Source organism: Ylistrum balloti, unplaced genomic scaffold, assembly GCF_031769215.1.
Source record: "Ylistrum balloti isolate Yb309-2 unplaced genomic scaffold, AGI_CSIRO_Ybal_v1 Utg369662, whole genome shotgun sequence".
NCBI lineage: Eukaryota > Metazoa > Mollusca > Bivalvia > Pectinida > Pectinidae > Ylistrum > Ylistrum balloti.
Window position 1 is genome coordinate 808,122 of NW_026781912.1, and position 72,089 is coordinate 880,210.

At 35.7% G+C, this 72,089-nt stretch overlaps 5 protein-coding genes across 5 annotated transcripts; 2 read left to right on the top strand and 3 right to left on the bottom strand.

Moving 5' to 3' along the window:
• The first annotated feature begins 8,025 nt into the window (after positions 1 to 8,025).
• Positions 8,026 to 9,292, top strand: LOC132559032 (uncharacterized). Its single transcript, XM_060223638.1, has 2 exons — positions 8,026 to 8,952; positions 9,077 to 9,292. Exons 1-2 carry the CDS (start codon positions 8,026 to 8,028, stop codon positions 9,290 to 9,292), a joined length of 1,143 nt encoding a protein of 380 aa, XP_060079621.1.
• Positions 9,293 to 12,214: 2,922 nt separating this feature from the next.
• On the bottom strand, positions 12,215 to 15,458 carry LOC132559242 (achaete-scute homolog 1-like). The gene is made up of 2 exons (XM_060223862.1): positions 14,919 to 15,458; positions 12,215 to 12,322 (listed from the first exon to the last, which is right to left on the bottom strand). The coding sequence occupies exons 1-2, from the start codon at positions 15,456 to 15,458 to the stop codon at positions 12,215 to 12,217; spliced, it is 648 nt and encodes a 215-aa protein (XP_060079845.1).
• Positions 15,459 to 25,981: 10,523 nt separating this feature from the next.
• LOC132559039 (RWD domain-containing protein 1-like) lies at positions 25,982 to 35,305 on the bottom strand. Its single transcript, XM_060223650.1, has 8 exons — positions 35,205 to 35,305; positions 34,113 to 34,617; positions 32,165 to 32,260; positions 30,648 to 30,775; positions 29,369 to 29,512; positions 28,270 to 28,396; positions 27,413 to 27,475; positions 25,982 to 26,118 (listed from the first exon to the last, which is right to left on the bottom strand). The coding sequence occupies exons 2-8, from the start codon at positions 34,183 to 34,185 to the stop codon at positions 26,018 to 26,020; spliced, it is 732 nt and encodes a 243-aa protein (XP_060079633.1). The 5' UTR covers positions 34,186 to 34,617; positions 35,205 to 35,305; the 3' UTR covers positions 25,982 to 26,017.
• On the top strand, positions 34,388 to 50,540 carry LOC132559050 (trafficking protein particle complex subunit 3-like). Its single transcript, XM_060223659.1, has 5 exons — positions 34,388 to 34,512; positions 35,223 to 35,320; positions 35,707 to 35,806; positions 36,503 to 36,685; positions 48,219 to 50,540. Exons 1-5 carry the CDS (start codon positions 34,471 to 34,473, stop codon positions 48,336 to 48,338), a joined length of 543 nt encoding a protein of 180 aa, XP_060079642.1. The 5' UTR covers positions 34,388 to 34,470; the 3' UTR covers positions 48,339 to 50,540.
• Positions 50,541 to 57,832: 7,292 nt separating this feature from the next.
• Positions 57,833 to 59,165, bottom strand: LOC132559252 (uncharacterized). Its single transcript, XM_060223873.1, has 2 exons — positions 58,242 to 59,165; positions 57,833 to 58,114 (listed from the first exon to the last, which is right to left on the bottom strand). The coding sequence occupies exons 1-2, from the start codon at positions 59,163 to 59,165 to the stop codon at positions 57,833 to 57,835; spliced, it is 1,206 nt and encodes a 401-aa protein (XP_060079856.1).
• Between the last annotated feature and the right edge of the window lie 12,924 nt (positions 59,166 to 72,089).

Genomic DNA, 72,089 nt, shown 5'->3' on the forward strand with positions numbered 1-72,089 from the left:
ACAATATAGGTCTTTACTCATCTAGACTTTAGTCTTTATATTCTCATGTCCCTGTGTTATACAATAGTATCTCTGGCTCGGATCTCAAGCCGACAGTAATCAAATTGTGATAATGATATCGATGTAAGGAGGTACTTAAGTACACATGCACTTACCCAGTACCTGGTTATCTCCCTGTGATTCTATTAGTTAATACTGACCTTGAGCAGATACCGCGGGCGCTCTGCCGACTCAAATAAAACACAAGAGTTAAATTTACAGTTATTAACGGTCACTGAACTATATTTGAATTTCAACTGACAATAAGAAAATATCAAAGCAAATGGGAAATGAAAGAATGATCTTAATCACATCTATTAATTTAAAGAAATTCAGAGTTCAATTAGGTTAGATTTATTGGATTTCGGAATTAAGAAGCTTTTATGATATATGCCAGAAGTTCTATATTAAGAACGGCTATACAGACACACCTTTACATTAAAACCTTTACAACCCCTGCCGAGACAGATACGAACCTCTACATTACGAACGGCTATACAGACACACCTTTACATTAAAACCTTTACAACCCCTGCCGAGACAGATACGAACCTCTACATTACGAACGGCTATACAGACACACTTTTACATTAAAACCTTTACAACCCCTGCCGAGACGAACCTCTACATTACGAACGGCTATACAGACACACTTTTACATTAAAACCTTTACAACCCCTGCCGAGACAGATAAGAACCTCTACATTACGAACGGCTATACAGACACACCTTTACATTAAAACCTTTACAACCCCTGCCGAGACAGATACGAACCTCTACATTACGAACGGCTATACAGACACACCTTTGCATTAAAACCTTTACAACCCCTGCCGAGACAGATACGAACCTCTACATTACGAACGGCTATACAGACACACCTTTACATTAAAACCTTTACAACCCCTGCCGAGACAGATAAGAACCTCTACATTACGAACGGCTATACAGACACACCTTTGCATTAAAACCTTTACAACCTCTGCCGAGACAGATACGAACCTCTACATTACGAACGGCTATACAGACACACCTTTACATTAAAACCTTTACAACCCCTGCCGAGACAGATACGAACCTCTACATTACGAACGGCTATACAGACACACCTTTACATTAAAACCTTTACAACCCCTGCCGAGACAGATACGAACCACTACATAACGAACGGCTATACAGACACACCTTTACATTAAAACCTTTACAACCCCGAGACCGAACCTCTACATTACGAACGGCTATACGAACCTCTACATTACGAACGGCTATACAGACACACCTTTACATTAAAACCTTTACAACCCCTGCCGAGACAGATACGAACCTCTACATTACGAACGGCTATACAGACACACCTTTACATTAAAACCTTTACACACATTAAAACCTTTACAACCCCTGCCGAGACAGATACGAACCTCTACATTACGAACGGCTATACAGACACACCTTTACATTAAAACCTTTACAACCCCTGCCGAGACAGATACGAACCTCTACATTACGAACGGCTATACAGACACACCTTTACATTAAAACCTTTACAACCCCTGCCGAGACAGATACGAACCTCTATAGTCCGGTAAAATATATAGCCACATAAGTACAGCCCACATCATGTTATATTAGAACCTCTACACTTCGGACAGTTAGTCATAGATTTAGTGATAGTTGAGACACTTTAAAGCCAGACTAGTGACCCGTACAAATAGGAAAAAAGAAAAGTGTATTATATATACATAAACTTAAAACATGACCTTATGACCTCAGGTAACAAAGGGTCGTCGGCAGTAAAAGGGATTTTTATCAGGATCATCTACAATGATAACTTGTAAAGCATTTAGTTTATATGACCAAATATCAAAGAAACAGATTTATTATGTTAAAATTCTAATCTGTATTTAGTTTACCAGCTTAGAGTACATACTATAAAATACGGCACAAGATAGATATCACCGATTGACTTATTATGGAAAGTGATTCGGCATACAGTTTACCAGCCGAGAGTACATACTACAAAATACGCCACTGGCAATATATAACTGATTGACTTCTTATAGAAAGTGATTCGGCCTACAGAATTGTAATATACGAACAGAAGAATGATATAGGTGGGGGAGGAGGGAGGTATGGGGAGGGGTTATTCTCATAAAAGTGTAATTTTCATTATCATTTTACATACCTTTCATATTTGTTCTTATGTACATTTCGTAATTCAAACAGGGTGATCGGATGACGCAGCGGTAACGCGCTCGCCCTCCACCAACGTGTCCGGGGTTCGATTCTCCGAACGGACCTGTAAAGTTATGGGGTCACCTGTCCGAATACGTGGAAACTCCCCGTTTCCTCCCACAATAAGGCCCCGGCGCTTCCTTCCGGGCCAAAAACCGTGATTACATAAGTTGTGTCACAGTTGTAAAATAAACCAACTTGACTATCTACAGAAAGCCGTTTGTATGACGGGTTTGATTTCAGTATGCAGATATTGGAAAACAGATCAAATTCGTGTAATGTTACCGGGAATGGTGATGAAGTGTGATTTTTTAGTGATGATGGAGATAGTCGTTTATTGAAGTGGTTTCACTCGTGTAAAATTTGTTATTTTACATTGTGATGAAATGAGATGGTAGTTTTAGTCAACCCGTTACCAACACAACCGTATCAGAGAATCTGCCTTCCCGTCTGTTAGGCTAGGTTAAATGAGGAGGGTGAGAGGCACTTCAGACAATTTAGATGGTTTTTTATAGTCCACAGATAGATTTTAATTTCAATTTGATGTATTATGTTGAGAAAAAAAAGAAACATTCAAATGAAAACACGTGATACTCTCTGCCGTCTTCACCGTGTTGTCGCTGAGAAAAATCCTTGTAGAAGCGTTTATCAGTGGAATCAAACGAGACAGACACGGCTTATTAACATAAAATGTTTGCAAGAAAAATTTGATATCTGGTTCAAGAATCGAAATAATTAGAATGGTAATGAATAATGAAAATCAATTATGAAATTCCAATCAATTTCTCATTTGTTCGAGTTTTGAAGAGAATCGGAATTATTGGACGTCCCATCTATCATAACAAGCAAAAGACCGACGTTATCAGCGGGGAGGACCGGATGTTGGCAATCATCTTTAAAGTTAAACAGTATTTCATTTAAGTCTTGGTGAAAGTACCTGCCGATTAGCGGAGGATATCCATCATCAGGGACAACTAGCCAGGACGACGTTTGTACCAATGAAACTGTCGATTTATCGCCAACAATGAAGGTTTGAATATTTTAATTAAAACTTAAATGTTTACAGTGTGTAAGCGTACCTAACACAGAATCTCGTTAATTCGGAGTTCAATACAACGACATTTCGTAAGAACGGATCTTGGCAAAACGACTACCAATACAGAGGGATTTCTTCAATCCAGATTCTAGAGTAACGGACTTCCCTAATGCGAACTTCATTACAACAGAATCTCGTCAATCCGGATTTCTTTAAATTAGAACCTCGTACTCATTAACGAATACGGACTTTGACACGGCAAAACGTTAATCTGAACCAGACATAATAAACTCTAACTAAGTACGATACAACGGAACCTTTCTAATCCGGACAATGATACAACGGAACCTTTCTAATCCGGACAATGATACAACGGAACCTTTCTAATCCGGACAATGATACAACGAAACCTTTCTAATCCGGACAATGATACAACGGAACCTTTCTAATCCGGACAATGATACAACGAAACCTTTCTAATCCGGACAATGATACAACGAAACCTTTCTAATCCGGACAATGATACAACGAAACCTTTCTAATCCGGACAATGATACAACGAAACCTTTCTAATCCGGACAATGATACAACGGAACCTTTCTAATCCGGACAATGATACAACGAAACCTTTCTAATCCGGACAATGATACAACGAAACCTTTCTAATCCGGACAATGATACAACGAAACCTTTCTAATCCGGACAATGATACAACGGAACCTTTCTAATCCGGACAATGATACAACGGAACCTTTCTAATCCGGACAATGATACAACGGAACCTTTCTAATCCGGACAATGATACAACGGAACCTTTCTAATCCGGACAATGATACAACGGAACCTTTCTAATCCGGACAATGATACAACGGAACCTTTCTAATCCGGACAATGATACAACGAAACCTTTCTAATCCGGAAAATGATACAACGAAACCTTTCTAATCCGGACAATGATACAACGAAACCTTTCTAATCCGGACAATGATACAACGAAACCTTTCTAATCCGGACAATGATACAACGAAACCTTTCTAATCCGGACAATGATACAACGAAACCTTTCTAATCCGGACAATGATACAACGAAACCTTTCTAATCCGGACAATGATACAACGGAACCTTTCTAATCCGGACAATGATACAACGGAACCTTTCTAATCCGGACAATGATACAACGGAACCTTTCTAATCCGGACAATGATACAACGAAACCTTTCTAATCCGGACAATGATACAACGGAACCTCCTCAATCCGGACAATGATACAACGGAACCTCCTCAATCCGGACAATGATACAACGGAACCTCCTCAATTCAGACCTTGATACAACGGAACCTCCTCAATTCAGACCTTGATACAACGGAACCTCCTCAGTTCAGACCTTTATACAACGGAACCTCCTCAATTCAGACCTTGATACAACGGAACCTCCTCAGTTCAGACCTTGACACAACGGAACCTCCTCAGTTCAGACCTTTATACAACGGAACCTCCTCAGTTCAGACCTTTATACAACGGGATCCCATCATTAGGAATTTTGATGCAGTACGTTCCACTCAGTAGCTCAGACGCTGGTAGCTAATCTTGGTTTCGATAATCCGGAATACAATTCCAGATATTTAAACTAAGTCTTGAAGAACGATTTAATGTATTAAGGCCATAGCAGAAAACAGGAAATTAGCTATATCATCTCTATATCACTACATAAGCTCATAGTTTTTCATAGTACCCTTGACTATGTAGACAAAAAAAAACGTTATTTCCCGTGAATATTTCTTGAAAATTTGACTACCTTGTCAGTATTAATTTGAACGAGAAACTGGACACAAGTTATTACAATCTACCAGAAGCCTTCATCAGTCATGAATTGACATTAAATGAGGCAGACACAGCTTTATAACAAATATACACCGACATAAAATCACAACACAAAAACATTTAACAAAATCTATTGATGGATTAGATGAAATTTTACACATGTTTAGGTCTACAGAAATATCTGAACCAACAAACAAGCTCTAGATACAACTCTATGTCTTAGGCATTCAAACTTTGAAGCGTAATACAACTTTCATTGTCGAAAAGTTGACAATCGAAGAAAACGTGACATGCACTCTTACAACTGGATCATCGGCAAGCTGCAGTCTACTAAAGGGGTCAAATTTAAGGGTACTACTTTTGTGTGTCAGATTAGTGTGTATGATGTTCAACCTACGCTCTCCAAAACTGAAATACGTATGTGGAGATGGTTGAACAATTAATGTAAAAAAAGTTTTTAAATATTTCTATAGAGGCAAAATAAAGGTAATAACCCTATAGATAAATCTACCAATCTACGAGTATAAATGAGATATTCATTATTATATATATATATATATATATATATCATTTTATGTAAAGTTATATTTTCTACCTTTCCGGCGAATCTTAATCTTCTTCCAACTGTTATTTATATTCGATGCGCTTATAAGAAGTAAGTTAAGAGCAGCTTCTCTTTGGGCTTTCATTTACTTTTCTCATTCAAACTTACACTACTACAACCATCCTATAATTCGCATGCATATTTTAAAACGGGCAAAATCAAAATACATGTTGTATACATGCTTAAAAAGACTTTTTGACAAAAAAAAAACATTTCAATATTCGGAAGACGTTGATTTTCTTCATAACAGAACTACTTCGTGTATATACGGTATTAATGAGAATCCCCCGCCCCCAAAAATGGTTCCTGTTGTAGGTCAAAGAGGCGAGGTCAAACCTCGAGGCATCATATATGTGGTGTAAGGGAAATAACTCTTGTTTATAGAAGTCGCCAGTCATACAAAAAAAATCTTGACAAATTGAGATCGGCGCCGCAATATCGAAAAATGAACACTTGAAAATATCTTTTGACGTTTTGAAATGATTCTGCTGTATGTATCACTGTTATCAGCCAAGTCATTTTAGTTTTCACCGTTACTTGTCATTTATAGTGCACTTAGCTTTCGATACGAGCTGTTCACGACAACACCCCAAATACTGAAAGAAAATCAATATATTGGAACCAGTCCATGGAGTTACTGAAATAAAAAACCCACCTTATAAGCATAAGGAGCCCATGTACCTTAATTATCAACTGACAAGAAAACCAACTCCGGATATTTGTTCTCTTCATAAAACATAAAATAGGTAAAAACGAAAACAAACAAAAAATGCCCTTCCCAATTCAATCTCTACCGCGTGTAAAGAGTTACTTCCCAATGAACATAAGCTACATTTCACATTTCAAAACATTTTTTTTTTTCATATTAAAAATAATCTTTAAAAAAATCGACTAAAGATTCGTGTTCTTTTAATATCAATGGGAATTTGAATTCGGACTTTCTGTGAGTGTTTGAATAATTTTAATAACTATGGCGCAAGCAAGTCAATCATGGTAATAATATTGACGCACATGAATGAGTACAATGCAAACTGTAGCGGCCAAGTGGATCAAAGATAGCCTTAGGGCAAGGATTCGTAATGAATGTATCATCAAAACATTTGCACATTATATAAACAAATAATTTTTTCTTTCTTTTTTTTTCATATATTCTTACGAATGAAAAATGTCAAATGGAATACGAAAACTGTCGAATCCATCGTATCACGTGCCAAGTAGCTGCTCTCGCAGTAAAGTATTTACACTTTGCGAGTCCGTTTAATGCACGTGCTAAAAGTAACCGCGCGAGTCAGCGTGCTTTGCGCGTAAACTGCCGACGGCGTCACTTGATTGGAGTACAAAAAGGCTGTCTACATTTGTTTGAAACAAATTTTGAGTTTTGTAATACTTTTTTTCAATCAACAACGGATTATGTCATACTATGTCTACCATCAAAAATAGAACCTGTGGTATCCTTGTTCGTTGAATATTATCTCTTCTGATGTTCCACTTGTTAAAGAGCCAGACCCTCTCCTCGACCGAAATTATTTTATATAAAAAAAAATTCATGATTTTCTATTTTCTCGGTTACAAAAGTTCTGACTAACCCTGTAATACCGCAACTTTAAAGTAAATCGCTACCAATCTCGCGTAATAGCCAGTCACTAAAATATGAAAAATATCTATAACGGAGTAGGTCTGGCTCTTTAAGGGAAAAAATTTTAAAGATAGAAATGATTTATACGAGAGAAAGGGAAAACAATTAAAAGTTAAAATTAAAAGTATACGAAGCCAGCACTAATCTGGTTGTCCTAAAATGTAGTCACCTCTAATTTGGTTTTCACCTTCAATTGTCTTAATATTGTAAATATTAATCCGCCTGTCCAACTATTCAGTCAACTAAACTATTCACAGATCAATAATGGAAACATTTCCTTAGCCATGTCTGTTGGAAGAAAAAAAAATAACGAAACAGGGAAAAACATGATGTTGCTGACTGCCACAATAGGAATCGAAACCCGGTCTGCGGCATGATAATCCAAAGGTCTACCAACTGACCAAAATAATGATGCTCCTTGTGCTGAGTGACAGCTACCGATGTACAAACAACACCCACCCGTTCCTTTTGAATTTGTAACGCTACCAAAATATACAAGTATTCAGAAATTTAGAAACAGTATGACGTCACTGTCAATGGGATATTATGACGTCACATTGATTATCATGATTGCATTTCGGGATCGCGCAACTCTAGCCTAGCTACGGACTTAGATGAAAGCTTATTTAATACCTCATCTAAGATCTACGCAAATATGGGTTGTACATTTACGAAGGTCAGGGACCCGCGGTCGCGTGCTGATGACGCGAAAATTTCGGAAGTCCTTAGCAAGAGTTCTCGTTCTATGAACTCAGAAAGGGATCTGGAGTACTACATTTCACCAGCGACGAGGGATGTTATAGAAAAATGTCAGTTAGCTCTGTCTAAGACAGATACAGAGAATGATGACGTAATAAGTCTACATATGTATCCCCCAACTAACATGGAGGAATATTCGGAATCACAGAGCGTAGTCGTCGAAAGTGAAATAGATATCCCATTCTACCGGGACGAAACACCAGATTTGACACAAGATGTATCGAGCAGTGACACATCAACCAAAATGGAGAGCAGTCGATTTTCTTCCTGCCTTTCATCACGACTATCAAATTTCTTCCGCGGGGGAAAGCGAAGCAAGCAAGATCTGCAAGGAGAAGTGCCACGAGATGACGAGTATGGAAGTGAATACGAAAGTGGAGATGACAGATCATCAAGTGGATGGAAGAGAACGCCTACACCTTCGCGTCATGACATGAAGAAAGCCATATTGCAAAGAACCAACAGCAGATTGTCTGACTTATCTCTTATGGTGGCTTCTAAAAGAGGGATTGGTGAGTACCAGGCAATGACACTGATTCACGACATTTTGGAAAAAAACGAAATGTCGGAATTAGAGATAGATGACGACGGCAGGTCGTCTTCTTCTTCAAGCACTGACGATTCTTTATTCCCTCCTCCATTCAACTTCCGGATCTTTGCCAGACCAAATGCCGCAAGAGGAACCAGGACTGTTGCTCGCGCTGCACCAAATCCAGCAGAAATTGCCCACAACATTGTAGAATTCGAGGCGGAAGTCGAGAAACTAATTGATAAGCATGCTGTAGCGACCAGGGATTTCCGAAACAGGCAACTTCGACCAGGGGTAAGTAGCGTCTGAATTTTGTTCGTTGAGTATCGGATTAGTCTTCAGATAGCTAGTTCGGATTATCGAAAGTCAGAGAAAGAAGGTTCCGTTGTCCATACATGTATATCTTGATTATTTTCAGGGTGCACGTGGTCCTCGCCTGCCGTCATTCAGCCTCCAGTTTCAGGATCCGGGAACAAGCACGAGATCCGGGACGGTGAAGGATAACAGATACAGCAAACATTTCACTAACACCGTGAGTCGTCCACAGCTGACTGTTCAAGGCCTCTCAGCAACGGACGACCGACTCACGCAATGGATGGTCAGTCAACAGAGGAGGGACTCCGAACGGCGATAGAGTAAAAGTGAGCCTTGTGTTTTGTTACTTCGTACTGAAGATGTCAAAGATAATCAAAAGATCCGATTGAAGAATAACATCTGTTAAGTAAACTGAAATAGAAAATGAATATGCAAAAAGCAGAGGGAATCACTCGATATTTTCAATTACTTTCAGATGGATCTAAAAAAAGTCGTAAAAATGAACAGTGGCGTTATGAGGAAGACGGAGACATGGTTTTTTCAATACCAGCATCTTTTGCACTGAAACTGAATTCAGCCAAAAAGGAACTATCGCCAGGCTTCCATTGATATCTGATTTACTCGATGTATGATACAATGAGATCACAATCAGATATCCATTTCCTCTATCCGATGGGCAATCAGCGCCCTGTGCGGCCTTCTGGGTAATCAATCACGCCATGCGTTAAGGGCCTCTTTATGTGTTGATATGACAGTCGATAATAATAAAGTTTTACAAAATTCCGAAACAGTTTTCAAACATTTTTATTGAAACACAATTCATAGGCATTGGATTGACAGTGATTAATAATTTGGTATATAGAGTTAAATGTTTGTATAGCTACACAACTTTTCTATAAACTATTAATATCTGTCATTTCAAAATCTCCATGTTAAACGTAGGACTGAGCATTCATGCAGTGACAGTTCACTTCATCAATAACGTCTCAGTGCAATAGGACTCATTCCTGCGGAGAAATTGAAAACAAACCAGTATCAGTTCGTACGGAGTTTTTCTTCTGCGTCTTTCTTTCAAAGGACATTAAAAATACCTAAATTGACATATTTTTTACCACTTTAACGTTTCGTATACAATTGTAGCTTCTTTTCCGTGTTTTCCCTGATACATAGTTTCATTTGTCGATATTGAAGTTTAAAGAAACTTTTTTTCAACTTATTTCTTTTCTATCTCATTTTTGGATTTTCTTTTATTGCAAATAGCAATGTTTCCGATGATCGATTCTTGCTCATATCCTCTAGATAGCATGTGGTCTCCCGTATGTTGTTCAGTGATATAGCTACCAGATCCTACAAAAGGACCTGTCTCAAAATGACCCCGGCTGTTCATAAGACGATGAACGCAGCTAACAAAAACCCTTGATATCTCTAACTTTCGTTCTCAACATTGGTGATGAAATTATGTTTTCGTGATTTGCTTTGTTACCCAAAATGATCCATTCTTTTCCTCTAGAACCATTTGGGATTATTATCTGAATAAAACTCATTTTGAAAAAAGAAATCTTTTTCAATCATAAATTATTTTAATGTTGTACTGTACACATTAACAAATAACAACTCAAAACAACCGTTATAGTAATATCAGCCTTAAGATAGTACTGTACACAAGCTATTACCTCAAATCACAATATGGTAAATAATGAAAATAACTTTATAACACAACAGAAACTAACATTATAGTAACATACCTTGATAACACAACTGAAACTAAATCAAAATTAAGTTTAACTGGAATACCTTGGTAACACAACTGAAACTAAATCAAAATTAAGTTTAATTGGAATACCTTGATAACACAACTGAAACTAAATCAAAATTAAGTTTAACTGGAATACCTTGATAACACAACTGAAACTAAATCAAAATTAAGTTTAACTGGAATACCTTGATAACACAACTGAAACTAAATCAAAATTAAGTTTAACTGGAATACCTTGATAACACAACTGAAACTAAATCACTTTACAAAAACTCTGTCATTTCCTCTAGGGTAATCATAGACGGAATTATCAATTGTCCTCATCCTCCGTTATCTAGTATCAGAAACAAACAAAAAATAATCAAACGTTCTGTGCTGGTCACGTGACAATCAATGACAATTGAGCGCCATATCCGTGCCAGAATTTACGATCGTTTAAACAAATGTCCCATTTGTTCGGAGATAGCGGTTCTTTTGAAGGTATCGTAGATGTTGCTTGATTTAAACTATTGCCAGCATCTGTCGTAATGGTTCTTTAACACGCGACGTCTGGTTCTCTCCCTTTATTCAAAGACGCATTGCCATTGATCGTCATTCCAGTGACATTGACAATTTTCACATTTTGTTTAATTTCCCTGGATTCATTTAAGAAAATCAAAACAACCTAAAAATCCTTATTCGTGTCCAACAACGTTTTCGTGTCCTTCTATCCTGTAATTAGATTAGAATCCTGGATTTTTTATTTAAACATATTCTATTGCACATAAGTAGCAGTAGGATTGAAATAGGAATAGAGTTATGGATGTTAATATCATGTGATTGTAGACATAGTCCTTAAAATATATGTTTCTCCACAAAGTAAGCCCGAAGTTAACTTATTACACTGGTTTAGTTTCAGGCTAATTTAGTCAAAAAACACTTTCATCAAAAAATGTGGAATTTCATCCATTTTCGTACAAGATATTCAATACAGATATACATGAACCTTCACGGCGGAAGTAACGCGTGCTCCGCTGATGCAAAGTACCACGTGACTGCAATTTCACATCAATTATCCCATGGACATTCTTGATCTCAAGCATAAACTATTCTTATATCCTTAATTAATTAATCAATAATTTTGAAGATAAAACTAATCATACAATATTTGAAATTATCTACGTAAACCCAGAGAAATGAAAGTATCAGGAGAACAGTGTGTGCATTAAAATTTCCTACCATCTTGGTGTTAAATTGATAAAATCGGGTAATTTTCGACAGCGATATCGTTATTATGTAGCCATGACAACATTCATATACGCACTTCCGGTTGAACACAATTTTTGTAGATGCGCGTAACATACATTAGGTGGGAAACATGAACTGTGACATCTGTACAACAACGTCATCGACTAATTATCATTATCAATAGTATCGTGTTAACACTATGTCCAAGGGTTAACATTTCATGTATGAACATCGGGACTCACTCGTGAGCTGTTTAAGTCACGTGTCCGGGAGACTTGTGATCTCGTGCATTCCCAGGGAGCCATATTCAGGGAGGGAAACAACTGTGTCGTCATCGTCACTCGTGTGTGCGGAATGAAAATTCACCTGAAACGATCATAAAATGGTTTTAATTAAAACCATTCCTCACCAATGTAAAAAAAAAAAAAAATATTTGCTGGAATATTCCATCCGGACGGCACACGGACGGCGAGGCGGACGGACGGACGGACGAAAGATTGCCCTATGTAACATTTCAAACAGGATAACTATATCTGATCTTGCAGTCTCCGACAAATAATCGTATACTGATAACGAGCAAATTTTGACACATGGTTTCGTGAATACATGAGATAGTCAGTATTTACCTTAAAACTACTTCTGAGTTCATAACATTGTTAATACAAATTTCATAATTACATTAATTTCAATATAAAGAGCATTGCTTCTTACGAGGTAGAAATTGTTTCTTTTAATCATTTCAGTATAATCCATCTGAAGACAATTTAATCCAAGAATGACAATAATACCCTTTCACATCTACGTGACAACTTCACTGCTCGAACAAAATGGTGGAATGTTTCGTATCACTATGAACGGGCGAGACATACAAGTACAAGATAAAGATTTTACGTTTTACTGGTTTATAGTTTTGAGTTGTCATAAAAACATGTTAGCAAACATTTCCACAAAAGATATCTGGAGGGAAAAAACTTCTACGTCTGTAATAATTAGTTGTAGAATTAAGTGAAACTATAGATTTTCATTACAAAACTGTTTATCAATATAGAAAAAAATCTCAGACCGAAAAGCATGTGCAGTATTTCCAATACATGCCTTAAATCCCAGATCAATTAAACTATTTAATTCTTCTGGTTATTTATTTATTTAATTTATTTATTCTCCCAAATGATGTTCTTATCGTTCCTTAAAAACAACACACAAAAAACTCAATCATTTTTAAATAACCAATTCTCAAAATTACTATTCCGCGATCACTTAAAGACAGTGACTTGTATCAAACTGCGAATTATCGCGTACAATACCAAGAAAAAGGTCCCTTATTTAAAAAAAAAAAATTTACATACTGTAAAACTAGAATCACGATATCTATTTGATCACGTACCACTTTAAATAATTTAAATGGAATAGATTTTAAACAAAGCATATCACTTTCCTTCTAATACCGTGTAACCGCAGGAGTTCTGGTAAATAAAGTTATGCTAGCATTGTGTCGCTCCTCTCTTTACTCACAAATATATACAATTTTATGCATACTATTTCCTTTAAGTAAAAAAATATCATTATTTGTTTCGCCATATGTAACATGTCACTGACATTACAGAACCATATTCAAAATCACTGTTGCTTGTAGGGCAATTATAACTATTACAGAACACTGTTATTAAAAAATCCAAGTTCTGCCGCAAACAGATACATATATTGTAAACAAAAATCCAAGTTCTGCCGCAAACTGATACCTATATTGTAAACAATAATCCAAGTTCTGTCGCAAACTTATACCTATATTGTAAACATCAAACTGATAAACCTAATTGTTTATTCAACCAGAACAGACATTTTTCTGACGACCCATGGATTAAGTACATATATTTACGAAAGTTTCTGAAAGTCTTTACATTTTAATCAGCAAATAATTCAGTGAACTTGTACACAGAGGGGCGCCGGTAAAATACGGCTTGATATAAAATACACTTATTTCTGAGTAAACGGGACATAACTATGTAGAGTGAGTTTCATCTTCAATGTCTCCTCTATTACATGATAAACACAACCTTTGATTTCTAGGTATACCTTGGTATTTACCAGTTTCTCCCGAATTATTTGCTTGTATCCTAAACTTGGGGAAAACATATTTAAATTTGGACGTCAAAGACTTTGTTAGATAGAACTACAGTTCAAATTTACCAACAAGGTCTTTATACTTCTGTATAACATACATTGAGAAAAGTAGGTTTAAACCTATTTCTCATCTCTTGGATAAAAACATCATTTACCCTTTAAGTATATGAAGACAAAAACTTATTTTTTTCATAATTTTAGAACGAAATGATCATTAATCAATAACAGAAGTCAATATTTAACCTAGCAATGTTCAAATTGATATGTAAAGAAAAGCGAGGTACTAACTGCCCTTTTTAACACAAGCACATTTAAGGACAATAGATGCGTCTTCGCAAACTGACGTATAAGACGTAATCACCTAACTTTACACGTATAATTAAGTAAACAAACATTATATGTATCGTATACTGGCATTTAGTTTCACAGTTTAGCAAAAGCAATAATATATTTACTATTGTTGTTAAAAACTAAACCAATTTAACAAAATAACTCTAATACCCAAGTTCATTTCATTGTCCGTTTGAATAAATACGTTTACTTTTACTGAATATTACACTTTTGGTTTTTGTCTAAATCTACATCTAAATTCCATTATACAGAATACGAATGCAAAAAATCGAGCATATATTAAGATCGTTTGTCTTCTGAAAACAGGACGGTATCGTCAGCATACTGCAGAGTCTACCTGTGTTACGGACGAACGATCTACCAGTGTTACGGACGAACGATCTACCAGTGTTACGGCCGAACGACAAATTGGGCGCGATATACTACAGATTTAGTATTTACACTTTATCGAAGTTGAAATATAAAATAGTATATAGAAAACAAGACTCACCTGCGGCGGGTTTTTTGGCATTTCCCATTGGAATTGTTGCTTTCTTTGAACCATCACATGATTTTCATGAACATTTCTTAACTTTGGGATAACGTTTTCCTGACCAATTGTATCTGCACTGGGAATCTTTCCCTGGAAACCACTGGGAGAATGATCATGGTCCATGATCATGTCTTGTAGCTGTTTAATGTAATCAATTGCTACCCTGAGAGTCTTCACCTTCGAAAGTCTTTTCTGTTTCGTATGTGAAGGAACATGCTTTCTAAGACGTAAAAATGCTGTATTCACAGCCTGCACGCGCCTCCTTTCACGTGCATTTCGACGCTCGACAACTTGTGGTGGTTTTTGACTATGAGGAATATGGCGGTATACCGATTTTCCTCCGCCCGATTTCTTGCTACTTCTCTCCTTCACAGTCATTGCGGTTTGGCGTGAGATTTGAGAAGAACGAGTGTTTGATCCTGAGGTAGGATAATAGTTAGCACCTGCTTGCTGCTGATGCTGACCTATTGCAGAGAAATGGTACTGGTAACTTGTCATCGTTCTAGGTAAATCGCAAGTAGAGAGTGTCAACGATTATCGTTCACTTCTGGAATGTCCGCACGCGATCGGAGACAATAAGACCCTACCGGAGATTAGCTCTTGCAATATTAATGATGTAGCTCACGGAGAGCCGATACCGCAAACGGAATAATAATTTCTGATACAACAGAAATTTTCAGAACTTGAACAGATTCATTCCTTTCTTCAGTCTAAATAAGATGCGGCGAATTAAACATGTAATGTATACAAATATTATATTTGATATTAAGAAATGATCACCTTCCTCGTAATCAGTGGAAAGGAATATGTGAAAAAGACAACTAGCGAAATTTAAGTGTTGATTTAAAGGAACCATCGAGAAATCTTCATTAACACGTTTCGAGACGACTGTGCGTAGCCCTCCAACACAACTACGTAACTTGACCTGACAATGTCGTAAAAGTGAACTATGACTGGCAACAATCCCCCGGTTATACACAGGAAGTAATGACGAACGATAAAGTCACTACTACAATGTACTGTATTTCCTTGATTTTTTTCAGTCTTTGTTTTCTTTGTTTTCTTTTCTTTTTATTTGAATAATGAATTAATTGTCTAGTGAAAAATACTCTTCATTAAAACGCTTAAATTGTCGATCTTTTTCAAAATATCCTATAATTGATGTTTAAGATTCTAATGTTAATTTTCGATATGAAATGAAAACATGCACGTTTTAATTTTGTTCAATCTTTCATTTATTTCAGTTGATTCATATCTTATTGTGACGAACGTTTCAATAAAAAGTGAATAGAGACAATTGTTTCGTACACTTTACACAGAACACCTCAATGGACGTACTCTTCACTGGTCGTAGGGCTGGTCATTGAGACGGTGTAGTCATCGAAACATCACACACTAATTTTTAATCGGTTCTGATATAAGAACATCTGTTCATAATATCGAAAAAAGAAAATGTTTCATCCTGTAAAATATTGTCAGATCGTGTAAAATGAAAACAGAACTAGTAACGAGTTGTGTCGATTCAACAGGGTTGGTCCGCCGCCAGTTTTGCCTGCATATTTCTATTATCTTTATTATTATTATTTATTTATTTATTTATTTAGTAATTTTTATTAATTTATTTCATATTTCATTCTCATTGCATTTAGAGAATGCTCTTGAATGATGGTTTTACCGTTTTTGCGAGATTTTTTTATCAAAATTCTTAGTCAAATGACAACCCTAACATAAATCTGGACAGAAGTAAGTGACCAAATCAAAACTGTATCGGTTTATAATTATGATACACCTACAAAGGAGAGTAAATGAGCGGAAAGGTACATTGTGATGTAATGACGGTCAAAGATATGTCCCTGACCATGACATGACGGGGGTATAAAAAGAAATTGTTTAAAAATTTCTCCAACAACTCACCTCCAGGTGGCAGTATTGACTGTTGACATCTGAAAACCCACCAGTGATGCCATTTAAATCTTCATTCAATGATCAAATTACACATTGCATATACGACAAGGCTGAGGGTAATACTTAATGGTCAGTTAACACATGTTATAAACTGGTAAAGAGTTTCTAAATATAGAATTACTCAAATCAGAAACAATTCTTGTATATAATTATTATACCAATCTACATTGTCAAAAAAAGAAAGAAAACTTGGAAAATCGACTGTCCACGCCAGCGCATTGACCTGACCTGAGTTGCCAGCTAACCAGTTGCACGTGCACCTCTTGTCAATACAGGTGTGCCATTTATTGGGCTATTCATTTGAGAAGTCAACCGCGCGAAATATGATACTTGCTGGGTGTATATCATCTTTCAGTATGACACAGAATACATCGAGTGATAAATGATACTGGGTCATATACAGCTGCTTACGCTTCGTTCTTCTTGGAATTGTCATTGGTATGTTGGGTCTACAGTTAGAAAAATTAAAGTCTGCATAAACACATATTGAAACATAATTAAGGATGTCAACTTACCACATAACTTTAAATAATTATAAAGAGTACCAAGTTAACAGAAATTTGTAGATGTTACGGCAAATACCTCGGCGAAGCATAGCTTAACCACCAAACGCAGTTGATTCATTTTCTGAATCGAGTCTTAGAAATTTTCTGATTTGCGAGCCATTGAGAGCGAAAATGCAAACTTTGAGACGTACAATCTCATATTTAACATAGCTTTTATCATATGACACAGAGGTGAAAAAGTGACAAAATTTAACAGAGGCAGCGATTTTCAATAGTTAAACAGTATACCAAGATGATGATATGGACCTCGTGAGTTATTGAATCATTAAATCAAACTGCCTTGTAAGTAAACAGTCTCCCAAACATTACTTTTTTTATTCTCTAGTACTGACACTTATTTTTTCCAATTTCACAATAATTTTGAAAGCAATGAAGAGCACTGTAAACGTGGAAGTGATTCCGACATCAACACAGTTGTAACCTGCATTGTTAGTAACACGTCATTTCATATACATATATGTATATATATATAGATTATATTCAAATATACCTTATTTTGTTGAAGATACTGATTTCTATCGTTTAGAAATAAGATAGCAAAAATGGAAACAAAGTCTCATCCAGCTTTAAGCCAACATTGCTTGTCAAAAAGTCCGATTTCCTGTACAGAAGCAGGATTTTATATGTTCATATAGAAAATGTAGCACTTTGAAATAAAAGAGTGTTTTCTCCGCCATAATCCGGGGCCCCACACCGTATCAAAGGGTCCTTTTCCTGTACTGAACAATAAAACATCTAGTTTTTTTTAAGAAAATGAGGTAAGAATAAGTAACCTAAAAAGTCCGTAGTAGAATACCCCTTTCTAAAGCCAGATGTCAGTCAGCCTTTTGTTAACGCATAGCCTGTAGTTATCCTGGTATTAGCAAGATCTATCACTTTTGTTTTTCTAAATAGGATCAATAATTCCAATTTTCTAATCTGTCGGTACTAAACGTGTGTACAATATTTAAAACTTTCGAATACACTGAGAATTTGTTTGTAGTTTTATTTAAACATATTTACTGTTATATTGGAATGTCGGAAGGATCAGTAATTGTTTGTAATGTATATTTAATATGTTGATAAACAATTCTATTTATACCACAAGTTCATAAACAATTCTATTTATACCACAAGTTTATTATTTTTTATTCAAAGCTCCTTATATTTCATCATTGATGACTATTTCAGTCAATATTTGATAACATACATTGCTCTGTAGAAGATCAACGCTAACCTCGTCTTCCTTCTCCATATCATCACCGTGTTTTACAACAATGGCAGAAACCTTGTACAATTAGACGAGCTTTTAGTTTCTTTCTCTTTACCTAACAAATTATCTTAATATTCGAAAGATGTTTTGATGATGTTTTAAATAAGTAGAATTTCTTGAATTTTTATGTTTAAACATAACTTATTTTCAAATCCGATGTCTAAAGGTTTGGTCAGTTTTACAAATTTATAGTGACCTCTCTTAAAATAAAATAAATATTTTTCTTGAACTTTTCACACTGTTAAATATACCATGATTAAGTACATATGTAAATATGTTAACCTGAAATGCTCCAGATGCGGACGTCGCAATATTATTGGGTTTTTTTTCTGTTTTTAACATCTATTTCAGTTCGAGAAATTTTGCCATTTGGTTTATCATCGATTCGATCACATGTCTTATTGAATAGATCCATATTCTCATGTTGCTCATTTGTAGTAGACTCGACAAAATCAGATGATTAGTATTTTATGCAGCACTCACTCCCACTGTTTGTGTTAGGGAAGTGCTTGACCTGTCGTACGTTATATCGATGACACCTGACGTCAACAAACGGTTTTGATGACGCATTTTAAGCTTCTGTACAATTTACACTGTCTGGTGTTGTTCGCAACTTTTTACGTTTTGTCATCCCTGGAAAGATTATCAACCACTTCAACATTTGTAAATACAGACGTCGTATTCTGAACATTTAACAAAAGATGATTAGAAACAAGTATTACTCAGTAAGGAATATATATTTGGATAGTGCTGTACGTTTGGTTAAATCCATTAAAATGCTGCTCAAGATTTAGTCAACTATGAATTTTAAATCTGTCAGGCATTGTAAATATCTCACTCCTAATCAGTGTTTGCATAATTATGTGTAATTTAAAAAGGAAAAGAAAAAACTGCCCCTTGGATAGATTTACTATTACAATAAAAATGTAAATTATATATTCACAACAATCTAGTTTTTGAAATTTTCCATTTTGAACGACTGTTAGTTTTTCTATTAAATCTTTAAATATGATATTTCAGGTGAATATTCTTTTTGAAATATACACTTTTTCTACTTCAAAATTATGAAATATATTTATACATATTAATTGTATATATAATTTATAAATACTAAACATCTACCAAATTCCCGCAGCAGGTGAGTTATTTGAGTATTTTAGATATATGTCTTTACACATTGTCAGCACCTGCAACGAAATGACAACACATAAAGAACGTACAACCAAAGCTGAGAAACCTCGGAAATTTACAGCCGAGTGGGTGAGTAAGGTCACAATTGATTTCGGATTTGACAACTAACAACTAATAGGCACATTAAACATCACTGGTAGAATTCCTACGGAAACGCGGAGATCGTTTTATGAAATATTAATGAGGTTGCGGGAGACGTTCCCCACTGATAATGTCACAACAGAAGACTACAGATGCAGATGGATCTAATTCATTTTTATTTCTTTTTCTAATTGCTCATTCGTGTTAGAGTAAACAAAATGGTTTTTACTGTCCGACTGTCTGTCACGTTTAACCATAGTGTAATTTCAACTGATGAAGACAATTATACATAATTTGCATACGATCGAGATAACGAAACTACACAAAATGAAATGTTTGTTCTGAGTGTTTTCTCTACGTTTCTATTACGATGGAAATAACAATGTGTTACAATAGTATGTGATGGCATTTGGCGAACTGTTAATTCAAAATTGAATTTTATGTACATGAATTTGGGTTTGTTGTTTGATTAAAACTAATTATTAAGAGTAACATTAATTTCTATGTTTTTCATTAATTACAAAACTCTTTACAAAGAATTGTATAAACGTTTTTACAGAAATGATAAGATTTTTTATTTTGATAAAATACCTTGTAAATTTTCATGGCGGGTTTTGTACTCGACAATTATTATATCAGTGTTATGTTTTTGTTGGTGTGAGATGTTTTTAAGAACAACAATAGCAGCAGCAACAAGAACAACAACAACAAATTCAGAATCAAGTACAGCACATTGTGATTTCAGTAATATTACAGTCTGATCGAATTTTCTTTTATATATATTTATTATATAAGTTACCATGCAACTACAGTCAATTTTCCGTCAGACGGCCACAATGTTTATTAGTATGTCAGTGTAGATTTTCTTTTAATTCTTAAATAATTAATGGACATATTGATCCTGAAGTATGTTGTACTTTTGATAATTATAGAAAATCTTTGGCTATTCTTTGATATCAAGTTTACATGAAATATCATTCAGGTAAAACGATTACAGAAATCGCTAAAATTTATCTACAAAATTGAGAGTGCGAAAACAAGCAGGCCATTTTCCAACTGAAGTGAATTATATAAATGTGATAACCTAACTACAGTAGCTTTCATGAGTAAAAGGCCTAAAGAGCCTTAGCGGTCACTTTAGTTCTATAACAACTGTGTGTTTGTAGTTGTGAAAAGTCATGATTGAAATTATTTCGTTAACAAAGTAAGATAGCTTCCGATACACAGACGTGTAATGCAAAATATAAAATTTCATTTACTTCCAATGCAACCAAAATAAATAATGTTCAAAAGAACCATTCTCCAATATAAACTTGAGTAAATTTTGGAGAAGAGTGTTTGATTCTACCTTATCTAGGTTATAAGAAGAAGATTTTAGGAATCAATATGAACCATATGTGCATAAATCAAATTGTTATATCATACTTAAAGTGCTGAACAGTTATATAAAATGAATCAAATAGTATTCACGCATATCATTTTCTGTATACACTGTAGTAAACGTAATCCCTCTGCCAAGGCAAATGTGAGGAGACCCTACGGACATTTTCTGTATACACTGTAGTAAACGTTATCCCTCTGCCAAGGCAAATGTGAGGAGACCCTACGGACATGAAATTCATATTTTTCCTCAAAGTTTCTTCAGATTTGTCCATTTATGAAGAGAATATTTCAATCTACCATATCTATGTCTTGAGAAGATTTTTTAAAATTGTACCAGTTTGACCCCTTCTTGTAACTTCTATAAGCCCCTCTGCTCAATCTGGACCAACTTGTGAATATCTGTACACTGGACCAACATGTGAATATCTGTACACACTGTCACACAATATATTTCCAATAGAAATTAAACTAATTACACATTATGGAAAAAAAACATTCTAACATTCATTCTTTGTGCTATGTCGATCTTGTGTTTCTCTGAATTATATAACTTACAATGAGTAATTTATATAATATATATGAGATATTTTATGAGATAAGTTGACTTGCCCTGAATTTTGTTCAAAAACGTCATGTCTAACTTCAGTCTACACAATCGAATGGTGTTGCGCGTGCGACAGTACCAAGCAGACAGAATTGACAGGAAAGCACAGAGCCATAGAGATACAAATGCTGTAAACTTTCACGATGAATTTGTTTATGTTTTTTTGGTTTTCAATGGTACATGTAGTAGTACTAGTTTGACTTGTTGACGCTCCACTCATTATAATTATTCATCTTTCAGCATCCTCTCAAAAGAAGCACAACTGAAGTATGACAATGTTGGTAGAACCTTACCCAGTAGTTGTAAAAAACATAAAAAAAATATTGACCTGTAAGATCTAGTAATATTTTAGTGTTCTATCATATATTGTTAAAGTCATAATTTTGCTACTTGTGTGTTGTCATGAATTTGGAAATATGTTGTTTTCTCTTTTAGTACTACTCTTGCTATATTTTTTTTTTTTTTCGGATTCTGAACAAAAGATTCTTCAGGTGTGCAAACTTAATACTTCAAAATGCTTCATCTTCAGTATGCATTAACAGATTTCAGCCAAATTTGGCATGGTACATCAGTGAAAGAAGGCAATCATGATTTGAATGAAGTTGATTGGAACCCTCAGGTCCTGGGGCGGGGCTCATTAACTTTGGGCTACTACTTTTTAATGGTTAAAAGGATTTCAGCTATATTTGTTCAGAAAAAAATACTTGGTAGTGCAATCATAATGTATTGCGGCTTCCAGGGGGAAGGCACATTAAAGATAATAAGGTATTATCCTCCTCCCACATGCCCGAACACATTGGGAAAGGACAGTCTTTTCTAATGATAGATTGCTGGATTGTTAACTTTTTTATTCCTTTTTTTCCATTTGATACACTATATCTGTGTATTTTAATCAGATAACCGTTAAGGACCATGGGCCTTTATTTTATCAGAATCTTCATTACGATCTCCACAGTTTATTTCAGATTCTTAACCACAGATTCGTCATGCAGATCACTAATATCATTTCATATTCTGAAAACGGATCTTCATTTTTTATTCTTCGCCGCAGATTCTTCGTGTAGTCTTGATTTAACCTTATTTCAGATTCTGTACCATGGATCCCTCAGGTAGATTTTATTTCAGATTCTGTACCATGGATCCCTCAGGTAGATTTTATTTCAGATTCTGTACCATGGATCCCTCAGGTAGATTTTATTTCAGATTCTGTACCATGGATCCCTCAGGTAGATTTTATTTCAGATTCTGTACCATGGATCCCTCAGGTAGATTTTATTTCAGATTCTGTACCATGGATTCCTCAGGTAGATTTTATTTCAGATTCTGTACCATGGATCCCTCAGGTAGATTTTATTTCAGATTCTGTACCATGGATCCCTCAGGTAGATTTTATTTCAGATTCTGTACCATGGATCCCTCAGGTAGATTTTATTTCAGATTCTGTACCATGGATCCCTCAGGTAGATTTTATTTCAGATTCTGTACCATGGATTCCTCAGGTAGATTTTATTTCAGATTCTGTACCATGGATCCCTCAGGTAGATTTTATTTCAGATTCTGTACCATGGATCCCTCAGGTAGATTTTATTTCAGATTCTGTACCATGGATTCCTCAGGTAGATTTTATTTCAGATTCTGTACCATGGATCCCTCAGGTAGATTTTATTTCAGATTCTGTACCATGGATCCCTCAGGTAGATTTTATTTCAGATTCTGTACCATGGATCCCTCAGGTAGATTTTATTTCAGATTCTTTGCCATAAATTCTGCAATGTAAACTCCAGTTTTCAATACCATTGATCCCAGAAATCTTAAAGTGGGACAATATTATTTCTCATTGAAAATAAACAAAAGTAACACAAAAGTATTATTTTCCTATGCCAACTAATAAAGTATACCCCTCCCCTACAGAGGAATCCCTATCCTTCAGTTGGAAGTATGTAATTTGCAATACTAGTTAGTCATTTATGATGGAACCTTTCTACAAAATTTTATTGAAAGAAAAATGCATTGTTTGTAGGTCACAATGACCTACAGCAGTTGTGTTGTGTCTGTCGTTGCGCGCGATTCGCCGTGCGTAAACTTTCCATTCAAACGACTTCTCAAGAACCGAAAGGACCCAGGATGCTGATAATGGTTTGGTTGTATGCTAAAATGAGAGGTTTTCAAGTTTGTCCAATAAATGACCTTGACCTACTTCCAAGGTCACAAGTTAAAAAAACCTTTAAAAAACTTCCTCTTAATAACCAACGCCCAAGCGGTCATGACGGTCACGGTCAAGGTAATACGGTAAGCAGCCTTCAAGTGACACGAAAAAAATTGAAACATTGATGATAATAAGACGTAAATGATATGATTCAAGCCCTAGGAGGTCAGCCAGTGTCAATACAGTATATGTATACCATCAAAACCGTCTTCACAACTAACAATTCTTAACAAGTTAGTTCCAATGGGAAATACCCAACTTTATGCTCAAAAACGTACTTTTTAAAATAAACTATAGTAAAGTTTACCCTCTTCCCTGCCAGAAAAGTGAGATTGGGGTCATGGAATTCACAATTTTGGTAAAGTACCTTAAGACATTTTCATCCATAAAGAGCGTTTGTTTTTACCACAGCAGGGTCTTGAGAAGAAGATTTTTTAAATCTGAGTCAATTGGACCCCTTTTGGACCCACCCTCCAGCCTATTGGGGTCAGACAGTAACAATATGTGCATACCATCAAGCCCTGATCATATACTAGTAATTTTAAGAAAGCTCAAAAATGTACTTTTCCTACTTAACTACACGTATTGTAAAATTTACCCCCCTTACCAGGGGGAAATGTGACACCCTGGGGTCAGGAATTTCATAATTTTGGTAAAGTACCTTAAGACCATGCCATCCATGAAGAGCATTTGTTTCTACAATATCTGGGTGCTGAGAAGATTTTTGAAATTTGAGTCAATCTGACCCTTTTGGTCTCCATCCCAAACACACAATACCTGGGGAAATGGCATATAATTCACTTCTTTGGTTCGTCTTTGGTCAGGTGAAGTTTCTACAAAATTTCATTTAAAAGGTTTCAGGTGCTTTTGAGAAGTTGTTGAAAATGTTAAATTCACAAATGAGAGCACACGATGCCAGACAAAAGGTGATTACAGTAGGTCACCATGATACTGTGTAAGGTGACCTAAAAAACAACTGTTATTGATAATGATGCGGGGCCCATGGAACCTCTACAATACATGTCTTTATAGTCAGATAACCATTAAGACACATGGGTCCCTGGTACAAAAATTTTTCAGCAATATTAATACAACATTGGTCAAAATGTGTTATAATCCCAGAACTCTTGGTACACAGCCTCAGTATTTGCAAGTTTCGCTAAAAAATCAAAGAGAGAATTTGCTCTATCTATATAGATATGGTAAAAATTAACTTGTATGAGAAAAACTCCAGACTATATTGTGTGTTAGTAATGATATAACAGTTGTTAAAATTCATTCATTGCAAACGTGCCTTCATTCCGACATGGAATTTACGACTGTTGATGAACCCAAATCAGAAATGATTTTAGACATTTCCATCAAAGGTCGTATTTGATATTAACATGTGTTCAGCATATGTGTATATCACTCTTTACCTGTAAACACACCTAATACACCTCTACGTTTTTTTCTGTTTATGCTCAGTAAGCAGGTTGGTCATTTATTTCCAAATCTCCACCAAGTGTTAATGATTACCAATTATACATGTTTTAATGTTATTTTTGCATAATTATCAAGTTGAAGTTTTCTCCGAAACTTTCTAAATCACATCAAATTTGCTGGATTATATGTCTTTTGGGCTTTAAATGTCATGTTCTTTGTATTTTTTGTCTTAAAATGTAAAACACCTTTGGGCATCTAGCGTACTTGTTTGATCCTGATCAAAGGGAGGTAACCTGGAGAGTCAAGTGTTTTGGTGTGAAATACCAATAACATAATACAAAACATAAATATTTATCTACATAGTTTATTACAACAAATGTCATATCAATCAACAGCAGTATCTTCAAGGTCAAGGTCATTATCGTCCAGGTCAAGGTCATCCATATCTTGAAACAAGGATTCATCTACTTCAACAGTATCTTCCTCTGTAATCACAAAAACAATGATGAAATCATTCCAACATCCACAAAATATAAGAAAATTTTACAGATATCCATTTTTTTGGCCTTATAACTGTATGGCTTAATACTGCACTTGCAGATGCTCTTTGTGGTTTGATAAGAGTAGCCTCCCCTTGATCAGACCTGACACAAAACTGTAACAGATATATGTATGTATATGACACTACTATATGAATGCAGATATGCTTAAATAAGACATAGTGTGATGTTAAATCTCACTTACCCGGTACATATCATATCTGAAGTGAACCTACCTTTCAGTTCATTGACAGTAATGGATATGAAGGACTTTGGTTAATAAATGAACTTTCTTAGACTGAAATGGTATTTTGTTGCAGTATTTTTTTCAAAGCATTGTGAACATGTTTCAAACATGCACCTAAATACCTGTCTATAAAGGCTACTTGTTTTGGCTTCAATGTAATATATTTCATAGTAATTGAACCTCTATATAAAAGCCCACCAGTCTTTTGTCCTTGAGTGGTCCATTTACACAGGTTTTACTGTATTTGAATTCCATGAATTTTAACTAACACCATAACCATTAAATGACTGGCCTGGCAGCTGGGACGTTATTTACATAGGGTTTCTCTTGATAAACTTTTTATCTAAGTTTCACAGGGTACCTAAGAAGTCAGGTGTAGGTAGAAATAGACTCCTACTTTAGGTACTTCACAATCTGAAGAAAATTAAACCTAACATACACCCTGAATATTGCATGTGTCAGTAGCTTGGTTGCTATATTTGTTTACATACCAGTCTATGGATCTTGTTTCAATTTTCATTTTGAAAATCAAATAAACAAACAATCTAACAGAATGCATATAATTTCCTTTCTTTTTTTCCCCTTTTATTCACTTCTTAATTAATTTGTATTCTTTAGCACCCTTAAATTCATATCCTCTGCTCACCTTACAAAAATACAATTTCATACCATGTAATCAACCCTTTAGACATCCAAAAGCTGACCAACACCACAATTTTCCAAATAAGATTATAGGGTGAATTAAAAACCTCAATGTTGAAGTTGAGGAAAAGCAGGAAAAATTGTCATGATCTGTTCTTTCTGAGTTTAATTTTTTTTATATATATATGTGTATATATATATATATATCCTCTTTCCCCCCCCCCCCCCCCCCCCACCCCCAGTAACAATGGATAAAACTTTCAGACAAAGTTGATGAATTCAAAAGTTCATAATACTGAATCAATGGATGTGATAATATTTGTACTGAAACTAAAGAATATATGTAAGTACCTGATTGAAGGAATTTAACATCAGAGTCATTCATTGAATCGTCCGTGAAGAACAGCTCTTTTCCTGAAAACAGATACATCCAAACATAATTTCATATACCTACATATTCAGTAATGAACACTTGTAAGAGTTAAATATAAAAGGAATCATCATGTAGTAAATTTATAGACCACAAGTCCACAAACATCCTGTAAATTATGCTGGATGATTTTTAGCTACCAAATTTCATTAGTAAGTGGTTTTAGAAGGGAGAGGGAAAAGGTGGCACAGTCCATGTGAAATATAAGCTGGAATACTTTAGTGTGACTCTACATTAAGTTTCCTCCCTTTATCTGATCAGAATTGTTACATGAAAAATAACATATCTGACATGTCATATACATGATTCACAGAGACTTTTAGTGTGATAATACATACCAAATCAAAACTAGTCAATAGTTTTACATAAATATAGATTTCAGTCTATTTTGGATTTCAAATGATAATTAAGAAGTCATAGGAACCGAGATTTCTCTCCATCTACTGAAACATTTTAATTCCTATTGTCAAAGTGTTTCACAATGCAGGCCTTTACATTGATAAATAAAATAGAGTTGTTCACATCATGTGTAACTGAAGGAAGAGCTGGTTTTATGAGATCACATTAAATGTAGAAGATGAGATAAAGTGATGATATCACGTGTACAATACAACATCAGCTAATGGTAGGGATATGTCACTAAACAATCTATACTTGATATGTACCGATGCAACAATTAACTGAGACCATATGAAATTCAACAATCAAAGCATGTTTCTTGAATTTTGCAAAAACAGATTACATGTTAAAGCTTTACTCACATCATCAAGAAACTAACCTGTAAGCCCCTTTGGCCCTGTTACACTTTGGTTTTTCAATCTTTTCTGTTCACTCATTTCTGCATCAAATTTGGCTTTCCAGGCTAAAAAGGTTTCTATGGTAACTCGTGTCCCTTCAAACTTTTTCTGTATGGAGAAAAAAAAGGATTCTACTCTTACAGGGTTTCTATAGTAACTTATATACCTTTAGACTTTTTCTGTGCAAGTACAAAAATAATTCTGTTTCCACAAATTTTCTATGGTAACTCATGTCTTCTTCAAATTAATTTGCATAGAATCATGAAAACAAATGATTCAACTATCGAAGGCCTTGTACAGAACCTTGTTTATCTTTAAACTTTTTTTGGAAACTGAAAGAAAACAAGTGATTCTGCACCCACAAGTTCATTAAGGATAGTAAGTTATACCACAATCTTAATTCCAGCAGTAAGACCACCCACTGACTTTGTTCTGAGCAGAATGTTTCTGTCCTCTGTTTAATTGCAGCATCAATATGAAATTCTTGACATTTACAACAACATGAATGCCAGTCGTCTATACCAACATATTCCATATGACAGTCATTAATCATTTGTTGTATTTTTGCAAGCACCTTTATTTCATTCACAGAATGTTCCTCAGAATTTCTTCAGAACAAACTCAAATCACATCTTTACATTTAAAAAAGTTCAAAAGCTTCACTCAAATTTGATTGTGATGTATTGATCCTGCCATTGAAAAAGATATGAATAAGCTGAATATTAGATAAGAGCATAACTTCCAGTGAAGTTTCATTTATTTAATTGTTGTACTTTTTATAGAGACACTTAATACTTCAAACTAATGCCAGTACTTTTTTTCTAATTAGAGTAAAATGAAAGTTTCTCTTTACCTTCAAATTTAAAAACAATCCATATATATAATGTACATGAAATTGTCTTTTGCACATAATGCTTTCGCAACAATTTTTATGCAAATTGATTTAGAAAAAATATGTAAACAATGAACAATCAATACTATAAGAAACACCATGCTATTAATTGTCAGTTTATATTATATTCAAACCTAACATAACAGTGACCATACTCGTGTATAAAAATAAACAACTTTCAAACCAACCATTTCCATTTCTTCCTGTATCCTTTTTTTATTTTCTTCATCTTCTATTCTTCTCTTCTTTGTTTCCTCAACGATCTCTGTAAGTTTTTCTTGTATGGCTGAGACTATGGTAAATATCATGACCATGCCGAGAGATTCTTCAATCTGTCAAAAAGATCAATCTAATGACTACAGTGATCTTTTGCCAAAATCAAAAATAATTTTCCTTCATGATATTACTTACCGCTATGACATAACAGAATATCAATAATTGAGATGTTGCATAATTCAAAGATTTCAATTCTATATTTAAGAAATATATAACCATTTCTTTTCTTCTTTTTTTATAATTCTTTACAAAATCTTTTTCCTTACCACCTAAAAACAAAGACACTATGATGTAGTATTTCACCAATCGATGGGTGAAATGAGATTAAAAAACCAAAGTTAGAGGCATGATCTTAAAACAGTGTAACATCCAAATTTATGTTCATGAAAGACATGTGATTGAAAGTCCAGACTGTGACATCACACTTAGTACTGTATATGTACTCCATCCTAAGGAAGTCTTTATTTGTCGACTACAGTGTGTTACTAGCATATACCCATCATACTGATGATTAAGTATTACAAGTCAACTAGAGTATTTCCATAAATATTTTACATAAATATCATAATATTGTTGCCGAATTGATGTATTTTAATTCAAACATTATAAAACATTTTATTTCAAGAGCTTTATTTTTGGGGCGAGGGATTTAAAGGTAAGCTAAAAGCTTATTTCAAATATCATTTTAAGCGAATATATAATGGATTTTCAAGTATTGTAATATTGTAATATATACAGATTTACTGAAGGAAGTCGAGATGTAGATATATCAATGAATGGTCCTCATCAAACTATAGATGTATAGATTATATGTGTACACTTACTTCTATCCCCTTAATCTCTAAATCTTACACATGACATATATCCACTTTGTTATATGTACAAATGTATAGATATGATTGTATGTGTTATCTCAAATTCTCATTAGTGTTACAATAAACACCACTTCTTCTTCATAGCTAAATGTATAAAGGGCAAAAAGTAACAGCTTCGATAGCAAATATTGATGCTGAAATTTTACAAGATCTGTAAATCTTAAATTGATAACTAGCAGGCTTTTCCATGGAGATCAGTTGGAGGGTGGGGACCTTTTTCCTATATATATCCTACCCATCCTCATCACAAGCATTTTTAACAGATTTATGCCCCTAATGAACTAAATACATGTATAGATATCACTTTTTAACTTACATTTTCTGTTATCAACTCATTAAGCACTTCAATCTGATCCTCCTCCAAGTTTTCATACTCTGTGATTTCAAATACTGGAGGCTCCTCTGGGTATTTTTCAACATAGGAAAATTGTAGTGTGCAAAGGGCTATAAAATAAGAATATCCAATTATGATCGGCAAAATGGATCAGCAATCAAAACATGTAGTGAAGAGGACATCACGAACAAGCATGTTCAGAAAATAAAAATGATCTGGAAATTATTAACATACTATGCAATTACATTAAGAATACAAATATATTTCCAGAACCAATGTACATGTGTATTGTAACTAACAGGGTAATTGAGTGGTGCAGTAGTAAATATTAATCAACATTTAATCTGTGTTGTGTGTTCAGTCTTTGTTTCATTAGTATGTAAGTGTATTTTACAGCACATGATTCGTATCATTCAGCTGTTACACAGAAATTTCATTGTATCGCAATCCTTGTTATATCACCAGAATTAATACAGATAGTAGGTGCCAGTTAAATGAGGGAGGGGTGAGGGCATGGTTCATAGATACACAACTAAATATAAATGTTGATTTAAATAAAAATTAAACTAAGAGTATTGGTACGACATCAATGCCTCTGTATCCCTTTGACATATTGATATGTATCACTGGACTTACAAAGATTCAAACACACAGCAGAATGGGATGTGATGGCAAAATTGTGACGTTTAAACCTAAAAGTTGATTGAAGTCACACACTAAATATGAAGTCATTATCTCCAAATCTAAGGGAAGAAAAGTCTAGAAAACTACCTTTTTTGCACAATAATCAAGGTTCAAAGACAATAGGATTTTTTCACCAGAAAACAAACTCTCTCTTTAACCCAATACTTTGAAGACACATACATATTCAATATCATTATCTCCAAATACAACAAAAAGTTTTAGAAAACTGTTTTGGGGTATACAGACAGGCAACAATATGTTATCTATTACATTTTTCTCACCTTTCATTGATGTTCTGTCTACTCTATATGTGTACTCTATTATCATTACATCACTGGATAATCTGCTTAATATCAACATCTAACGAGGCTTCAAATTCATATTAAAGTAAGAAATTCAACACATAAAACACTGTAATGATTTATTGCCAGTTGACCAGGATCATCACACTATAGAGTTTGGTGAGAGCTTCTTACCATTTTAAGTGCTTTCTCTATCAGAGTTACTGTTACTTAGGCCCGTAATACACTCTAGCTAGGATCATTGATATTTTCACTGCTGTGGTATTCAGATTACTCAGTGAAAAATATCATTTATATTTCACCATAAAACCTTATATTTCACTGAGAGAATTGTAATATACATGTACATTCAACAGTTTTGGGAAACACATTTGATAATAGAGATCAGAGAATATCTGAGTATAACCCCGACAACCTTAAGCTTCCCTGCCTTGGATTTTAGTAGGCATAAATATACTGGATGTATGTAGGACTTTCAACTTTGTAAGTTATCAAAATTAGAGAAATAAATACCTGCTGGTTCCTTTGTCTCGTCACTGTTGTAGGGATCGTCTACTTCTTGGGACTTTATATCCAGAGTAAACACATGGTAAGGATCTGTTGACAGTACTGCAATAGTAAAAATAATAAACAAAATACAAATGTAATCATTTTAAAGTACGAAATGGTTTGTATACTGAGAGTTTTCAATCTGAGCTGCAATGTTTGACAGGATAATGCAAAAGACAGAAATAGTCTGTAAATGATCATTCTACCATTGCATTCAAACTGCAATGCATACATTTTTGAAGCTGAGTTATTGGAATTCAGTGTCTGATTTTGCCAACTGATGACTGTTATGTCTGACTAACAGAAATTTGAAAACTTCACAATGTTTGATGAAATCTGGCGAAAGTTTTACAGCATGATATTTAATAGTGGATTAAATATCAAAGTAAAGAAAAATGATGTCTCTGTCAATTAAGACCACTACCAAGGATATATCTTGAAAATTTTGGTGAAACCACAAGATTCTCGAAATTGGGTCATTTTACTAAGGCGATGATGCTGGTCAATTGACAGATGATACTAGGCATATGATGAAAATGAAATGTTGTATTAGTCATGTACTGGAGCACCAGCAAATCTGGCTGTTTAAGCAGATTCTGCTATAAAGCCAAATCTGACAATACCTATGTAGAGCAAATGTACAACAGGGAGCCTAGCAGCCTTGACGGTAACCTGAGATAAGCAATATTAATTATAAAGGTTAAAGGGTAAGTAGCTTTCAAGTGTCAAGAAAAAGAAATTGTGACATTGATGATAGTAAGCCAGTGTCAATACATGCATACTATCAATACTAATAATTTTTTAAAACTAAAAATAATCATTACCAATGGGAAATAAACAACATTATGCTCAAAAATGGAATTTTTCTATAAAAAAATTACAGTAAAGTTAACCTGATCCTCTCCAGGAAGAAATATGAGACCCATTTTGGTAATTAAACAAATTATGCTCAAAAATCTATTTTTCCTATATAAACTATAGAAAACTTTACCCCCTCCCCACTGGGAAATTTTAGACCCAGGAGCTATGAAATTCACCATTCTGCCATATATAGATGTTAAAAAGAAAAATTTTGAAAGCCGAGTCAATTTTACCCAGAAGGTTTCTGCAAAATTTCATTAAAATCGGTTCAAGGTTTATTGCGAACTTAAAAATGTTAAATTGTTTATGGACAGACATCGCATAATGTCATGGGTGATCACAATAGGTCACCATGTAAGACTTTATCTCAGGTAACCTAAAAAAGTAAACATCCATGGTCAGGTGAGGTCCAGTCACATTTCTTTCATACAGATAAAAAAAATGGATGATGGATTATGTAAGTCAGTAAAATTAATGTTTTTTGCATATTTGGTCAATTTCAGGAGATTTTATGGAATTTCATTGTTACATATTTTCAGTATCCATGTACACTCGCTAATAGTGTCTGTTTAGTAACAAGCACTATTGCACATCATTCACACCTGGTATTGTCTGTCCATTTTTTCGATGTGCATACCATAATCGCGGCCAGGTATGGCTCAGTTGTTTACATCGGCCCTATATACGTGTAGTTAGATATGATTATAGACCTAAAGCTGCCTATAGCGCCAGATCTGTCGGTGCTCCAGTATCTGTTATTTGGATTCGCCAAAATGATGCACGTATCATACATTTGTAATATTACAATCTACATATTTTAAGTTTTGCAATTCATGTTCCACAAAAAAGCGGACGGAATAAGTCACCTCCGATATTCCCGGGTCAGGTACACAACACCAATAATTGTTGAAACCAAATTGAAAGTAAATTACAATATCAAGTGTTACTCAACTTCAGTAGTAAGAGCTGGTGAGTGTTATCCGTGGTAAAATATTAAATGCATTGCTATGAGCAGATACATTTGGTTGTTTTATTATTTCAGAGATAATACCTCTAATTTCGTCTGGATATATAGATTCTAATGCTTCTATTTCGTTTTCCTGTTCTTCTCTAAAGTCTGTCATCTTCTCGTGTTTCTTGCATGCCTCTGTCAAAAGTCCGCGTAACTTAAACACTCGATTTCTCCGTGTCAATTTTCTTTGAATTTAAACACTCAATTGATCAAGATGCAAGGAAGGAGCCAACAATTTCCGTTACATTTCTTTTGATTAGTCACTTCCAGTTTACTATCCAATCAAAATTGTTGTAACAAACACAGTCGGTACTTGAGGAGGTGTGACTGACAATTTTCATCTGCTTACAAAATAATGAAAGAAAGTAGGACAGTCTGATAGCAATTCCCATCAAGCATGTCAAGACAAAGTACACGTGGAGGGGATCCTCGAAAAGTGGTTTGTAGACACATTAGTCGATGTCGATCTCGGCGCCAAAATTTTGCTGGATAAATATTTCTTTGGAACTAAATTGTGCGTGTTCAGCAACAGCAACTCCACGATCTACATGCACAAATGAAACAATCAGTGTGCTAGCCAAAAAAAAAAAAAAAAAACTAGAAACTCAATTACTGTGGTTACAACGCATCACATATTTTTTACACTCAAACACCCAAATAAATGCATCTTGAGTCTTCGTTCATGGGACCATATATAGTTACCGTCTGATATACATGTATACACATACTCAAATTTTCAAGGTTTATTATCACCTTAAATCTCTTAAAGAATATTCTGTTTAAGACCCATACATGCAGCTCACGAAGATGATATATGTACATATGTTCTTACCATGTATTAGTTTCAATCTTTCATATTCAGTGTTTTAACCCAGCTTAATACTGAATTTAACTGAAAGAGGATATTGTCATATTTTATCCAATGACTGCTAAAACCACTGTCAGGGCTCTCGATCTGCCAGATTTGGGGCCGATTGTCAATTTAGACAACAAGTTTTCCCAATTCTAAGGAAAACACCATTATTTTTCCCAATTCAAAGGGCCCCGGGCCCCAGTCCCAAAATGGGATGTGAGAGCCCTGACTGTTCAATTAATCTGTAAGACAGTAGTTGTTTCGTTGGAGATAAATACTTTGCATTTCTTTTGTAGAATGGTGAACTGTTTACTTTGACATATGGTGCCTTGGTCTCACAACTGTTAAAGGATTATGAAGATGACGATGAGGTCAACAAACAACTGGAAAAAATGTAAACAAATTGATTTATAAACATACTGCATTATAAATAACATGTAAGAAATCCAGTGCTTGGAAGTATTTATCTAAACTGTACATATGTCAACTATACAATAAAAGAACTTTTACATCTTAGATGTATTGATATCAAAGTTCACAAACTTATTTATACCTGTATCTCAGTCTGTGGCCATGTACATGTTTGAATTTCTGACAATTCCAAAAAAAGATATTAAGTGAAAAAAAATGCAATATTGAGAATTACTCTTCAAAGTAATTGAAGTTCTTGTATGCAAACCTTCATTTTTATGAATTTCTGAAACTAAGAAATTATGAGAATTCAAGTGAAATTGTTTTATATAAGTGAATATTATTGTGTGATGGTTTATTTTCAAAAAGGGGATACAATATAGGAGTTCGTCTCATTGAGGATTTCCTGGCAAGGTCAAACACAGGGCGATGTAATGACTTTAGGGAGACTGCAGACGTCATAGCTAAGGTAGGTAAATCTTAAAGCAGGGCGATGCCTGACAGCTGAGGTAGGTAACTCTTATAACAGGGTTTAATGTATGATAGCTAAGATAGGTAATTTTATAACAGAGTTTAATGTATGATAGCTAAGATAGGTAATTTTATAACAGAGTTTAATGTATGATAGCTAAGATAGGTAATTTTATAACAGAGTTTAATGTATGATAGCTAAGATAGGTAATTTTATAACAGAGTTTAATGTATGATAGCTAAGATAGGTAATTTTATAACAGAGTTTAATGTATGATAGCTAAGATAGGTAATTTTATAACAGGGCGATGCCTGACAGCTGAGATAGGTAACTCTTATAACAGGGTTTAATGTATGATAGCTAAGATAGGTAATTTTATAACAGGGTGATGTATGACAGCTAAGGTAGGTAACTCTTATAATAAGGTGATATCACAAATATTCGTTATTTCACACCACAGACTTGAAAATGAGAACAATTCTGAGACTCAGGATCATCAGTGGTATCTCATAAAATGCTCTCTTTGTACTTTTCTTAGTTTTTATTTATTTAACAATAAGCCCATGCCTTGTAATAAACCAACTGATATACATTTGCTGTTCCATAAATATACAAACCCATTCTATTTTAATGTGAAATTATGTGTAGGCCTTAAGCTTATGACAGGATAAACATGATAGATGTTTGTTGTAGGTGGGGTTCAAGATGTACCTAGGAATCACCCCAGTGGTGAGCAACTGGAGTCCAGCAGGGGACGAGTTTTCCCTTCTCATAGAAAATAATCCCCTGACAGACTTTGTGGAGTTACCCCCAGGTCATTCCAGTCTGTGTTTCTCAAATCTTTTGTGTGGAGTACTGAAAGCTGCCTTAGAGATGGTAAGTTCCCTTCTTAGCTCATTTTAGTGCTTTTGTTGTGTTGTCCTTCATTAATTTTGATGGAGTTTTTAAGTACAATTTTGTCTATTTACACCCAAGCATTTCTGTCCAACATTTGTAATGGTAAAGGTTTTGTTGTGAATCAGTGATGTTGTGGCCCTATTTTACTGCCGAATGAAAGGCTATCTCTCCTAGTCAAAATGGGTGTTATATTCCAAAAATAAACCTAAACCCTAGAAAAGTTTCTGAACTTTTCAAAAAAATTCCATTTTATGAAAGCACAGGCTGCTGTAAAATCAAGGGAGAAAAAACAGTATGAGTGTTGAACTGCTTTGATATATCATGTATAATATTAGGTGTTAGGTTGTTAATCTACTGAAATATAGAGAGATGGTCAAATATATAGTGGTAGAGATGAAGCTAACTTCCTGTTTTTTCTGAAGATGTTTTAAGCTGAGGAAATGACTGTGGTTGGTAAACAAAGACTCTCTTATAAATTTAAAAACCTACTGAGCATGGCACATAACAGTAACTGCATGATTGTCATCCATATTTTACAATAAAGCTAAGATTACCTTTGTGGAGAGGATTTTTCCCTTTGACTGGTTTCACCACTTTTTAGCCCACCATCATCACAAGCTGTACACATCCTCTCATAGGAAAAGATCTTAACCCTAACGTTGAAATCCACACTGATGAAAGAGAAATGTTGACTTCCCAACTACCTTCCAGATCAAAGGACATCATCAATGATCTTTTGGTGATACCACATATGCTATCAAAGCAGGAGTCTTCTTTTACTCCACATTTCTCCCCTCTGGATGATGAAATTGTAAAGCCCAGACTGGTTGCTTAAGAACACAGTTTCGAAAATTTATTTTTTATTTTTCATCCTGTATTGGCACCACGAGGATGCTCTACTGTTGTTCTGGGTAAAAAATGAAGATGGACATTTCATGGAAATGGTGTTCAACTCTCTTTAACATGTCAATTTCCAGTTTATTGAAAACATTTCATTTTATAGTAAAAGCAACAGAAATAACCATTGTTCCTTTGACATGAAGATCTTACAAGAGAGTATATTCTGGAGCACAACACTGTGTTCTCGGAAGCATTTCTTGGCCAGCAGGTGACTGTCATACTTGTCAGTACATATATCTTTATTCTAAAGAGTTCTGGTCACAAACTCTAGAGAAACTCCTACTGTGGCCAGGTCACTGAGCAAAGCCCTGCTGATAGTTACAATCCAGACACAGTAGGACCTTTTCCAGGAAGCAATAATGATACATCATGAATAGTCTCTCCTGTCTGGAGAAAGATGACAATGTCATTGTTGATCGAGGGTTTAGGGATGATATGCCAGATTTGGAATAATGTGGTTTGACAACAAATTTACTGTCTTATCTAAAACCTAAGCAGACTCAACATGACAACCTACAAGCTAGCCTAGATAGATCCATAACTAAATCTAGATGGATAGTGAAGACATATCACCGACGATTCAAGCAATGGCTGTTTTTCAAAACACAATTTGCCTCCAACTATTTCATTGATGTCATGGAGGCACTCATTAGCATATTAACAGCCTGTCTCAATGGAATTCGAGGACCCATATATGTTAAAACACAAGAGCAAGATGCAAAGGATAGCTGCCAAAATGAAAGTGTACCTTAGTGTTCACAACTACTAAGCTCAGCTTGTGAAAATTGAGTCAGATATTACCAGAAGGGCCAAGTCAGTATTTGTCAAACTAGATGCTACTGCAGATAGTTGTGGAATACCTTCAGACAATATCTTGTTGCACATACGAGATCTAGATCTAGCTGCACTCACAAGACATTGTATGATGTCAGATCCACTCGGGGCATAAGAGCAGAGTAATGTACAATGTGTGAATCCAGCATGACAGCTTTGACACTGTTAATTCCATAAAGGATTATCATTGTCCTACTGAACCACGGAGGTATGTTCCCAGGGTGCCAGTATCCAGTACTATTTAGGATACTACATAGTAAATCTTTGCATCAAAATGTCATTAGGTTTAAGACAAACCTCAAGTAATGTAGATTTCACTACCAACCGTCATCTTCAAAGCATTAGGTATGGTCAACTTGGACAATTAGAACTCTATTACTGTATGATGTAGACCAGCACTGACATGGCCAATCAGATTTCAGGACAAAGAAGCCATATTGGAGTCCAGATAAGGTGGTTTACTATGTAAATGAACTTAAATCTATCATTTAGCATTCTTGTTAGAATATCGATTCAGCAGTTGTAAGAATGTTTAATTTTTGTGGTTATCAGGGAACATGACGGCCATTTTGAAAGTTGAAATTTCGTTTTAGTGTGTTATTGGTGTAGGTGACAGTCTCTTTGTACTATTAAAACCAAGTGTAAATATTTTATTTCAGTTCACTTTAAAATACTTCAGTCCGAAGGAGATTTTCCCCTTTGCTCATTTTTCCTTAAAAAATACATAGCCATATTGTCGATCAATTTTAATTACTTTGTACAAAACTCCTTATTATTATTTTTGGGCAATTTATTTTATACTGTTTATGCTTTTTAGCACATAATTATGAATGGACTCCAGTAGGAAGTTATGTATTTTTGACCTTCAGAAAATTTTGCCTTATGTAGAAAGAGTATGTTCTTTCTCAAAATCCATCACATTTTTATCTCCTGTTTCCATTGTACTTAAAACTGTGACTTCTTGCTTTATATATATGATATGTGATATGTTATTATCAGAATGTCTACGTTTAGTTTTCTTTAAAAGATGAAGAATTGATATTGTAGCGTTTCCACTAAAAACCATCCTTTTTTTCATTTTTGGCACAAAATGGGCAATATATTCTTGGGTATGTACATGTTTGGACTTAAATGCCTATTTGTATACTGTGGATTCATTTATTTTCGTTGGGTTCAATTTTCGTTGTTTCTACAAATTAGACAGTTTCGTGGACTCATAAATTCGTGGATTTTTGATTCTGTGGGAAAAAAATAAAAACGTTAGAATTTTCTCTTTTTGCTTCCAGTCGAATTTTTTTCTGTTTGTATTAAGGCTATGTTCACAGGAATTAACACTAATGACAAGAATAAAAGAACGTTTTTTTTTCAAGATGGCGTCCTGTGTTTTTATAACGCTGTTTACAACAGTCTCGCATTAATATCAAACCACAAATCAGTATATATCCTGGCGTGTAATCAATCGGTAATTATCAGAAACAATTGTTTTCAGTGGATAAACATTATGTGCTGATCAGTCGGTGTACCGCAGTCATATGAAAACACCACGCGTATCGATGGGACCATGTATGTAAACAGGTGTGTAAACAAGATCTGCATTATTAATAATTATTGTGAACCTGTAGTCGGATAGAAACACGGATCCAATCTTCAATCGACAGGATGGTCCGATCAAGCCTAGTGTCCACAGTGTCGCTAACGACTGCGATCCCATCATACTTAGCATCACAATGGGTACTTACCCTTTGTTATGTTTAATAATATATAATTATATATCGTTGACACCAATTTAGCGTATCCATGTCGAGCCTCAGACTACCCGACTCCCGACTAATTACGGGGCTTCTGTCATTACCGGTGGACGTTTCCTGTGTCGGCAAAGATTACTTGGTCAAATTTAAAAATTACTTTAGTAAGTAGTTCATATTTCGTTGTGTTTTTAAATTCGTGGATTTGCTCATCCACGAAAACAACGAAAATTGGACCCCCACGAAATAAAATGAATCCACAGTAAGTAGGACAACAGAGGCTACCAATAGCAGACAAGCCATTTTAAAACCCAACCTTTCTAAGGAAAAGTAAGGATGAACAATCTTTAACATTTACTTCAAGATATAATTTGATGAGGAGCTATGAAATTTTTTCCTTGAGATGATTAACCTCAGTCACTTTGAATTAGTTGTTCTACTTTTTCAAAGTTTTGTTTTCGATTGGCAGTATTCATTTATTCTTGTATTTTAGTAAATCAGTTATAGCACGTTTGTCGTCCTTACCATGCTATCATTGTATATCATTTCTGGATTCATTTTTGTTTGTATTCAAAACCCTAACCTGACATTTAAAAGTAAGAAATAAACTTAAAGCTAAAAGATCACCTAGACCATCGTTGGGTATTTATAGGAGCAGATACTTAAATAACATTAAGGTCTCTCATATTGATATTACCTTTGTATTTGTATAAATGTTCATAATTTTTATAAAATTCACTGTCATCTGTCCAAAACAACTGTTAACCTTGCTCTATGCTGACAAAGTGATTTATTAACCTGAAAAAGATGTTCACATATTTATACAATAATGAAGGCTCAGCAGAAAGATCTAAAGACAAGAAAAGATTTGAAACTAAGTGTGTAAACCCATTGTCATCTCTGTAGCAGAAGGGAGATAACTCTTGACAACCTTGTAGCCTTTTGGATCACTGCTATAAGAATCAGGTTTTACCATTGAAATTATTCTCAGAATTAATTGTTGTCTAATGATGGTCTTTTCAAATTGGTTTTTCATTCATGGTTTGTCAGTCTGTCCATAATCATTTTTTGACCACTGTCATTATGTGGTTGGTGTATAAAATTGCTTTTTTTCTTTCGGTCACAAATCGTTAAGTACATCCATTCCTTTTGTTTTCTTGTTTTTTCATAACTACTGTAGAGATCTTCTTGAAATTCTGTCAATATATATATCCAGATTACATTAACGCATGACATGAAGGATACATAACTTTGTGACATCATAATTACCATAGGACTACTGTGGTTGATCCTGTTTTATAATCAGTGACAGTGTATTTTGTCAACAAATTTGCTTATATTCAATCACATATAAAAATAGTTAATGTTATCACACATAAATATCTTTTTAACACACGAGCTACTCTGGACAAAATTGAAATTAATACTTAATGTAGTGGTCTAGCAATTTAACTGAAAAGCAGACATAACAAAAATATTTTGTATAAAATCTGTAAGTGTTCATTGTCAAACTGTTGATCTAATTAAAAACTTGGTTTAGATATACAATGAAGGTTTTTATAACCTTTAATATACCCAATGGAATCCACTTATAGAAGATGTAACCAAAGTTGGAGCTAGTTCATAAATCCATCACAGTTGGATGATTCTAGGTTCAGTGTTGGTCTTACAATCCAGGACGTGATCTGATTGTACACAGCAGTTGGTCTGCAGTATAATAGACAAGAGGGTTCTTTTTGTGGAATGTGGTTCACATTAATGGTAAAGTTCTATCATAGAAATGTTTAGAAATGTTTGTCCAATATACTCTACAACTTCACAGCGCTTTTCTCTAGTGCTAAGGAAGTGATCTTCATTACACATTCTAATTATAAGTTCATAATGTGTATACCAATTTTATTTTTGAATATTTTCAAGATGACTCCCTTTTTTATAAATCTCACCTCAAATAATGAAACTAACTCTTAAATCAGACAGCTCATATCTGGAAACTCAGTCTGGAATTTGGCTGCTCATATCTGGAAACTAAGTCTGGAATTTGGCTGCTCATATCTGGAAACTAAGTCTGGAATTTGGCTGCTCATATCTGGAAACTAAGTCTGGAATTTGGCTGCTCATATCTGGAAACTAAGTCTGGAATTTGGCTGCTCATATCTGGAAACTAAGTCTGGAATTTGGCTGCTCATATCTGGAAACTAAGTCTGGAATTTGGCTGCTCATATCTGGAAACTAAGTCTGGAATTTGGCTGCTCATATCTGGAAACTAAGTCTGGAATTTGGCTGCTCATATCTGGAAACTAACGCTGGAATCAGACAACTCAAAACTGGACATGATGTCTTGAATCAGACAACTCAAAACTGGAAATGATGTCTTGAATCAGACAACTCAAAACTGGAAATGATGTCTTGAATGAGACAACTCAAAACTGGAAATGATGTTTTGAATCAGACAACTCAAAACTGGACATGATGTCTTGAATCAGACAACTCAAAACTGGAAACTAACGCTGGAATCAGACAACTCAAAACTGGACATGATGTCTGGAATCAGACAACTCAAAACTGGAAACGATGTCTTGAATCAGACAACTCAAAACTGGACATGATGTCTTGAATCAGACAACTCAAAACTGGAAATGATGTCTTGAATCAGACAACTCAAAACTGGAAACTAACGCTGGAATCAGACAACTCAAAACTGGACATGATGTCTGGAATCAGACAACTCAAAACTGGAAACGATGTCTTGAATCAGACAACTCAAAACTGGAAATGATGTCTTGAATCAGACAACTCAAAACTGGAAACTAACGCTGGAATCAGACAACTCAAAACTGGAAATGATGTCTTGAATCAGACAACTCAAAACTGGAAATGATGTCTTGAATCAGACAACTCAAAACTGGAAATGATGTCTTGAATCAGACAACTCAAAACTGGAAATGATGTCTTGAATCAGACAACTCAAAACTGGAAACTAACGCTGGAATCAGACAACTCAAAACTGGAAATGATGTCTTGAATCAGACAACTCAAAACTGGAAATGATGTCTTGAATCAGACAACTCAAAACTGGAAACTAACGCTGGAATCAGACAACTCAAAACTGGAAATGATGTCTTGAATCAGACAACTCAAAACTGGAAATGATGTCTTGAATCAGACAACTCAAAACTGGAAACTCAAAACTGGAAATGATGTCTTGAATCAGACAACTCAAAACTGGAAACTAACTCAAAACTGGAAATGATGTCTTGAATCAGACAACTCAAAACTGGAAATGATGTCTTGAATCAGACAACTCAAAACTGGAAATGATGTCTTGAATCAGACAACTCAAAACTGGAAATGATGTCTTGAATCAGACAACTCAAAACTGGAAATGATGTCTTGAATCAGACAACTCAAAACTGGAAATGATGTCTTGAATCAGACAACTCAAAACTGGAAATGATGTCTTGAATCAGACAACTCAAAACTGGAAATGATGTCTTGAATCAGACAACTCAAAACTGGAAATGATGTCTTGAATCAGACAACTCAAAACTGGAAATGATGTCTTGAATCAGACAACTCAAAACTGGAAATGATGTCTTGAATCAGACAACTCAAAACTGGAAATGATGTCTTGAATCAGACAACTCAAAACTGGAAATGATGTCTTGAATCAGACAACTCAAAACTGGAAATGATGTCTTGAATCAGACAACTCAAAACTGGAAATGATGTCTTGAATCAGACAACTCAAAACTGGAAATGATGTCTTGAATCAGACAACTCAAAACTGGAAACTAACGCTGGAATCAGACAACTCAAAACTGGAAATGATGTCTTGAATCAGACAACTCAAAACTGGAAATGATGTCTTGAATCAGACAACTCAAAACTGGAAATGATGTCTGGAATCAGACAACTCAAAACTGGAATGATGATGTCTTGAATCAGACAACTCAAAACTGGAAACTAACGCTGGAATCAGACAACTCAAAACTGGAAATGATGTCTTGAATCAGACAACTCAAAACTGGAAACTAACGCTGGAATCAGACAACTCAAAACTGGAAATGATGTCTTGAATCAGACAACTCAAAACTGGAAATGATGTCTTGAATCAGACAACTCAAAACTGGAAATGATGTCTTGAATCAGACAACTCAAAACTGGAAATGATGTCTTGAATCAGACAACTCAAAACTGGAAACTAACGCTGGAATCAGACAACTCAAAACTGGAAATGATGTCTTGAATCAGACAACTCAAAACTGGAAACTAACGCTGGAATCAGACAACTCAAAACTGGAAATGATGTCTTGAATCAGACAACTCAAAACTGGAAATGATGTCTTGAATCAGACAACTCAAAACTGGAAACTAACGCTGGAATCAGACAACTCAAAACTGGAAATGATGTCTTGAATCAGACAACTCAAAACTGGAAATGATGTCTTGAATCAGACAACTCAAAACTGGAAACGATGTCTTGAATCAGACAACTCAAAACTGGAAATGATGTCTTGAATCAGACAACTCAAAACTGGAAATGATGTCTTGAATCAGACAACTCAAAACTGGAAATGATGTCTTGAATGAGACAACTCAAAACTGGAAATGATGTCTTGAATCAGACAACTCAAAACTGGAAATGATGTCTTGAATCAGACAACTCAAAACTGGAAATGATGTCTTGAATCAGACAACTCAAAACTGGAAATGATGTCTTGAATCAGACAACTCAAAACTGGAAACTAACGCTGGAATCAGACAACTCAAAACTGGAAATGATGTCTTGAATCAGACAACTCAAAACTGGAAATGATGTCTTGAATCAGACAACTCAAAACTGGAAATGATGTCTTGAATTGAATCAGACAACTCAAAACTGGAAATGATGTCTTGAATCAGACAACTCAAAACTGGAAATGATGTCTTGAATCAGACAACTCAAAACTGGAAATGATGTCTTGAATCAGACAACTCAAAACTGGAAATGATGTCTTGAATCAGACAACTCAAAACTGGAAATGATGTCTTGAATCAGACAACTCAAAACTGGAAATGATGTCTTGAATCAGACAACTCAAAACTGGAAATGATGTCTTGAATCAGACAACTCAAAACTGGAAACTAACGCTGGAATCAGACAACTCAAAACTGGACATGATGTCTTGAATCAGACAACTCAAAACTGGAAATGATGTCTTGAATCAGACAACTCAAAACTGGAAACTAACGCTGGAATCAGACAACTCAAAACTGGAAATGATGTCTTGAAACTCAAAACTGGAAACTAACTGTCTTGGAATCAGACAACTCAAAACTGGAAATGATGTCTTGAATCAGACAACTCAAAACTGGAAATGATGTCTTGAATCAGACAACTCAAAACTGGAAATGATGTCTTGAATCAGACAACTCAAAATGGACATGATGTCTTGAATCAGACAACTCAAAACTGGAAATGATGTCTTGAATCAGACAACTCAAAACTGGAAATGATGTCTTGAATCAGACAACTCAAAACTGGACATGATGTCTTGAATCAGACAACTCAAAACTGGACATGATGTCTTGAATCAGACAACTCAAAACTGGAAATGATGTCTTGAATCAGACAACTCAAAACTGGACATGATGTCTTGAATCAGACAACTCAAAACTGGACATGATGTCTTGAATCAGACAACTCAAATACTGAAACAAACTTAAGAATCAGATCTATAAAATAACTGTAGAATTGGCTTCACCAGATCTAGAAACCCTCCTGCAGAATTGACTTCTGCAATCTGGAATTCAGCTTTTGAATTGGCTTTCTCCTATGATCAGGAAAACAACTGTGGAAAATTTGTTGAGGACATAGCTTGATGTATTCATCAACCTTTACTATTATGGCAGAATCGTATTGTACAGAACACATCAGAACAGCTTCATTGGTTCATTAAAATCTAACAATGAATTAAAAGCTATGTTGATGTTTTTAGATACTGTTTTCAATTGGATTTGTGAAGGAGTGCATCTAATGATGTAAATCAACGTACAGATTTTTTTTTTAAGACTTGCTTTTCCTTAATAAAGGTCTGGGACAGATGAGTTTCATTAGAATCGTGTAATATTTTTTTCACCTTGTTAGAAACTTTAAGAGATAATGGAAGCACTGTATATGTCACGTTCTGATGAATTACACCAGGAGAAATGGGCCAGGGCAACTTGTTAAAATGAACGATCGGTTCACTCTTAATCTGTTTTACAAGAAGCTTCCTGTGAGCCTTTTTTCAAAGAAATTTGAAATGAATCATCCATGGAGTGTGTGATGTAGGAGAAAACCCTGCTTTTTAATAATACGTCACTATAACACATTTATTGATACTTTCACCATGGATTTAAACTTATCATGGTTACACAATTCAATACACATCTGTTAAAAAATTGAAATGTGTGAAATATGGAATGATTTACTGATTAAAACTCCATTCCTACGTCAGAGAACACTGTCTTTTTGAAGATTTTTACAAGTTATAGGAGACACATATCTGTTCTCACTGGTACATCAGACTTTATAAAAAGGAAATTTAGATGTCTTATTTAAGGATATATGGTATATTGTACCTTACATATGATGCCAATGATTTTGTATAGCATTATCTCCCTTAGTAATGTATGTTTCATCACACAATACATCTGTGCTTATAGGGTGTTTCTCTTCTTAAAGGTGTATGCTACCTTCTGTGTTGACTAATGTAAGGCAGGGCCCTTTCTGACATCTGTCCGTGTTCTAAGTCAGTTTCACAGAGAATTTTTATCTTGTGAAATAACAGTTTCAGTTGAAGATACATTTTCATTACTGATCTTGTTGTTTGTTTTTTTGGGGTTTATTGCCTCATAAACAGCCAGGGTCTATTTGTGGTTGAGTCTCCTTGTAGTAGCTGGTAGCTTTCTCACTGAACAACATACAGGAGGCCCATGACATTCCAATCAGAGGCAACAGGGTAAAATTTCTTACCCAAAGACAACCATGTCAGCACAGACCAGTCTGTTTCTCAGTTTCCTAAGACACATAAACCATGACAGATAGGGAGGGTTGAACCACATGTCTTAGATCTTCACCTGGGGTTAGGTAGGACAACACTGTCAACAACTGAGCTCTCACAGCTCCTGGATAGAAGCCTTAACAAGAATGTTTGTATAATTGATGGGGCTATTTGTTTATTGGTTCCAGACTGTCTAAGGTTTTGATATAAAAAAATTCACAATATTTCCATCCATTGTTTTACGAGTCTGTATAGTGTAATTTGACCAACTTAGGGTTTCACTTTATGAAGAAGCTACAGACAGTATCTGACAAAATGATATTTTTCATTTCCCATGGTAGGGAAATGACAAAATGATATCGTCGTTTTCCATTACTAATCGCTTAATGCAGACACAAACTTGGGAAGAGGATTCACCCTAAAGACTTAGGATAATCTGATGTATCAGTCAGGTTTAACCCCTGAAGACTGAAAACGAGACATTTATATAAAAATATTATATATTTGCTACTTTGCTAAAAGAATTATAACTTCCGATGATATAGATAAAAACAAATTCAGAGAGGAATGGTCACAGTGTGGAAATAATTTCATGAAACAATCTAAACTCCCTCTTATTCAATTAAAAGAATTTTCCTTTAGCCTCCTCTGACCTTAAACAGAAACTCCCTCTGTCCCTTTTTTATCTTAAAAGGAAATTTTCTCTAGTTTCTTCTAACCCTAGATGGTGTTACCCAAAACGAAATTCCTTTCAGCTGTTGTGGCCCTTGAAGTAAATTCACTTTTTATCGAAAAGGAAGTTTCAGATGAAAAAAAAAATTACCAATCTGTAATTATTGTCTTTTTCACATATATCATTTATAATTTTAGGGTACAATTTAATATAGTTAATTGTGTCAGTAATGCCTTGTAACTATGTGTTAAAATTTGTGTATTATCTTCACACAGAAATGACACCATATCATTTCAATTAACATACATTTAATCTTCTTTGTTTTTCACTTACAGGTGCAGATGGATGTTGATGTGAAGTTTGTACAGGATCATTTAAAAGGTGATAATATCACAGAATTAAGACTAAAATTCCTACGCAGATTGGAGGATGCTATACCTGTCGGGGAGGATTGAGGATTTTTGTGCCGCAAAATGTATTTTAATTACATGTGAATTTTTTGGTGTAGACGGCTAGCTGTGAGGGAGAACTCTTCAACTGCAGGAACTTCTGTTTGGTAGTGATCAATGGTGGACAAGACTGCCTACTTATGTTGGTCAGTTTGGTCAAAATAAGTCTATTACTTTTGATTTAGCAGGCCCATTTGGATGATTCTGTTGAGTCCAAAACCGTGATAGATCGAACACTGTATAATGAGGACTATTCATTAAATGGAGGTTTCATGAACTGTGAAAGTGCTCATAATGTTAGACAGTTTATTTAACAAAATTGCTCTAGAATTAGATTATTTTGTAAATTTTGCAAGAAGGTTTTGTAAAATGTGCTGTTATGTGCATTATATGATAAAGCATTTGACGGACTATTTAAACATTTCAGGAGTACATTGTATTCAGTTTTCATCGTAAGAAAGCTTTCAAGTGGCATTCTTATCCTTTTAATTTATTTTATAAACTAATACAACATTTATATGTAATGTTTTTAAACTTTAAAAACAAATAGATTTCAAAATAAAATGCCTTTTCAAACTAAGGTAAACAAGCTAGGGTTATGCATTTTAGTCCTAAAATCACTACAGACTCTGCAACAGGTTTCTGGAGTAACAGAGAACTTTGACCTTGCCAGTATTTGATCCTGATTTTAAGAGTTGAACAGAGGACACTAAAATCGGGAGATGGTGGATTAGCATGACCCCAGAGAAGATTGGCTTTACTGGAGCTTCCATCAAGCTGCAATGTGATTTGTACGAGTAAAAAATTCCCACTGACAACCCATAACTGGATTTTGTGGGATGTTGATGTCTTTCGTGTGTCCAGTTTATTGGATTAGCATTGGTCCAGATGCGTTTGGCTGGTGATGGATAGCTTTATCTCATCTGTTGCAGAACTAAATTATTTCAAACTTTGTTAGCTTCATGAAAAAATATTTCACCAATTTATAACAAAACAAAAAGAAACTGATTTCTAATTTTTTTTTTTTAAATTCTTAGTGTAAAATGTATGAGTAGTTTAATCAATTTGTTTGTTAAATCACAATTTTTGATAAACGTATGTTCTTCAGAATTGTTTTTGATCAATCTGTGTTCAGTCAACTGTATATTAGGACCAAGCCTTCATCTCAAGGATTGGAAAATGTACAAGTTTGTTACCAAAGTAAATGTAATTAACACCCACAATCTATTTCTCTGATAAACACTTCCTGTTGCCGACTTTCTGAAGAGTTGATCTGGAATGTTATGTATATAATGTAAGATATTATCACTAATAATATGCAAATGAGTTCCTCATATCGTCCCGGTAACAAAGCTCTGTACCATTCTCCTGAATTTTGATTACAGGTAACTTCCAATTTCAGTTTTCACAAATTTCAATATTGATAATATAGTGAATTTAAGGGAGAAAAAAAGAAATACAAGACTTACTCACAGTGCAATACCTATGTAATCCAGTGGGCAGTACAGTGAAACCTGTCAGCGATGATCACTTGATATTCTGGTACTGTTTTGAATTCAATATACTACCATATTTATCCACAAATTAGCCCCAATCTTCATTTTTGCAGAATAAGACTGGCCGCTGTGGCCAAGTGATAAAGTCATCTGACCGTCTCTATGACAAACCTTTGGTTGTTTGTGATCCAGCCTTTTTTACCTTGAGTATATTTCTCAAGATGATTTAAAACTTTTTAATCATTCCAGTAAATTTGTAGAAATATGTGTTTTTACCAGTCACTTTGGTAATATATTTGTGTGTAAAATATCTGAACTTTTAATGTTTGAAAGTTTGATAAGAAAATTAAAATAAACATTCACAGAATTATTATCAACACAGGTACGAGTAGTACCATATTTAATGTTGTAAACTCAGCTGTCTATATAGGAAAGCTAATTTATCAACTGTATGTTGTGGCAAAAAAACACCCTACAAGCAAACACTGATATATTGCCTGTGAAAAAAATCTTCAGTTGTGTTATCATATGGGAAAATGTTAATATCTCTCATATGGAATGTTAAATACATATGTTCAACAGAGACAGAAATATTTGGATCACTAACTTTTTGTATTGGTAGTTATTTTGTGGGGTCTGTTTTCACATTTTATTAAGTATGAAACAAAATTGCAAAATGTAGATACCTTGAAAATAAAATTGGAAGAGAAAATCTGGTCTGTTTTATGTATAGAAAGTTTTCCCTTTTCTTTATGTTTTTTTCTGTAAAACCGCAAGAGTTTGAACTATCAAAGAAATAGCAATTTCAATAGGAATAGTAATTGAGTGAAAATATATCAGTTTGAAATGGTTGTGAAGAAATCAACAATATGACCCTGTAATGCTTATACCCAATCACATACATGGTGATCCATCAATATTGTGACCATTTCATGGCCACATAATTTTTTAATACCTTTATATATATTATTCAGCAGGGTATTAGTTAAACCTGCTGTGTCTATAGTTTTGTCTAAGATGAAAAATACAGGAAATATGCACGTTGTCATGACATTATGACATCATCTTTTATGTCACCTGATTGTAGTTTTTTCAAAATGGTGTCACAAAATCAGGAGGCTGGAGAGATAGAGCAACTTGATTTTGAAAGTCATTTGCCAACAATAGTGATATGTATTATGTAAAAGAAGTGCCCATCCGACACAAAACTATCAAAGCAACAAACACAGATTGATAAAGAAATTCCAGCAGACAAGATCTTTGGAAAGCAAAGGACACAAGGACTAAGGACGTCCACAGACTAGCAGGTGGAAGGCAAAAGACACCAGAACTAAGGACGTCCACGGACTAGCAGGTGGAAGGCAAAAGACACTAGAACTAAGGACGTCCACAGACTAGCAGGTGGAAGGCAAAAGACACAAGAACTAAGGACGTCCACGGTCTAGCAGGTGGAAGGCAAAAGACACAAGAACAAAGGACGACCACGGACTAGCAGGTGGAAGGCAAAAACACTAGAACTAAGGACGTCCACAGACTAGCAGGTGGAAGGCAAAAGACACAAGAACTAAGGACGTCCACAGACTAGCAGGTGGAAGGCAAAAGACACTAGAACTAAGGACGTCAACAGACTAGCAGGTGGAAGGCAAAAGACACTAGAACTAAGGACTTCCACAGACTAGCAGGTGGAAGGCAAAAGACACAAGAACTAAGGACGTCCACAGACTAGCAGGTGGAAGGCTAAAGATACAAGAACTAAGGACGTCCACAGACTAGCAGAACATTATATTGGAAACTCCAGAGATGTACAGGTGACATTGAAAATATGGGTTCTGCTAACTCAAGCTCCAGTTATTGAAGTGTTTACAGAATGTTACGGTTTGACTTGAAGCTGTTTCCAAACAAAGTGCCAGTGTTACAACATTTGGAGGATACCGATGTTACAATGAGTGTAGTTTGCTCATTGGAAGACTGATAACATGGATATCACAGATAGCATATGGTTTTGCAGATGAATCTCACTTTCATTTAAATTCACAACTTAACAAGCCGAATTGTCATGTATAAAGAAAGGAAAAACCAGACTATTGAAAAGAGAAGCTGTTGTATGATGCCAAAGTGACAGGCACTCAGTTCGGTGTAATTAGACCATTTTTCTTTGAATCAGAAGGTGAAATGGCATCAGTAACGAGTGGACAGTATTTAAACTCGTTAAAAAGTAAATTCCTTCCTCCATTCAGAAAGCAAGGTATTGATGTTGGTGTTTGGTTTCAGCAGAATGGAACATTGCCACACACATCAGGAGTAGTGTTAAATTGGCTTCAGGCAACATCTGGAGAAATGTTTCTTTCATACCGGACAAATCATGTATGGCCTCCCTACTCCCAGGATCTGAACCCATTGGACTTTTTTCAGTGGGGTTATATAAGGACAGAGTGTACAACCCCAAGACTGCAAAAAGGAGAGCAGTGTGAAGAATTACGGTTGAAGTCTGCAAGGATGCAATCAATGATTTTAAGAAAAGGCTCAACATTGTCATTTTGCAGAAAAGGATGTCAAATTGAATATATTGTGTGATTTTTGAGAATATTTCCAATTACTTATGAACTCTACGAGAGTGAAGATAAAAGTATGTATTGTATTTCTGTAAAAACTTATTTGTTAACGTGACAATTTTCATTAAACCGTTCAAAAGTGCTGTTGGTACATGAAATGGTCACAGAATTTAGGGATCGCCCAATACTATGATTACAGATTGCAAAGATTTCATCAAATCATGAGAAAAGTCTCAGAATTGTTGACATTGATCTGGTCAAATACCAGCTGCAGCCTGATCTGGTCAAATACCAGCTGCAGCCTGTTTGACAGTTGACATCTTTGATGACCATAGTAAAGAGAGCAGCTATCAGATCCTGGTTGTTCAGAGACCTGATAGAAATTTCCAGTTGTTAAAGAAAATTGAGAAAATTCTTACGGTTTCACACCTGTATTTAGACAGGCCAGATTGATATATTTTGAGTGTTAATTTTGCCTTAAATGCTCTTGTATTTTCAGTGACAACAATTTTTTTTTCACTTACTGCTGGTGAACTCTAACTACATTTCAGCAACCAGTAGTTCACTAGCTATGGCAACTTTAAAATGAAGGATTCCTTCAAGTTAAAATATAAGAGTACATTGTACATGTAACCATGAAGGCCCTGTGTCACACTGTCATTATAAGATTTATCAAAGAAGTATCAAAAACATTCAAAAGAAGAAGTTGCTTTTGGATGAAATTCAAGACCAGTGGTTAACCAGTGTCAGTGTATGGAAATAGTAAATGGACAAACTATAATAAGGGAGGTAACCCTATAAGTGGAGTCTTGATTAGAATTCTTGCGTGATGAATTTAACAGGTGTAATGTTAGTGTTCATCTTAAAGGGGCATTTAATCATTGTTAACACAGAGAGCTTATTTGGTGAAATTTGGTACATACATATTTCTAAGATCTCTTCAGACCTATTTTCCCCAATGTAAATTTTCTGTGTAACAGCTTCCTCCAAATCATTGTTATTTCCCCAAACATTACGTTCATCATTTTTATTGTATAACTGTCACTCTACAGTACCCATTCGCATATTCCTGATATATAAAACATGAACCTAACACATTTGTTTGGCTGATTTCTCTTCAGGATAAAACCCATATAACTGGACATTAGATAAATTATTAACAGGTTTTTATTATTAGTGGCGTGATTCAGCTGTCACCACTAGGTAACGCTACCATCAATATTTATGACATTACGATACCCGTGGTATCGGTAGAAATAATCACCTTCTGTTAACAGTCAGCTGTATTTTCCACGCATCATCAAAACGGCTTTCATGCACCGACAACCTTTATTTTTTATCTATATAACAATCTATTACAGATTAACTACAATGTGGATAGCGTACAATACTTCCTGAATGGTAAGGTGCTTGAGTGTATTCTGACCATATTTTTGCAGAGAATGACTACAGCTGTTGGTTGGTTGACAGGTTTTGTGTCTCCTTGACTCCTCCCGTGTCCGGATATCGTCTTACAGAGACTACAATAATTGTTTTATCAGGTGTGTTTTATATGGCGATTCGATGACTACACAGTCACCTTCATCAGACAAATGGGGAGTGTACTAGCACTGACGTGCATAGTAGTGTACGAGATTGTATGTGCATTTCAGTAGAAAATAGTGATACGTGGTCTGTAAAAAGATCATAACAAAAAAAGTATACAAGATGGCAATAATGTATTGTAGTCGAGTCGGTTACGCTTTGTTTAACACTTGGTCGTAAATGTGTGAGAGTTTGTGGGCCCCCTCGTCCCTGTTTAGTTATGACCCACTGCAGCGTATCCAGATGGTTGTTTCCCTTGTCGACTATTTTGAAATTTCCCCAGTGAATGGTTGGATTTTGCCTTGTGTGGAATGATGTGCGAGTGAGAAGTGGGACTGGGATTGCTTTCGCTCTGATCTGGGTTTTCTGCCTTCTCGGGATTCTGCATCTTTCAGATGTTCATAAAATAAGACCCAGAATCTCCTGTCCGTTTCTCCGATGCAAGATGTGTTCCATTTCTTGCATTCGATCTTATATGCGCTTTCTTCGACGTCCTTTTTAGTGTTTTATCCTACGGAAAGGACAGGTAGTCATCCCTTACATCAAATACCTGTCAGAAACCATTCAGACAATTTACTGTGGTCATGATATTGCAACAGCCATGAAAACTCACAAACTCTCCGAAATATAGTCCATCTTCAGGATAAAACCCCGAAAGAGACCGTCGCGAATAATATAGCATAATCTTAATTCACACTCAAATTCAATGACACAAGGATAAAGAATGAGAACTAGTAATCCGGAAGGATATGCGTCATCTGCTTCTCTGACGACTCTCCTGATGCCGGTAAATCTCGACCAATTCAAGAAAGCAATGACATGTTCCCAAATGAAACTAAAAGCATCAAACACGTTACACAAAAATCGTGATATTGGGAACAAGTCCTCGAATACCAAATAGAGTGTCAGGTGTAAACAGAATGCAGACAGTTCGCTATCTGAAAATGGAAAATACACAATGGGGAAATTGAAGAATCATCACGTTTATCAAACGGCGGAAAGCTGCCCCTGTTGATTTCGTTGTTGGGAAAGATCGGGATAAACCGCTGATGTAGAAGAGTCTTGTCTTTATAGATATATCTCGCAAGGTCATTGTGACCTCTATCATTGTACTTTGATAGGCTAGTCGATACGCTTAGTCTCGTTTTAAAACGAAAACAAGTCGGCCAAAAGATATCAATAGGTTTTCCTCGGTATCTCAAACTCGACAAATATCACCAATCAGAAAGTTAGGACAACATGAACCGTCCTACTGGAATAATGTGCATTGTGTATCTTGTCTAATAATTAATGTTTGTCATTCAATCGCATCCATGTTGTCCTCAGTGATATTTGGGATAAAGCATTATCTTAATTTTAAAACTTTGTTATAAGAATGAAATGTACTGAAAGAAGTGAGCGCCTGCTTGGCACAAAACCCCTGTGTACTTTCTGGAACCCGTTCAACTCTGTTTGTAAACTTGTCCAATTCAATTTATTTAATCAATCCTTTAGGAAAAATCATCTGATATTGTAATTGGTAATGCACGATGTATTGACACAAGGAAATCCTATCAGCTCGTTTAATTAGTCTGAGAACTTATTAAGACATCGTGGAGGTGATTTTCTTTAATTCGTGGGTCAGTGTTGTATTGTTTGATTTGTGATCTATGATATCATCTTGCCTAACATCCTACCGACAGCTTGCCTTTCAGAGAACATTTTCGATACCTTATTGGGTTTGGTGACCCATTTCCTTCAATAACATTAGCCTTTGAATGCCATATCACTCTGAGATCTGACGGATAACGGTATCGTTAGATACAATAAGAGGCGAAGTGTCCACGGTGAAATTAAACCATGTAACTACGACGCTACCAAGGATGTGTTTTATGTCTTTAATTAACATTCAACTTACGGATAAATGTTGACACACTCGAGATTGAGTGGTTATGAGCTTGTGAAACTAGTTTAATTCATTGTTAGTCTCGTATAATCGTATAGCTGTGATTTGGGTGTTTATGATGGCACTGTCGCCGCCCAGGGCAGCACAGCGCAAAACTTTCAACAAAGAGAAATTTCCAAATTTAGAAGAAGCTGAAATATTTGTTTGGAGAAGAAGAATAAAAGACAGAAAATGCACCACAATTCGGCCGTTAGCTCAAAATTTCCGAAGACTGGACATTAAAATCCAAGATAATTTTTCTTCGAATATGTTATAGAAATTTAATTTGAAGCCACAAGATTTAACATTTCATATTTGTTCCAAATCAACCAAGAAATAATTTGAGGGGAGATAAATAACATACATATGTTTAGATTTGTGCACTATTTGTTTTCATTCTGACATATTTAAGTTTAAACAGAAGTAATTTGGGTAGCAACTCGTGGGCCTGTGCAGCTATTGAACCATCGAAACGTTCACACAAACCGCCCCATGTAAATTTTGTATTTCGTCTTTCGTTCACAAGTCTGTATTATTACTCCACAACTACCCAATCATCAAATAAATAGTGTTTATTTTGGTACAATAGGAAACATTTTTTTGCTTTTTATCGTGAATGGGTTTTAACGACGTTCTTTCTATTTACCGGACTGGGTGACAAAGTGGTGACGCCCTCGACTTTCGCATAGACAAGCTGGGAACTGGGTTCGATTCACAGATCTGACGCAAAAAGGTATGTGATCACATGCTCAACAACGCGGATTTCAATCCGGTTACTTCTATTTCCTCTCCCGCTCGTTCAATCATTTGTGATTATTGTAAGCTGGTAGTTATATCAGTAGATTTAACCATCAAATCAATTTGTGTATTCCTGCGTGACGTGTTTTGTGTTTTTTTCCACTAAATCGAGTGTAAGTACAGTGTAGTATTGCCAGGAAAAATAGCCCTTTAAAGGTAATATAGGTACTAAAAGCCTTAATTTTGTCATTACTTATATCGAGGCACCGAAGTTTTCGCTTTAGCATACTTGTACTCCGAGAACGTCTAGAAAGATGTGCGCTTTGTTAGTTTGCTAGCTGGGTTTATCGCCCTTTGAATAACTTTTCAAAACGTTTATGATACCGCCACCATATTTTTTTTAAAATCTTTTTTTCTGATCATTTCTCTTGTAGTAACTGAAGATCTTACTTATCTATACTTTGTGTTTGGATTAACATGTAAAGGGCCATTCACTCCAGTCAGGTTATACTTGGCAAATCATTTATTTTTCTTTTAAAGACAACTTTTAAAAGTAAACACGATAACTATTTGGTATGTTTCTTTAGTTTTATTACATGTATACATGTACATTTTGTACATACAAGAGTTATGTACCTTGACGGATGATAAGTGCGATCAGGAGTTAGACCTAATATGAGCGTGGACTGGCAAACAAGCAGTCATCAGTGCACAAAGCGATAAATGGCTAATGGACATTTATCTGTTAAATGACACAAAGAAAAAATATGAACGTATTATGTACTGTTGATGAATTGATTGTACACTCTTTTCAGGGAGCACATGGCTGCATGTTGGAATATATCGATATGTAGCAATGGTTGGTGAACTCCGCTCTTTCATATTCATCGCCTTAAAAGGCATGTTCGACGATATAAGCTGAATTTCACTATCACTTGCGGAAAAGTCAGGCCACCATCATCATCATTAACATTCCTTTGTTCTTCCTTTACTCAGTCTGAAATGAATTGAAAATACACCGAATTTATTACTCAATAGCAGTTTATTTCGATTTTTAATGACTGAACTGTCCAATGAAATAGGAAACTACCAAAATAGTTTACCAAATGATTATATAGAGTATGCGTTACATTTGATTGCAGCAATACATGCCAAACCTATCATAAATACTTTTTGTCACAGCCAATTTAGTTGGACCTTAAGTTTTCATCTGAAGCTTTCTTTCCGGGTCTGCCTTAATTTAATTAGTAAAATATTAAGCTCACTGTTACTGTATCGCCGTTCGGAGTCCCTCCTCTGTTGACTGACCATCCATTGCGTGAGTCGGTCGTCTGTTGCTGTGAGTCCTTGCACAGTCAGCTGTGGACGACTCACGGTGTTAGTGAAATGTTTGCTGTATCTGTTATCATTCACCGTCTCGGATCTCGTGCTTGTTCCTGGATCCTGGAACTGGAGGCTGAATGACGGTAGGCGAGGACCACGTGCACCCTGAAAATAATCAATATATACATGTATGGACAACGGAACCTTCTTTCTCTGACTTTCGATAATCCGAACTGGCTGTCTTAAGACTAATCAACGATTACTCAACGAGCAAAATTCAGAAACTACTTACCCCTGGTCGAAGTTGCCTGTTTCGGAAATCCCTGGTCGCTACAGCATGCTTATCAATTAGTTTCTCTACTTCCGCCTCGAATTCTACAATGTTGTGGGCAATTTCTGCTGGATCTGGTGCAGCGCGCGCAACTGTCCTGGTTCCTCTTGCGGCATTTGGTCTGGCAAAGACCCGGAAGTTGAATGGAGGAGGGAAAATAGAATCGTCACTGCTTGAAGAAGACGACCTGCCGTCGTCATCTATCTCTAATTCCGACATTTCGTTTTTTTCCAAAATGTCGTGAATCAGTGTCATTGCCTGGTACTCACCAATCCCTCGTCTGCAAGCCATCATTTGTGATAAGTCAGACAATCTGCTGTTTGTTCTTTGCAATATGGCTTTCTTCATGTCATGACGCGAAGGTGTAGGCGTTCTCTTCCATCCACTTGATGATCTGTCATCTCCACTTTCGTATTCACTTCCATACTCGTCATCTCGTGACACTTCTTCTTGAAGATCTTGTTTGCTTCGCTTTATCCCTCGGAAGAAATTTGATAGTCGTGATGAAAGGCTGGAAGAAAATCGACTGCTCTCCATTTTGGTTGATGTGTCACTGCTCGATACATCTTGTGTCAAATCTGGTGTTTCGTCCCGGTAGAATGGGATATCTATTTCGCTTTCGACGGCTACGCTCTGTGATTCCGAATATTCCTCCATGTTAGTTGGGGGATACATATGTAGACTTATTACGTCATCATTCTCTGTATCTGTCATAGACAGAGCTAACTGACATTTTTCTACAACATCCCTCGTCGCTGGTGAAATGTAGTTCTCCAGATCCCTTTCTGAGTTCATAGAACGAGAACTCTTGCTAAGGACTTCCGAAATTTTCGCGTCATCAGCACGCGACCGCGGGTCCCTGACCTTCGTGAATGTACAACCCATATTTGTCTATATTTTAAGATGAAATAGTAAATAAGTGTCCATCATATTGTATCTAGGCTAGAGTTGCGCGATCCCGAAATGCATATAGAAACAATGATTCTGACGTCATAATACTTCAAGGACTATGACGTCATAATGGTTTCATGGAATAACTTTGTTGACTATTTCAAACGACTTATTTTTCTACATGTGTTATCATTATCTATAAAAAATACTTACTTTTAAACGGAATCCATTACGAGGTTAATCACTGTATAAGTACCTCTGGCTTTCCCTCAATATAGATCTAGAAACAGTGACCGAGTAGCTAGTCCGGTGGTGGGAAAAGGAGGTTCTGCGTTCGAACTCAGGTTTGCCCCTTGCATTTCCCACTTTTCTTCTACGCTATAGAACAAGTTCGATTCTATCATATATATTTCAGGTTCTCTTTCACCAGTAATTTCTTATAAAATGTCCTGTTCGTTCAGAAACGCTGTTAGAAGAATTTAAAAACAAGATTCTGTCATTTTTGAAGACTCATGTGATTCCAATATGAAAAGAAAGCTTCATTAACGTGTGATGTTTCAATTTTCTTTCTTTTCCTTTTCACATAATAACGATGCTGTCAGTAGTGTACACTGTAACAGCTGTAAGATAAAATGTTTTAAACACAAGTTTAAAAATAAATGACGTGTAGCATTGTGGTTGGCTGAAGGTATCTATTATCTGTTCTCTTAACTTTTATTTTTTTAGATATTTACTGTAATGTAACAGGCCTATATTGTGAAAACGTCGATATCTTGTTTCAACTTAGTCTTAGATTTTTTTCTTGTATATTTGCAAACTTATTTTGGTAACATGATAAACAGGATCTGGCGTTCGGTTCGATTCTATAGAGTTAAACATTATCACAAAACCATCACTTCGGGAGATATCCGCTGATATAAAAAATCACGTCCTTTATTTCCGAACAATCTTTAACTTTTTACTAGAACTGCAAAATGCGGCAATCCAGTAGAGGGGTGTTTATTAAACTCGATCACAAACCGGTATATAGAAAATAAAATATACCGATTTAATCAGGAATAAACGGAACGAAATTACATTTTAAAAATACAAGCTGACTTATAGTTAGCTTGTTAGTAATAAAAACGAGCGATCCGAGACGAGAGGTTTCGTAAACAACGTTCAACTCTTCAGAAAGTGACTGATGGTAATTCAATTTGGGGTAGAGTAATTCAAACACGAAGAGAATTCATAAACAACTGTCAGTGAAATGCTTGTGACCACTCCACCATACGGAGAGTTATGTCGCGTTTTGTCAGCGTAATCACTATAAACATGTTGGTAGGGGGACATGTGGCAAATGTTCATTGAGTCCCAGACAGCCCCTAGGGGCCATACAGTGAAAGAGTAAAGGGACCTAACACATTCATTAGCTTCTGCTAGACGGGTCAATACAGTCACGTCACTCCTAATTCCATGATGTATAGCTCAACATCACATACACAAAGTCTTTCAGAGCCAAGGGAACACAATCCACCATCTTGGACTCGTATGACTACTTCTAGTGCAGTCATCTTCTCTAAATTACAATTTAAGATATTTCCTGGAGAGCTTCCCTTCAATTCTCATCTAAATTAGCACTTGTCCATCCTTTAAGTAGTACGTTAAATTTCTTCACTAAGTTCCGCTGCAGGATTTAAAAGCAAGTTTTCGTTATTTTTGAAATTATTGGCGACAATCTGATAGCGAGGAAGTCATAACGAGGCTGGCGTGACGGTACTGTTTTTTATCAATAGGTCATTTCCTGTTGGTGAGCGCTTTGTAATTGACTTGAGATTTTCATCAATGTCTAATTTACAAGTCAGCCGAGCCATTGTTCTCGGAGAATTTGTCACCGCCTGTGGCAATGACACCAAAGGTCTAGCTGGTTGGGATGGGGTTTAAATGGCCTCAACTTCCTGGAATGTCACTTCCAGAAGATTTCATCAAGCATCCAACAAAATTAAATTTTTTTTTTATCAAGGACACTTTATATATGCAAATGCATTGTTCTTACTCATCTTTATACAATAGGGAAATGCTGACGGACACATTTGTTTACGGAAAACGTCATGTTTTGTTTCATCCTTCAAAACGGTTTGTCCTTTTATTTCATCTTTTATGTGATAGTAGTCATGGTGACGACAATATGTCTTGACCTCCGTTACAGCAGGTGTATTAAAGTCAGCCAGTGCAGCGTCAATCCAATCGTTACGTAGAAAACAGCTGTTACAGCTCAGGACGGACGTGAAAAAGACCCAATCTGGGGAAACATCACTCCTATAAAAATCATTTTACATTGCTGATTATGAAATAACATTCATGTGATGTCCACTGGTGCTAATTTTGATTACGACCTAACATCCGGGTACAGACAATGTAGATTTAGTGCATTTGCACTCAGTCGTACGAAAGTTGAGCGGCAGCACGTATAATATTTTCAGTAACAAAAACGTGAATTGAGGAAACTAAGCAAAATAATATCTTTCGTCATATTATTTCTATGTGAGTGTGCACTGTACATAAGATGTTTGTAAATCCATACTTAACTTGAAAATTTCTCCAAGTGAACAACAGGGGAGAGATATATAAGACGCCAGATCTTCTGAATATGGATTCCGTTATGGGGAATTTTAATTGTGGTCAAATTACACAGGTGGTATCTAAATACGGATTCTATAATGATGTTCATTATATGTAAATTACTGTAAAATGTGCACGACTATTAGCACAACTGGCCCCACTTGTATAAAACATCTCAACTTGCGATTTCCTCAAGTCGAGATTTTCCTCAGCTAATATCTCCTTGAAAATATCTTGTATGAAAATTCCTCAAGGAATTTCAGGAAATCCTAGCCGATGACTTCCTCCTGTTCCTTGAGAAAATTTTATGCAAGCCGTTTTTGAGGAGATATCAGCTGAGGAAAATATCGACTTGAGGAAATCTCAAGTTGAGATGTTTTATACAAGTGGGGCTAGGTCTCTTAACATGATTCTGTTATATAGATATGTATATAATTTCAATGTCTGTAAACACAGTTCTGTTATATAGATATGTGTGTTACGTCAATGTCTGTAAACACGGTTCTGTTATATAGATATGTGTGTAACGTCATTGTCTGTAAACACGGTTCTGTTATATAGATATGTGTGTAACTTCAATGTCTGTAAACACGGTTCTGTTATATAGATATGTGTGTAACTTCAATGTCTGTAAACACGGTTCTGTTATATAGATATGTGTGTAACGTCATTGTCTGTAAACATGGTTCTGTTATATAGATATGTGTGTAACTTCAATGTCTGTAAACACGGCTCTGTAGTATATATATGTGTGTAACGTCAATGTCTGTAAACACGGTTCTGTTATATTGATATGTGTGTAACTTCAATGTCTGTAAACACGGTTCTGTTATATAGATATGTGTGTAACTTCAATGTCTGTAAACACGGTTCTGTTGTATAGATATGTGTGTAACGTCAATGTCTGTAAACACGGTTCTGTTATATAGATATGTGTGTAACTTCAATGTCTGTAAACACGGTTCTGTTATATTGATATGTGTGTAACGTCAATGTCTGTAAACACGGCTCTGTTATATTGATATGTGTGTACATCATCAATGTCTGTAAACACTGTTCTGTTATATAGATATGTGTGTAACTTCAATGTCTGTAAACACGGTTCTGTTATATTGATATATGTGTAACGTCAATGTCTGTAAACACGGCTCTGTTATATTGATATGTGTGTAACGTCAATGTCTGTAAACACGGCTCTGTTATAGCGATATGTGTGTACATCACCAATGTCTGTAAACACTGTTCTGTTATATAGATATGTGGGGACATCATCAATGTCTGTAAACACGGTCCTGTTATATAGATATGTGTGTAACGTCAATGTCTGAAAACACGGTTCTATTATATAGATATGTGTGTAACGTCAATGTCTGTAAACACGGCTCTGTTATATTGATATGTGTGTACATCATCAATGTCTGTAAACACTGTTCTGTTATATAGATATGTGGGGACATCATCAATGTCTGTAAACACGGTTCTGTTATATAGATATGTGTGTAACGTCATTGGCTGTAAACACGGTTCTGTTATATAGATATGTGTGTAACGTCATTGTCTGTAAACACGGTTCTGTTATATAGATATGTGTGTAACTTCAATGTCTATAAACACGGTTCTGTTATATAGATATGTGTGTAACGTCAATGTCTGTAAACACGGGCTCTGTTATATTGATATGTGTGTAACGTCAATGTCTGAAAACACGGTTCTGTTATATAGATATGTGTGTAACGTCAATGTCTGTAAACACAATGTCTGTAAACACGGCTCTGTTATATTGATATGTGTGTACATCATCAATGTCTGTAAACACTGTTCTGTTATATAGATATGTGGGGACATCATCAATGTCTGTAAACACGGTTCTGTTATATAGATATGTGTGTAACGTCAATGTCTGTAAACACGGTTCTGTTATATAGATATGTGTGTAACGTCAATGTCTGTAAACACGGTTCTGTTATATAGATATGTGTGTAACTTCAATGTCTGTAAACACGGTTCTGTTATATTGATATGTGTGTAACGTCAATGTCTGTAAACACGGTTCTGTTATATTGATATGTGTGTAACGTCAATGTCTGTAAACACGGCTCTGTTATATTGATATGTGTGTACATCATCAATATCTGTAAACACGGTTCTGTTATATAGATATGTGTGTAACGTCATTGTCTGTAAACACGGTTCTGTTATATAGATATATGTGTAACTTCAATGTCTGCAAACACGGTTCTGTTGTATAGATATGTGTGTAACGTCAATGTCTGTAAACACGGTTCTGTTATATAGATATGTGTGTAACGTCAATGTCTGTAAACACGGTTCTGTTATATAGATATGTGTGTAACTTCAATGTCTGTAAACACGGTTCTGTTATATAGATATGTGTGTAACTTCAATGTCTGTAAACACGGTTCTGTTATATTGATATGTGTGTTACGTCAATGTCTGTAACACGGTTCTGTTATATAGATATGTGTGTAACTTCAATGTCTGTAAACACGGTTCTGTTATATTGATATGTGTGTAACGTCAATGTCTGAAAACACGGTTCTATTATATAGATATGTGTGTAACGTCAATGTCTGTAAACACGGCTCTGTTATATTGATATGTGTGTACATCATCAATGTCTGTAAACACTGTTCTGTTATATAGATATGTGTGTAACTTCAATGTCTGCAAACACGGTTCTGTTATATAGATATGTGTGTAACGTCAATGTCAGTAAACACGGTTCTGTTATATAGATATGTGTGTAACGTCAATGTCTGTAAACACGGCTCTGTTATATTGATATGTGTGTACATCATCAATGTCTGTAAACACGGCTCTGTTATATTGATATGTGTGTACATCATCAATGTCTGTAAACACTGTTCTGTTATATAGATATGTGGGGACATCATCAATGTCTGTAAACACGGTTCTGTTATATAGATATGTGTGTAACGTCAATGTCTGTAAACACGGTTCTGTTGTATAGATATGTGTGTAACGTCAATGTCTGTAAACATGGTTCTGTTATATAGATATGTGTGTAACTTCAATGTCTGTAAACACGGTTCTGTTATATTGATATGTGTGTAACGTCAATGTCTGAAAACACGGTTCTGTTATATAGATATGTGTGTAACGTCATTGGCTGTAAACACGGTTCTGTTATAGTGATATGTGTGTACATCATCAATATCTGTAAACACGGTTCTGTTATATAGATATGTGTGTACATCATCAATGTCTGTAAACACGGTCCTGTTATATAGATATGTGTGTAACTTCAATGTCTGTAAACACGGTTCTGTTATATAGATATGTGTGTACATCATCAATGTCTGTAAACACGGTCCTGTTATATAGATATGTGTGTAACGTCATTGTCTGTAAACACGGTCCTGTTATATAGATATGTGTGTAACTTCAATGTCTGTAAACACGGTTCTGTTATATAGATATGTGTGTAACGTCAATGTCTGTAAACACGGTTCTGTTATATAGATATGTGTGTAACTTCAATGTCTGTAAACACGGTTCTGTTATATAGATATGTGTGTAACGTCATTGTCTGTAAACACGGTTCTGTTATATAGATATGTGTGTAACGTCATTGTCTGTAAACACGGTCCTGTTATATAGATATATGTGTAACTTCAATGTCTGTAAACACGGTTCTGTTATATTGATATGTGTGTAACGTCAATGTGCTCTCTGATTGGTCAATCCTCAAAGTGATATTTTTCACTCGTGAAAAAGATCACTTTTATCGGTTTGAGATATCCCTATATCTCACTGCTAAAAATGTAATAAAATGCTGTTATTTCCACGGATGACCTCTTCCTACAGGTAATTAACGTGAAATAACTAATACTGTTGAGCATTTAACAAAATCAATGTAAATTATAACTTGCAGACCGTCAATAATTAAAAAAAAAATAAAACAAAAATCAGACATAAAATGTCCGTCTGAATCTCGTGCCTGACGTGTGGACCACGTACATGTACATATTAAGGATGACACTTTTTATTTTGTTTTTCGTTTGTTTGTTTGATTTTTTTTACAGTTGGGTAACTCTACAACCATATTAAAAGGGATATGTAATCCTTTGTTTATCGCTTCAGTACGATTCAATTCCAGAGAAATCCTGTATTCGGGAAAAAAAATCCACGTGGCTAGTGACCAAATGTCATAACTCTGTCTGCTTGCAATAGAACCCAAGCCGTCTTAGTAATACATGCGGTCGAGCTTCCTACTGTGCCGTAAAGCTGCGTAAACCTTATATTTTTATTATGAATATTATTCCAAGGGGAAGGCGAGTTAAATATGTTTTCTTTCTACCGTGTGTTTCAATAATCGATATCAAATTTGCTATTTTGTAAATGAAATGTTTAGGTAATCGTAAAATTGCTACGAATGAAATTCAAACTTCAATATAATTTTTGAGATATTGCATAAAAGTTGTTTTGATTGACGTTAATAACTCTGTTTTCAAACGTAAACAGACACACGGTGAAACTTCGGTTACATGTTTTCGACAACACGGCTCGAGCTACAGCTTGGTTTTGTCTCGCCCGCGACAGGCTGTGGCGACTATTCCTGCTGGTGATCAGCGATATAGGGACATTTGATATACCAAGAAAATATTTATATTACCAAACACAGTTCAAATTCATATTTCAGAATAACAATTAGTGTTACGTATCATTTACCAGTTATCTCCCTTTTCCGTGGCAGTCTGGTTTGATACAGATTCGGTAAACAATAAAACTGAAATGGTATTGCATTGCACTCTCATTCTGTTATTGAAAACCTGTACGAGGTATATTATGTAACTTGTTCTCACATGCCTCGCTATAAACTGTATTATACATTGTCTGTATCTTCCTGCCATTGGTATTGTGATGGAGCAACCTCCACGTTGTACAATAAAATATTTTGTCTCGCAAAAAATTGTCTTCTATATCAGTTGAATTTCTAGTCCTTCTTGGACTCTTGTCTTTATATGTACAGTAGAATTTTGTCAGTCAAGAAATTTAGTCAAAGTCATTTGGTTGTTTTTTACCAGTTAAACTCCGCACGATTTTGCTCGTGTGTAATAGTGAAATTGATTTGTGTGCGAGGTTTATTGTCCTATCAACAGCGAGGGTCATTTTGAGGCCGGGCTTCTTTGTAATATCTGGTGAATATTTCACTCAAAAACATACCAGAGACTGGTCGCATACCATCCAGGATTAACTGATTTGCACGCGGACACAACCACCACAGCATAGACCGATCTGTTTCTCAGCCTCCTAAAAACACACACTACTATGGACATGGAGAACTATAACGGAACCATGGTCTTCTGGATACTACAATATGCAGGGGCGTAGCTAGCCCAACAGAAATGTGTAAGCCCAGGCGAGGGGCCTGGGGCCGCCTAGACAGAAAATGAATTTCATGATTTCAAAGATGTTTTGAATCGTTTTCTGAGACATTTTTTAAATTTATTTAACAACAAAATTCAACCTCTGATATTTATTTTCAACCTTAGTTTTGTAATTGTGTCCGACATACTCTATGCAAGGATTTGTATGTGTAAGCCCGGGCTTTTTCTTTCTATGGAAGCTACGCCCTTGATATGTGCGTGTAGGGAACACTTTAAAGTCGGACACTTTGTTTTGTTGTTCTGTGTTTACATAAATCGAGTGCTCCTTTCAGTAGTATGGCATTATATGTTATGTAGATGTCGCCCAGTAGAAAACTTATAGAGTAATAATATACATACAACATGTTAGTACAATTGATGTGTAAAAAAAACCTCACTATATCTGAGTGGTATTCTGTGACCTTTCAGCGAGAACAACAAGAATGACGATACATGGCTTTGTGTAATCCCTGTCAGAAAAAAACTGTACCAAAGTATCTGTGAGAAAGTCTATATAGACTGGAGACATCACTTAATCTGACCTGAAGCAAATAATACAACAACATCAAATTTCAGTTAAATCTCCCTTTCTAGTTATGAGCGGCAATGAATTATTTTTTCTTTATCATCGCCTTTGTGTTATAATTATCACTTCCTCAGGTGAATGACCATGACACAATATTAACAATCTAAAAAATATATGGTAACCAAAATAACACCTTGACCTGCACCTTCTCAAAATAAAACTACATCTTCATTTTCCGTTCAATATGCTCATCCATCCCTGTGGAACCATGCAAAAACTGTCAGATAGTCATTTCATAATTGACAAAAATTATTCATATTATTATCGTTCGGTGTGTAAACAATGCCTTTGCGTATGCAATTTTAGATTCAGATCAATTCAAATTAATATATTTCGCTCTCTCACGCGTATAGCGTGAAACAAAAGGTCATTTTACAAATAAGAATTGAAACATGGACATGTAAATTAAGTTTTGGCTAATTTCATAATTACATAGTAAGAAATTATATCAAAACGGCGGGTTAAAACGAGGCTCGCCATAGGTCACGTGATGAACTCGGCTCTCTCCGACAAAAACAGCGATGGATCGTAGACACAACAGCTAGTGTTGACCAGCGTTAGTTTGAAGCTGATAATCTTTATCAATTTCTCACAGAGAGTATTACAATTTTGTGAAGAATCTAATTTTAAGTATTACAATGCTTGCTCGAAATCAAACGAATGGTCATTGAAAAAATAGCGAAATTTAACCATTTAGTTCCTTTAAAGTGCGAGGGCAATAACAGAACGAACTAGGTATGTACCTTCTCATTATACAACGACTACATATGTAGTTTCATTTTAATATCCTCAAGTACAGAGAGTGGGCAAATTATTTGTCTCGGTCAATTCAGAGTGGTCATTCAACGTACACATGTACGCAGTTTCATACACATCATGTAAGAGTTGGCTCCCCTGAACTTTTAATAGATTATAACTGTTGTGAATATAGCTTATTTGTGGTAAGATGGTTTACTTTTTAGATATCATCTATTTATGTAGGATTTAGCGGATGTGGGAATGTGTGATATATAACAGTATTATTCATCTTTAGAAACATTCTTTTCAGTACATTAATTGATTTATTTATTTACAGACTTTTTTTCTTTGGATCTTCAGATCGTAAAGGTCACAAGTAACTCATAGAATGTTGATTTCTAAGAATTCGCATGTGACATTTTGCAAAACGTGTTTTCAAGACAGACAAAGCATTTTATATAGATAAATATAATTACCTCACAGATTGTCGCTGATATTTGAAATATTCCGTTATTATTAGCTTTGCTTGATTTAATGCACAACATTAGAAACAATCAGAAGCGACATACAGCGGAAGCACACCCTGACATTCAGAACAGTGACTGGTGTGTGGACTACTTAAAAAATGCATTTCTCCTCTAGAATTGCTTCACGAGGTTGCCGACATGTTTGCACTGCGTCGCCCGTTTCAAACAAACATTAGAATCGTTATATTTTATTCCTATGAATACGTGATATATGCTCAAATATTTCCGTCTCCGCCTGGACATTAATGCTTTTTTAAATTTTGCTAAAGACAAACAGTGCTACCATGATGCACACGCCGTAACCGGCATCTTTGTAAATTCTAAAACAATTTATTATGCGAAACGCAACAAAGACGAAAAGTGGATGTCCTCTGTGTGTGATTTGGAAGTTATACAGCCACAGATTTCAGAGTTTGAGACCACGATCGATTTCTCATCTTAGGTATCTTATGTTTTAATTGAAGCAATTAAACGCGTAAAATTACCCAGCATGCTTTCAATAATGGCCACTGGTTCCGCTTCTAGTGGAAACTTTTACATTATGATTTGATTTTTATTGAACATGAAGACCATCCACGGAGACATCGTGTCATGAAATTAGACGTTCTCAGAGAGAGCTGTACCTAAAAGTTCGTGTAATTTTCCATAACTATGATGCCCTTTCATGTTCCTACATTCTCTGAACTTTAATATCTACCAAGAAATCCCTTATGAGTCATTATTTTACAGACTCCGCGTTCTTATTTCTGTCAGGTACGTATTGATGCCGCCAAGAGTCGAACAAGGGATTATGTATAAGAAAAGCTCTCGTTGGCAACCGTTCTCGTACAAGTCTTGAATTTGGCTGCCCTTCTTGTATTTCTAAAGTCAACCTTTTCATTAAAGGTACATTACAAACATTAGCAATTATACAACATTCACAGTCTCAAAATAACTCAAAATTATTCAATTTCAAAGCCTTCTAAATTCTTCATTCGCCATTGAGTATGAAGGTTACCAACACATGTAGACAATGTCTGTACATGATACATGTATTTTCTAGTACATTTCCATGCTAAACATCATCACTGACAGGCAATGTGATCCTCTTTTAGGTATAAATTTCAAAAGTAATAGCGTTCAAACAAATCAATATCCCTTTAAAGAACGTATACATCATCAAGTTAAATTACAGCTTTGTTTTAACGTTTTCGGTACTGTTTTATGCATGACGTCTCGCCACAGTTCGTTTGAAATTCATAAGATAAATATTGCATTCATTAACGTTAATTCTAATAACATTTGCGATACCTCGTTAAATCCTAATCATTATTAAATCGCTTTCAATCAAATTTAAGTTGAAAGAAATGACTTCTATATACTGTTGTGTGTCAGCTTTAGGGGATAATTTGGTGCTTTATCGAAACATTGTAGCGATATTTATTAAACATCTGTCAGTGGAGGTATATCGTGCCAGATCAGTGGTAGAGAGGAAAGGAGGGTATCGATTTCTATCTGTTCTGAGAGATACAAAAAACATTAATGTTGGTTCTGTAAGATCACATGCATGCGGAAAAGAAACAATAAGATAAAGGAGGGAGTTAGGGAGATGGAGAGACGCTGGAAAATAAATGATAAAACGAGGGAGGAGAAAGGCAGTGGATGTAACGTTAAATGATTGAAAGATAAAGATGACGGACTGAGAGAATAAGACATTTGACGAGAATGGACAGAAGAAAGTGTAAAGACTGAAAGTAAGAAGAGAAGTAAAGGAGCAAGAAAGGGAAGAAGAAGAGAGTGGGTGTTAGTAGAGGAGGAGAACAGGGCTGGGGGAGAGGAGGGGAGGGGGAGGACGGAGATCGTCATGTGTTTGTCAGTTCATTGCAAAAGATGGAGCGATAATTATTAAATTGATTTATTTTATTTATGTTGAAAGCAAAACCATGTTATGAAACAAAGAGATATATGCATATGTTTTATCACAGAATGAAAACGAGTTAATGAAATACGTTCATGATAGAGATAATAACATAATGAGGGTGGAATTCAGGAACAAATCTCGCTCTCGTCAGAAGATAACGGCCAAAACGTCAGTCATTTGATAACGTATTGCGGTACATTACAGCGCGGGAGATTGGAGTGGAAATGTCACGAGGAAAAACCACTCACATGTGTCAAAGATGAAACCTATAATATGGCTGTGATTCTAAATGCCAGGTTTATTTTTTGACAGTTATGATGGATGATTCATTGTCCTGCTTGTGTTTTTATGTGTGGAGGGAGAGATGGAAGGAGGGAGGGAGTGGGGAGGAAGAGGGGACGGGAGGGGGGGGGGAGGGAGGGAGAGAGGGGCTGGGAAGGGAGGGAGAGAGAGGAGTGGGGAGAGAGAGAGGGGTGGGGAGGGAGAGAGGGAAGGAGGGAGGGCGTGGGGATGGAGGGAGAGAGGGGGAGGGATGGGGTAAGGAGGATGGGAGCGAGAGAGGGGATGGGGAGGAGAGAGAGGGGGGTGGGGAGGGAGAGAGGGAAGGAGGGAGAGAGGGAGTGGGGAGGGAAAGAGGGGGAGAGAGGGGGTGGGGACGGAGGGAGAGAGGGGTGGGGAGGGAGAGAGGGAAGGAGGGAGGGCGTGGGGATGGAGGGAGAGAGGGGGAGGGATGGGGTAAGGAGAGCGAGAGAGGGGATGGGGGGAGAGAGAGGGGGTGGGGAGGGAGAGAGGGAAGGAGGGAGAGAGGGAGTGGGGAGGGAGAGAGGGGGAGAGAGGGGGTGGGGACGGAGGGAGAGAGGGGCTGGGGAGGGAGGGAGAGAGAGGGGTGGGGAGAGAGAGAGGGGTGGGGAGGGAGAGAGGGAAGGAGGGAGGGCGTGGGGAGGGAGGGAGAGAGGGGGAGGGATGGGGTAAGGAGGGTGGGAGCGAGAGAGGGGATGGGGAGGAGAGAGAGGGGGTGGGGAGGGAGAGAGGGAAGGAGGGAGAGAGGGAGTGGGGAGGGAAAGAGGGGGAGAGAGGGGGTGGGGACGGAGGGAGAGAGGGGCTGGTAAGGGAGTGAGAGAGAGGGGAGGGGAGAGAGAGAGGGGTGGGGAGGGA

Excerpts from the sequence above, each read along its gene's own strand:
- LOC132559032 (XM_060223638.1), top strand. The coding sequence starts at position 8,026 with ATGGGTTGTACATTTACGAAGGTCAGGGACCCGCGGTCGCGTGCTGAT. Across the intron at positions 8,953-9,076 it reads ACAGGCAACTTCGACCAGGG|GGTGCACGTGGTCCTCGCCT; the intron begins GTAAGTAGCGTC and ends GATTATTTTCAG.
- LOC132559242 (XM_060223862.1), bottom strand. The coding sequence starts at position 15,458 with ATGACAAGTTACCAGTACCATTTCTCTGCAATAGGTCAGCATCAGCAG. Across the intron at positions 12,323-14,918 it reads TGCCAAAAAACCCGCCGCAG|GTGAATTTTCATTCCGCACA; the intron begins GTGAGTCTTGTT and ends TGATCGTTTCAG.
- LOC132559039 (XM_060223650.1), bottom strand. The coding sequence starts at position 34,185 with ATGACAGACTTTAGAGAAGAACAGGAAAACGAAATAGAAGCATTAGAA. Across the intron at positions 28,397-29,368 it reads TACAGGAAGAAATGGAAATG|AAAAAGTTTGAAGGGACACG; the intron begins GTTGGTTTGAAA and ends TTCTCCATACAG. Across the intron at positions 26,119-27,412 it reads TGTTAAATTCCTTCAATCAG|AGGAAGATACTGTTGAAGTA; the intron begins GTACTTACATAT and ends TTGTGATTACAG.
- LOC132559050 (XM_060223659.1), top strand. The coding sequence starts at position 34,471 with ATGTCAAGACAAAGTACACGTGGAGGGGATCCTCGAAAAGTG. Across the intron at positions 34,513-35,222 it reads GAGGGGATCCTCGAAAAGTG|AATGGTGAACTGTTTACTTT; the intron begins GTTTGTAGACAC and ends TTTCTTTTGTAG. Across the intron at positions 35,321-35,706 it reads AACAAACAACTGGAAAAAAT|GGGATACAATATAGGAGTTC; the intron begins GTAAACAAATTG and ends ATTTTCAAAAAG.
- LOC132559252 (XM_060223873.1), bottom strand. The coding sequence starts at position 59,165 with ATGGGTTGTACATTCACGAAGGTCAGGGACCCGCGGTCGCGTGCTGAT. Across the intron at positions 58,115-58,241 it reads ACAGGCAACTTCGACCAGGG|GGTGCACGTGGTCCTCGCCT; the intron begins GTAAGTAGTTTC and ends GATTATTTTCAG.